This window comes from Lactuca virosa, chromosome 2 (genome assembly GCF_052849685.1).
Source record: "Lactuca virosa cultivar CGN04683 chromosome 2, Lactuca_virosa_CGN04683_v6, whole genome shotgun sequence".
Taxonomy (NCBI): domain Eukaryota; kingdom Viridiplantae; phylum Streptophyta; class Magnoliopsida; order Asterales; family Asteraceae; genus Lactuca; species Lactuca virosa.
The window spans coordinates 177,653,751-177,725,839 of record NC_136427.1 but is presented as its reverse complement, the minus strand read 5'-3'; the positions used below and the strand labels follow the sequence as shown (position 1 = coordinate 177,725,839).

General features: G+C 36.9%; 3 protein-coding genes and 1 non-coding gene across 4 annotated transcripts in view; 3 read left to right on the top strand and 1 right to left on the bottom strand.

The window, feature by feature from the left end:
• Positions 1-38,733: 38,733 nt before the first annotated feature.
• SETH1 (phosphatidylinositolglycan synthase family protein) lies at positions 38,734-40,585 on the bottom strand. The gene is made up of 2 exons (XM_079078816.1): positions 40,263-40,585; positions 38,734-39,677 (listed from the first exon to the last, which is right to left on the bottom strand). Exon 2 carries the CDS (start codon positions 39,666-39,668, stop codon positions 38,754-38,756), a length of 915 nt encoding a protein of 304 aa, XP_078934942.1. The 5' UTR covers positions 39,669-39,677; positions 40,263-40,585; the 3' UTR covers positions 38,734-38,753.
• Positions 40,586-61,359: 20,774 nt separating this feature from the next.
• On the top strand, positions 61,360-64,081 carry LOC145159781 (Peptidase M50 family protein). The gene is made up of 8 exons (XM_079078815.1): positions 61,360-61,525; positions 61,617-61,682; positions 61,924-61,990; positions 62,067-62,263; positions 62,383-62,530; positions 62,619-62,699; positions 63,054-63,725; positions 63,822-64,081. Exons 1-8 carry the CDS (start codon positions 61,395-61,397, stop codon positions 63,984-63,986), a joined length of 1,527 nt encoding a protein of 508 aa, XP_078934941.1. The 5' UTR covers positions 61,360-61,394; the 3' UTR covers positions 63,987-64,081.
• A 1,328-nt stretch (positions 64,082-65,409) lies between these two features.
• LOC145161843 (small nucleolar RNA U3) lies at positions 65,410-65,625 on the top strand. Its single transcript, XR_013738715.1, has one exon. It is a non-coding gene; the product is annotated as a small nucleolar RNA U3 (small nucleolar RNA).
• Positions 65,626-71,867: 6,242 nt separating this feature from the next.
• The window catches only part of LOC145157987 (uncharacterized), a 986-nt gene continuing 764 nt past the window's right edge, over positions 71,868-72,089 (top strand). The window contains exon 1 of the mRNA XM_079076951.1: positions 71,868-72,089. This exon is cut by the window's right edge and continues 23 nt beyond it. Coding sequence (XP_078933077.1) covers positions 71,868-72,089 — 222 coding nt within the window.

Below are 72,089 nucleotides of genomic sequence, written 5' to 3'. Positions count from 1 at the left end.
GTTCTTGTTTGATTGTGGGCTTAGGGTATTTTGTTATTAGTCCGACTCTCGTTGAATTCTTAGTTATATATCTTATATATTTGTGTCAGATATAAAAGTTTTCATATCAGTTCAATGCCTTTGAATATCAAGGACATACAACCAACATTACTATTTAACTATAATAGGTATAGTTAAGGATTACTACTCAGTGCTGCTATTGCCATGACAACTACCAGAGTCAGTTCAGTTGTGAGTCAATATATGCTATGTACTATACAAGAGAACACTATACACTATACAAGGAGAACATTACATACTATACAAAGAGAACACTATATGCTATACAAAGAGAACAATACATACTATACAAGAGAACTTACTAAAATAGAATGTGGCATACTATTTCTCGATACGACACATCTTTGTGCTATCACCGCGTAACCAGAGTCTCCTGGAGGGAGAGCGGGCATTATGTGTATAGATCTATATGGGACAGACACTCCCACATCCCGACTGCTAGCTACAGTCCGAGCCGTCTAGGCCTAGGGGTGACAAAATGTCACATCACTACATATGACTCGGAGGGTCAAAGGGATTCGATCGTCAATCAGCATGGTTACGTACGAGTTCACATTCAAACCTTTAATTAATACTTTAAGAATTAAAGGCAACAGACTCCTTGAGGAGTATTGTACATTTAATACTACCTGGAGCCTGCATTTCATTACATATGGCCGACAGTGATACTGTTGGGGTAAAACATTTTTTTTCTCATTACTATACATGAATAAAGTCTAAAACTATATTTTCAAACTAACAACTACTGGGAAAACTTGTACATTATCAAAGGAACAAACAAACCATCGGGTCTTGGTGAAGACTACTTTTTCTAGAAAACATAGGGTTTTCTAGGGCTCATACCATTTTCAAACACCGAAACTTTCTTTTACAATGTATAATTGTGAATATTTTTATACAGGAAATGACACTAAATACTTATGAACTCACCAGCTTTATGCTGATAAACGTTTTCAAAATAACTTGTATTCTCAGGTCATCAGTAGACAAGTACGGATGCAGCTTTTGAGAAGACGGAGCACCCATAAGACTCCACTTTATTTTGATTGTATTTTTGGTGTCTAACATTTGTACTGAACACGTTTGTATTACAATTATTATTATCTTAATGCAATGGATGTTGTTGCTTGTCTTTACTATTATGCTTTGTTATGATACTGTACATGACGTCCTCCACCCCAGAACGTATTCCGCCGTTCTCGGTTTTGGGGTGTGACAGATTGGTATCAGAGCCAGGTTTATAGTGAATCAAGTATATCAACCCATAAAAGATATACAAACTATAAACACATCGGGACTAAAACACTCTGAACAAGAATATATACTTTTAAATAATAAAATATTTAACTAAGTATATATATACATTCATTCATACAAAGGGTCAGTATCATACTAGAACAGAACAAAAGTATTAAGATTGTTGAACAGCACAGTTAGGCTTAGAGACATATGGCCAAAACTAGGCGGATGTAGCCTGATCAACTACATTTTCCTAGGAGTGGCTAGCATGTGCCTAAGAATAGTTGTGGTGTCGCAACAAGTCTAAAACTTACCAATACTGCTACAAGAACATCAGAACAAGAATACTATAGGAGTATTCTGCATTCTAGTTACAACATATGTGAGAACTAAAAGGGTCGTTACTAGTAGGGCAATAGTTGCTAAGTGGATACACCACGGTTACATGTGACTAAGGCGTTATAGACTTAGAATTTGTGACCTTTGCTTCATTTCCTGTTCTTGTTTGATTGTGGGCTTGGAGTTAGGGTCACTTATTCGAAGGTCTATTCTGCTTCGATTTCATGTAACTGGTATGCACTATGCAAATATTGGGTCGACTAATAACGATCATCTTATAAGTATCATAGATTAGCGTGCCTATCAATTTTCTTTCCCCATTCTCGCGTAAATGGCATAACCGCATCCCGAGCGGAAGTCATGGAACTCCGAGCACGTCAGAGGACGCACGAGCGACATCTTTAGGGAGTTGTGCGCCAACTGGCTGATCTTAGGGTTTGCCCCAAAGGATCCCCGTCGCCAGTAAAAGATGCCGACTCATCCCTCTCTTTCGATTAAGGAATAGCCTTCTTTCTATAGTCAGTAGAGTACATGCCTGTAAACATTCCTAACTTTGGAAGTACTCGAGCTAGACTACTAAACTACCAACATTTTCCCTGATGGTTTGATGTAAGACCTACTGCTAGGTCATTTTCTTTCTCGAACTCATTATACATCAGTAATACCAGTACTATTGGCAGTATCTAATCGATGGGGAAGTTGTACTTTTGGGTGTCCCTAACCTAGCAGTACATTTCCCTTTGTTTGTTAGACTATAGAGAGTTAGTCCAAGAAACACTCTTATCATGTTTACAAATCGATTCTTACTATTGTCATCGTTTTCGTAACCTTTCAGTACAGGATGCCGCCTCGCAAGCGTCCAACCAGGAGAACTCCCGCAACTCAAGCTCCACCACCACCACCTACACCGCCGGTTCCTCTGCAGTTCGACCTGGTATTGTTTCAAACAGCCGTGACTGCAGTCGTGACCGCCGCTCTGGCGCAAGTCAATTCTGGTGGTGCCAGTGGAGGTGGACTGGGCACTAACTCTAGCCAGGGTGAAACCCACCCCCGTGCTCGGGAATGCACCTACAAAGATTTCATCAGTTGCAAGCCTACCTACTTCAACGGGACCGGGGGAATCCTCGCCCTAACCCAATGGTTCGAAAGAACCGAAGCAGTATTCGAAATGTGCTCCTGCCCCGAAGGGAGCAAGATAAAGTTTGCTACTTGTACCCTCACCCAAAGGGCCCTAACATGGTGGAATGGCCATGTCAAAGCCCTCTCCCTGGTAGCAGCTAACGCCATGGGTTGGGATACACTGAAGGACCTAATGATGACAGAGTACTGCCCAAAGGGAGAAATTCAGAAATTGGAGGAGGAACTCTGGAGTCTCAAAATGCAGGGTTCCGATATAGTAGCTTACACAACCCGGTACTGCGAGCTGGTAGCCCTATGCCCTAACATGATCCCCTCGGAAGCCAAGAAGATTGAGCGATACATCGGGGGCCTAGTGCCTCCGTATCGTGGGAACGTTCTATCATCAAGACCAACGACCTTCGAAAGTGCCAAGGAGTTAGCCCAAATGCTTATCGATCATGAAGTTCCCCGTGCTCCATCAACAACCACAACCATCACTACTGCTCCAACTCACGCCTCCGACAACAAGAGAAAACGGGGAGATCGAAAGAAGGGGAAATCAGTCAAATCCTCTTCTAGTAACCAGCAAACGGTGGCTGTCCATGCTGCCACTACTCCTACTCCCCCTGTGCCCGCCAAAGCATATGCGGGGAATCTACCCAAGTGCGATAAGTGCGCCTTCCATCATAACGGACCATGCCGTGAAATGCACTGCACCAATTGCGACCGGAAGGGCCACACCATCCGGTTCTGCAGAGCACCTCCCAAACCTATTTCCCAAATTCCTAGTTCGGGAGCGAGCCAGGCCTGCTATGGCTGTGGCGAAGTCGGACATTTCAAAAGAAATTGTCCAAAGGCTGGCAACGCGGGAGGAGCAGGTAGACTACTTGCTATTGGCCATAATGAGGCTGTAGCAGACCCCACCATAGTCACGGGTACGTTCCTTCTCGATAACTATTATGCTTGTATTCTATTCGATAGTGGGGCAGAAAGAAGTTTCGTAAATCAAAACTTTAAACACTTACTCAAACAATCACCGCAATCACTGAAAGAAACCTTCGTCGTAGAAATGGCTAACGGCAAGACGGAAAGTTCTAACGAAATCTACATAGGTTGTACCCTCACGCTAGATAATCATTTGTTTCCTATCAATCTCATCCCAGTAGCGATCAAGAGCTTTGATGTCATCATAGGCATGGACTGGTTGAGTCTCCACCGTACCGACATCCTGTGTTTCGACAAAGCCATCCGTTTGAAACTGCCCAACAATGAAACATTGATGATCTACGGAGACAAACCCAGTACGAGCCTTCGCATCATCTCGAGCATTCGAGCCCAGAAATACTTGCGCAAGGAATATCGCGCATTCCTTGCACACGTTGTCGACACGAGCCGGAAAACGAAAGAACTCAAAGATTTCCCCGTCGTGTGCGACTTCCCTGACATTTTTCCAGAGGAACTGCCAGGCCTACCTCCCAAACGTCAAGTCGAGTTCAGAATCGATTTAATTCCAGGAGCTACCCCCGTAGCTAAATCGCCCTATCGTCTAGCGCCTGCCGAGATGCAAGAACTATCCGGCCAACTTAACGAACTGCTCAGCAAGGGCTTTATAAGACCAAGCTTCTCACCCTGGGGAGCACCAGTCTTGTTCGTAAAGAAGAAAGACGGATCGTTCCGCATGTGCATCGACTACAGAGAACTCAACAAGCTGACAATCAAGAACCGTTATCCCCTTCCTCGTATAGACGATTTATTTGATCAACTGCAAGGGGCGAGTTACTTTTCCAAAATTGATCTAAGGTCCGGGTATCACCAGTTGCGAGTGCTCGAGGAGGATGTTCCGAAGACAGCCTTTCGGACTCGTTACGGGCACTACGAGTTCGTAGTGATGCCGTTCGGACTGACCAATGCGCCCGCAGTCTTCATGGACTTGATGAATAGAGTATGCCGTCCTTACTTGGATCAGTTCGTCATCGTCTTCATTGATGATATACTTATCTACTCTAGAAGTGAGGAAGAGCATAGCGATCATCTGCGATAGGTCCTGGAAACTCTACGATCGGAGAAGCTTTACGCAAAGTTCTCAAAGTGTGAATTTTGGATCCGAAGAGTCGAATTCTTAGGACACGTGGTTAGCAAAGAAGGAATCCACGTGGACCCATCCAAGATTAAAGCTATTGAGAACTGGTCAGCACCGAAGACGCCTACAGAAATTCGCCAATTTCTAGGCCTCGCTGGCTACTACCGAAGATTCATTCAGAATTTCTCTCGGATTGCGAAGCCTCTTACGGCATTGACCCAGAAAGGCGTGGTCTTTGACTGGGAAGAAAAACAAGAGAAGGCATTCCGAACCCTGAAGCGAGCCTTGTGCACCGCGCCGATACTGTCCCTCCCCGAAGGGACAGAAGACTTCGTAGTATATTGCGATGCATCCAATCAGGGGCTCGGATGTGTTCTGATGCAACGAGGTAAGGTCATCGCCTACGCCTCAAGGCAGCTGAAGACACACGAAGTCAACTACACCACGCACGACCTCGAGCTAGGAGCGGTCGTGTTCGCCCTAAAGATATGGAGACACTATCTGTATGGTACAAAGAGCACCATCTATACCGACCACAAAAGCCTCCAGCACATCTTCAACCAGAAGGAGCTCAACATGAGACAACGACGGTGGGTCGAGCTACTCAATGACTACGAATGTGAAATTCGTTACCACCCGGGTAAAGCCAATGTAGTAGCAGACGCCCTAAGTCGTAAGGAATATTCTGGGCGAAGAGTCAAGTCCCTAACCATGACTATCCATTCGCATCTACCCGCACAAATTAAGGGAGCACAGCTTGAAGCTTTGAAACCGGAAAATGTGGCGGGAGAGTCCCTGCGAGGAATGGATAAGAATCTGGTAGTCAAGGATGACGGAGCTTACTACCTCATGGACCGGATCTGGACACCGCGACACGGTGGCTTCAGAGACTTGGTCATGAAAGAAGCGCACAACACTCGATATTCCATTCACCCAGGTTCAGATAAGATGTACCTGGATCTCAAGAAATCGTACTGGTGGCCTAACATGAAAGCGGAAATCGCTACCTTCGTGAATAAGTGCCTGAATGGAAGTGGGAGAGAATTACTATGGATTTCATTACCAAATTGCCCAAATCTCCGAGTGGGTACGACACCATTTGGGTAATCGTCGACCGGCTAACCAAATCCGCCCACTTCCTTCCTATCAAGGAAAATTTCAAAATGGAGAGACTTACGCGAATTTACATCCAAGAGGTAGTCCAACTGCACGGTGTACCTGTGTCCATTATTTCCGATCGGGATAGCAGATTCACCTCGAGGTTCTGGCAGTCACTACAGAAGGCTCTTGGAACTAAGCTGGATATGAGCACAGCATACCATCCTTAAACCGATGGGCAAAGTGAGAGAACTATTCAAACCTTGGAGGATATGCTGCGAGCCTGTGTAATCGACTTTGGTAAGGCGTGGGATACCCACTTACCCCTAGTCGAGTTTTCCTACAACAACAGCTATCACACAAGCATCAAAGCTTCCCCATTCGAAGCCCTATACGGCCGGAAGTGCAGATCCCCTCTGTGCTGGGCCGAGGTAGGCGACACTCAATTAGCTAAGGGACGAGTTCCTGACAGCACTCTCACCGGTCCAGAAATCATCCGCGAAACCACCGAAAAGATCGTACAAATCCGAGCACGACTTAAAGCCTCAAGAGACCGACAGAAAAGCTACGCAGACAAACGGAGGAAACCCTTGGAATTCCAGGTGGGAGGCCGAGTCCTTTTGAAAGTCTCACCCTGGAAAGGCTTGATACGCTTCGGAAAGCGCGGAAAGCTAAATCCAAGATACATAGGGCCTTTTGAGATTCTCGCTAAAATCGGCCCCGTAGCTTACAAACTCAATCTACCCCGCGAACTTAGTAATGTGCATCCTACCTTCCACGTCTCGAACTTGAAAAAGTGCCTATCCGAAGAGACTCTCATAATTCCACTCGATGAAATCGAGATCAATGAGAGCCTCAACTTCGTGGAAGAACCTGTGGAGATCATGGACCGAGAGGTCAAACGAACGAAGCAAAGCCGCATCCCGATTGTGAAGGTTCGTTGGAACGCCAAACGAGGACCAGAGTTCACTTGGGAGCGCGAGGATCAAATGAAACTTAACTATCCTCATCTCTTTGCTTAAATGTGTTGTAATAACGTAATTACTTGAATTCTGAATTTCGGGACGAAATTCCCTCTAACGGGGGGATGATGTGACAACCCGAAATTTACTCCGTCACTGTAACCCGTTTCCGTTAATAAAAGTTAGTTCTATTAAAATTTTCCGTTAACTTTTATTTATTAAAATAATTCATTTTGAGTTATTAAAATAATATATATATTTGATGACGGAATAAAAGCATCTAAGTCGGGTTACGGTTAGTTTACCGGGTAAAAACATTTAGCTCCGTTTAAAAGACAGTGTATGGTGGGTCCCCACTAGGCAGCCATATATAAAGGAGGAGTGTCCACCTTTAGAGCCTTTTCCCACCTTGGAGCTTTCTCTCTCTACTCTCTCTCTCTCTAAAATCGGGTTTGGCTCAAGAACACCACTTTCAAGCCTCAAAAATCAAAGGTAAACCCCCTAACTTGATTTTCTAGCTTGGTATTCATGCTATTTCGAGTTGGATCATCCAAATACCCCAACATGCATGTGTTTACGGTTTGGGGAGCCTCCCAAAACCGTAAACTCCTAAGTGAGGGTTTTGAAGCCCCAAAACGCTTCCAAACCTTCTCTAATGCTTAGATATAGCCTAGATACTTGCATGCATGGACTAAGGAACCCAAGATCATGACTTTTTGGCCATAAACTTGAGTTTACGGTTCTTGAACATTCAAGAACCGTAAACCCAAAACCGTAAACACCTCAAATGGTGTTTTGATGCCCCTAAACCCTTCCTTAGCTTGTTTGATGAACTAGAAACTAGTGTAGATGAGCTTAGGACCCTAAAACATGAAATGGTTGAAGTGGTCAAGGGTTTACGGCCGTAAACCCTAGAGTTTACGACCGTAAACCCTAGAGTTTACGACCGTAAACTCCCAAGGAGTGGTCCAAGGATCGTAAACTCCAAGGGAGTACCCAATTGAACCCTAATCACTTCCCAAGCCCTTGAATTGATCCTAGGAACCTTCCTTGTGATGCATGAGACCTTTAGACACACAAACTCACCATTTCCATGAGTTTACGGCCGTAAACTCATGGGGGAAATGGTCTCCCAACCGTAAACACACTTAAGTGTGGCCAAGTGAAGTGTAAACTCCATAGTGAGGCCATACACTCCTTAGATGCAACCTTTAGCACTTCTAACACTTGAAACAAAGTGTTTTCATACATTAAAGTGCCTTTACTCACTTAATTAGTGATTACACAACTAATTAGATACTTTATACATCACTACATGTTACATAGGATCTGTGTGTGTGTTCAAGTCCTCACTTGACACCTAGCATCCTACCCGGCGTTTCCATCCACTTCACTCACTACAGGTGAGTTCATACCCCTAAATGAACCTTTTTAAATGTTTTTAACTGTTTTATGGGGGGGAATACAAGTTGAACCAAATAAGTTATAGTAACAATCGCATGTGAATTATAACTTGCAACCAAAAGGATTTTCTACACTATTAACTGTTTTTACCACCAAAAAGGCGTTTTCTATATTTTCAACTATATTGCCAATTAAACTGTTTTCAAATGCTTACCAAATTCATTTTCGTGTTAAATCACTATAAAACTATTTTCCAAAATTCGTTTAAACTAATTTTTATTCTCAAACCATATCTACACCAATATATTTATATAAGTAAGACTTGAAGGACTTAGGACTAATAGCTCACCTTATTTCCTGTTCTTGTTTGATTGTGGGCTTAGGGTATTTTGTTATTAGTCCGACTCTCGTTGAATTCTTAGTTATATATCTTATATATTTGTGTCAGATATAAAAGTTTTCATATCAGTTCAATGCCTTTGAATATCAAGGACATACAACCAACATTACTATTTAACTATAATAGGTATAGTTAAGGATTACTACTCAGTGCTGCTATTGCCATGACAACTACCAGAGTCAGTTCAGTTGTGAGTCAATATATGCTATGTACTATACAAGAGAACACTATACACTATACAAGGAGAACATTACATACTATACAAAGAGAACACTATATGCTATACAAAGAGAACAATACATACTATACAAGAGAACTTACTAAAATAGAATGTGGCATACTATTTCTCGATACGACACATCTTTGTGCTATCACCGCGTAACCAGAGTCTCCTGGAAGGAGAGCGGGCATTATGTGTATAGATCTATACGGGACAGACACTCCCACATCCCGACTGCTAGCTACAGTCCGAGCCGTCTAGGCCCAGGGGTGACAAAATGTCACATCACTACATATGACTCGGAGGGTCAAAGGGATTCGATCGTCAATCAGCATGGTTACGTACGAGTTCACATTCAAACCTTTAATTAATGCTTTAAGAATTAAAGGCAACAGACTCCTTGAGGAGTATTGTACATTTAATACTACCTGGAGCCTGCATTTCATTACATATGGCCGACAGTGATACTGTTGGGGTAAAACATTTTTTTTCTCATTACTATACATGAATAAAGTCTAAAACTATATTTTCAAACTAACAACTACTAGGAAAACTTGTACATTATCAAAGGAACAAACAAACCATCGGGTCTTGGTGAAGACTACTTTTTCTGGAAAACATAGGGTTTTCTAGGGCTCATACCATTTTCAAACACCGAAACTTTCTTTTACAATGTATAACTGTGAATATTTTTATATAGGAAATGACACTAAATACTTATGAACTCACCAGCTTTATGCTGATAAACGTTTTCAAAATAACTTGTATTCTCAGGTCATCAGTAGACAAGTACGGATGCAGCTTTTGAGAAGACGGAGCACCCATAAGACTCCACTTTATTTTGATTGTATATTTGGTGTCTAACATTTGTACTGAACACGTTTGTATTACAATTATTATTATCTTAATGCAATGGATGTTGTTGCTTGTCTTTACTATTATGCTTTGTTATGATACTCTACATGACGTCCTCCACCCCAGAACGTATTCCGCCGTTCTCGGTTTTGGGGTGTGACATCCACATTGAGCCAACTTGCCACACTCCTCCAAACTTGAGAAGCCACCGAAAAATTAAGAAAAAACATGATTAACATCTTCTTGAAAATCTTGACAAATCGGAAAAAGAATGGATTGTAGATCAACACCTCTCTCAACCAATTTAGATTGAACCAGTCAAGCAAAACACGCCAAAAGAAGACATTAATCTTGATTGGTACATTTCGATTCCATCTAGTTGTAGCCGCATAAAGTCTCTCCTCATCAATCCTCCATCTAGTAGATTTAACCGAGAAAAGACCTGAAGGATCCAACAGCCAAACCCATTTATCATGAACGGAACCCAAACGCACATTCTCTAAAATAGAAAATAAATCATCTAATTGTTTTCTTTCAAACCCTCCACTAATTGGGCGACGCCAAGAAAAGCTCCATGCATTAGAAGACCATAGTTGACTAATAAGAACATCTTGGGATGTGGACTAGGGAAATAATCTATTAAATTGATCCTTGAAAGAAATACCATAATACCACACATCCATCCAAAATCGAGTATTATTACCATTACCAACTACCCTCGACATACAATCATTCGGGATAATGTCTCTCATGAAGCTGATTAATAGACCCCCCCGCCCTCACGTCCCACTTAACTGAGTGAAATTTTTGTTGATCTTCCTCCATCCCTCAAAAGAAGTGGGACCTAAACATCTCAAGAAAATGACAAACTGTAGCTGGTAAATGAAATAAAAAGAAATAACAAAATCCCAAACTACCCAGAACAGATTTGACAAGAGTTAACTTTCCGCCAATAGAAAGAAGTTTCACTTTCCAATTGGAATTTTTTTTGAACCGATCTATAATCACTTGCCAACCTTTTATCTGCACCATAGACTCACCAACAGGAATCCCAAGATACATAAAAAGGAAGGATCCTGACGCACAACCGGTAATGGTATCCAAACATGTAACATCTGCACCATCAACCCCAATACCAAACAAATTGGATTTAAGGAGATTAATTCTCAAACCAAAAAACCAAAAAAAAACCACCTAAGAATACATATCATATTACGGACATTAACTTCATCTCAGTCTCCTAAGAAAAGAGCAACATCTGCATAAAATAAATGGGATATAAAACCTCCTCCGAACCTAAAGGGGCACCCTGAAAAACTCCATTAGCTACAACATCCTCCATAGCAACATGAAGACCCTCCATAGTGATTATAAAAGGAAAAGGAGATAACGGATCTCATTGTCTCACACCCCTAAACAAAGAACATTCATCAGTAGGACAACCATTAATCAGAACAAATGATCTGGCATTAGAGAACATAGCTCGAATCCAAGACCTCCACCTTTCTCCAAAACCTATAAAAGACATAATAGCATCCAAGTAGTCCCAGCTGATAGAATCATAAGCTTTTTCTAAATCAACTTTTAAAATCATAAGCTTCTTCTTTTTCTTTTTAAACCAACGGGCCAATTCATTAACCACCATAGGACCATCTAAAATCTGTATCCCTTTGAGAAAAGTAGACTGCTCTAAACCAATAACATCATGAAGCATCGGATCCAATCTATTAACCATCAGTTTAGCTATAACCCTAAACTGAAAACCAATGGGGCTAATATAATGATAATCATTAATAAGAATCAGATTACCTACTTTCGGAATAAGCATTATAAACAAGGAGTTACACCCCTTGGGGAAAAAGGGTTTCGAAAAGAACTCTTGGACAAAAGCTATAACATCCAGGGACGGTTTTGCTTGGTGTCCTGGTGTGGCACCGGCAACACCTACTTTTCCTGTCCGCAGTGGAAAAAATTTCGATTTTTTTTGGTTTTTTACCTATTTTTCATGCACCGGCAGCACCTCTTCAACCTCGGCAACACCTCCTATGGATTCCTGCGTCCGTCCCTGATAACATCATTCCCTAAAATATCCCAGAAATAACGAAGGAAAAAACATCAGGACCAGGAGCATGATCCAAACCACAATCCCAAACTGCTCCTTTTATCTCTTCAGGAGAAAACATAGCCTCAATAGAAGTAGCTAAACCTGGATCAATACTTCTGAAATTATCACTGTGACTAGATAAAGGAATTCCATCAAACGGCTAGAATTTACTAGAATAAAAGTTGAAGAAAGCTTTTTCACACTAGTTGGGTCAGAAATCCACTCCTCATTAAGATAAATACATCTTATCATCATTTGGCGACGACGCTTCTTCAACATACCATGAAAAAAGGCAGAGTTCTCATCACCCTCCACCTACCAAGTCACTTTAGCTTTTTGCGCAACATCTAGAGATTTATCTTTTTGAAATTTAGCAACATCCCTAAGAATAGAAAGTCTCTCAGAAATAAGAATGCCACTAGCTTGGCAAGCATGAATCTGAAGATCAATCTCTTTTAAACGAGATAATAATCTAGAATTCTCCAAATCAGTCTTGATCTTGGATGCAAAAACCCAAGATTTTTTTGGATTTGATAAACTTTGGTTTGTTTTTAAATAAAACAAACTTACTCCAACCCGATTCAACCACAAAATCCGAACTAGCCTGAATGACAACCTCATCAAATCCTTCCATTTGTAACCAAGAGTAGAAGAATTTAAAAGAAGGGCCATAATCAACCGAATTTACGTGAAGAAGAATAGGACAATGGTCAGACCATTTCCTATCAAGAACTGAAACTTGCAAATGCTCAAAATGATCAAACAACCATTCTGAGACTAGAAAACGGTCCAATTTACTTAACTTGGCTCTAATAGCATCAATTCTAGTAAATCTCTTCCCAGTCATAGGCACATCAATCACGGCCACATTATCAATGAAATCATTAAAAGCACTTGCAGAAGTATGACAAAAAACCGACCCAAACCTCTTTGTCGCTTCTCTAACAACATTGAAATCACTAAAAAAAATATTCACCCCCATTCCTATGAACAAAAGAGAGTAAATAATCCCATAACTCTTGTTTCCCCACTAAGTCTTGAGGAGCATACATGTTTACCATAAAATAATTCAAATTAAAAGGGACCCACAAACCACCCATAATAACAAGATTATTTGTACAACTCACACTACTCTTCACAAAGACATTAGGATCCCATATAGAAAGGATCCCACTCGATCGACCAAGAGCACAACTACTAGCAAAATCAAAACTGTAATTACCCCACGTACTACAATTTTTGAACAAATCAACATGTGTCATTCTTGTTTCCTGAAGACCCAAGAATGAAACCCCATACTACAAAAAAACAGACTTAACCCAACTTCTTTTTAGAAAAGTTCGGGTACTACTAATGTTCAAAGAAAGACAATTCATTGATCCACTTGAACTAAACCAATGGTCGATAAAATCTTTTTAATTTTTTCTTTATTGCGCGCCCTCCATATCGTACCTAAGCAACCCACCCATCTTAGAATATTGCTTAAACACATCTTTTATATCTTCAACTACCACCGGCACCCTTTTCTTTAACAACTTGGTAGAGCTACTGGAGTTAGAAAACCTCACATTAGAACCCCCAAAATCACCCCCTACGTCTCTGAAACCGTCCCTATGAAAACCAGAAGGTTGTGAATAAGAAACAAAATGAGCAGGAGGATCACCCTCCACCGCTGATGTGACAACAGTAAGAGCCGGAGGTACCGGTGTTGCATCAGGTACCAAAGGTTGCACTAGCATAGTACCCTCTGGAGCTACTATAGAGGCTGAAGCTGCTTCAACATTTGTTTGGAACTCAGCAATGGAAGAAACAACATTTGCTGTCGGCGAAGGAGGAACAATAGTCTTTTTCTTGACACCACTAGTAGCAAAAAATGTCCTTTTTTGTCCACAAACCCGACAACTCTTTCACCTTGGCACTTATATTTTTTTCCAATAGAAATATCCCCAATTTCCCCATCTTCCTTGTCATTATTATGATCCAAGAAAATCTTCATTGTCTTCTTTTTCAAAGTACACTTCATTATCTGATTCACGTGACAAGTTTGGAATATCATGATAAGACATACCATTCTCCAAAATTTCAGGTTCCCAGTTAGAAAATTTACGAACCACCACCTCATATTCAATACCTTGAGCAACAACCTTGATTTTATCTTGAGTTTGGACGGGTTTATCAGTCTTGACTCTTGATACATACACGTTTAACTGCCATCGGAGCTTCATTATCCTCTTCCAAAAAACACACTTCGCCCCACATCTTTTCAATTGTAGACACTACAATATCATTCCATGAACAACACAACAACCCCGACATTTCAATTCAAATAACTCTCTCCCTTACAAAAAAAAACCCATTAACAACCGTTCTAAATATAAAGAAGTAAGATCGAATACCCTTAGCTTTCTTCAAGCTAGAATAAACCAATTCTAACTCAAACAATATGTAAACCTAATCACCCCCAACATATTGGATCTTCAATTCAGAGAATTCTTCTTCACATAATAAGACTTAGGGTTGTTCATTGTTTGGATAAAACCGAATTGTCCAATTGGACAATTTGGATTGGACTATTTGGTTCGGATATTCGGATTTTTGGATTGGTTTTCAACAAAACCAAATTATTATTTTGGAATTCGGATTGGATTTGGTTTATGAAATAAGAACCGAATAGTCCAAAAAAACCGAATAAACATTTATAATTTATTTATTTATAATATATATATTTGTAGTTATCTATTAATTTTGTAATTTATTTTTTCAAATAGGTTCAAAATGTTTCACTCGATAAAAAAACATCAATATGTATTATCTCTCAAAAATTTTCTATCTATAAAATATTAAACTATAATATATCTTGTTAGTAGTTTTTTATAAATATCAAATCACAATTAAATAATTTGTTTTCTTTTCTTATGTAAAATTGGGTAATATTATAATTATATGTCGTTTTAAAATATTTCGGTTTTTGAAAACCGAATTATAAAAACCGATCCAACCGAATTGTAATTGGATCGGATCAGATTGGATTTGAATTTAGTTTGGACTATTCGGATCCATGTTTTGAAAACCGAAATCAATTTGGATTCACTTGATTTGATCGGATCAAACCGATCCATCCAAACGAACACCCCTAATAAGACTACGAGTTTCGGGATTAGTCTTACGCCCCAAACTTTTCCAAACAAAGAAGATTGCCTAGAAAGAGTATTAGTGATCTCCCCTACCTGTAGAGAGCACACAGAAATAGCAACATCTTTACCAGAAAAAAAAGGCATGGCAATCCCACCTCTAACAACATTTGCATAAGAACCTTTCTGATCATGAGACACATGCATGGTTTTAGTATTATGACCATAATGATCACGAGGTCTAGTAGTTTTTTGATTCACATCAGTCCTACTAAACCTAGCCAATGAAACGAACAGATGAAATTGGCCAATCCATAACTCCCTAAGTTTCAGTTCAAGAGCTTTTTCATCAAGAACCTTAATAAATCGAACAGACGTGAATCGCTTACCAATTTTAGAGAGTTTTAGAGTGATATAAACATCCGATACTACCCCCACTTTCTTACACACCTTCCATAAATCCTTTCCTTCAACATCAACTAGGAAATTCGTGACATAATAAGCAACTGAAATCTTGTCCACAGATCTACTGTTGTTTCGCACATACTTTGAATTCTGAGGAATCTCGTTTCCTACCATTGGAATCCAACAACAACCAAATCTTTGTAGTCACAAACACTTGGAATTAAACCTACCTACTGTCGGCATTTGATCCCGCCAAAGGAGACGCAAAAAGTGATGATTAGGAACTTCGAAATCGTCGCGGAGCCGAATCTTTTATCAAATGAACTATTTTTTATTGAGTTTATTTATTTATATTCATTTTATAATTTTTAGTTGACAAAATTGCAAAAATGATCCATGTGGTATACAATTTTTTGGGGTTTTAGTCCAAACCTCGACTTTTTTGGATTAGTGGTCCTTTTGGCCATGTTTGTACGTAAATTTGGTCCCTCGTAAAATTGAAATGACTGAAATGCCCTTCTAATATATTGTTTTATGTTTTTTATCTAATTTAAATGAAAAAGAAATTAATTAATTAATTTGGGCCCACATCTCTCTCTCTCTCTCTATCTATCTATCTATCTATCTCTCGACCCTCTCAAATAAACTACTGAAGACACAATGTTTTTGATGATCTCCACCCTCGAATAACCCATCATCGTCGACGATTCTTCCTTCCCCCCTCACCACACAACTGTCATCTACTTCCTCCTCCCGCACCGTCGCCGCCTGCTCCTTCCCTTCTTTGCCCTAACCCGTTTTCCCTCTCATTGCCGCCAATAGGCCTGCTCCTTCCCTTCTTTTCCCTAAATCCTCACATGAACTCACCGATTTCTCTCCATCAGGCACCAATTACAAACTTTGGAAAGCACAACTATTTTTGCTTGGAATTCATCAATATAGCTCCCGCTTCCATTCTTTTTACTGTAATTTTTATTTCGTCGTGTACTTGACTCTTGTAAACAAACCCCAAATCCACTACAACCCGGTTCGTGTTCATTGGAGAAGTTTTTTGTTACATTTTTTTAGAACTTGAACAGAGAAGGGGAATCGATGCTCGACCCAGGACATTCGGTGGGAGCACGTGATGACGCCATTACGGGTGCAGGTGTTGGAGCATTGTGCTTCTTTGACCGGAGACTGACCAATGTGGGTGGGGAACTCATCGGCTCTACAACAGGTTTTATTATAGGTTTGATTTTGATTTTAGGCCAGACCTGTGATGTTTCCCCTTTTTGTATCTGGAAAAATCAATTCCAAAAGTGGTTTGTACAAGGGTAGGGAACTGTTGGGAGATGAAGGTGAAAGAATGGTGTGATGTGTCTGATCGTAGGTGCAACAGATCGGTCCGGTGTTTGATATTTGGTTTCATCAGCATGTATGTGTGTGTGTTGAATCAAGTTCACCAGTCTGTGAAACCTCATAACAAGTTGAATCGATGTGTGTAGTTTGTTGAACGATGTGTTGTGCGATGAATATGTTTTTCGGATCTGAGAACTTACGATTTTTTTTAGGGTTCATCAATGTATGTGTGATCAATGTATGTATGTTGAATAATAGTTCATCTTTGTGTCTTTTGAATCATGGCTTTTTCCTTGATCAGATTTCGACACTACCTCATCAGATTTGGTTTCATCAGTGTGGGATGATAACGGGGAGAGAGAGAGAGAGAGAGAGAGAGAGAGAGGTGGCCCCACTTTTTTAATTATTAAAATAAATAGAAAACAATTAGATTTTAAAAGAATGAAAGAAAAATGAAAAATAAATACCCCAAGGGCATTACAGTCATTTCAGTTTACCGAGGGACCAAAAACGCAACGAAACTACCTCAAAAGGACCACCAATCCAAAAAAAGTTGTGGTTTGGACTAAAACCCCAAAAAAATGCATACCACAGGGACCATTTTTGCAATTTTGTCTTTTTAGTTTAATTTCACCTAAAATGTAAAAACTTCTATACCCAAAATAGGGAAAATGACCTTTGAGGGTAACTAATTGTTGCGTTTGTTCTCATTTGATCCATTTCCTTTTTTTGTACTCAATATACCATCGAACTTGTTGTTTGTGTTCACCATAACCCTTTTGACCGGCTTTTGACCGGCTATCATAGTCGGTCAAAGGGTTATGGTGAACACAAACAACAAGTTCGATGGTATATTGAGTACAAAAAAAGGGACCAAATGAGAACAAACTCAACAGTTGGTTACCCTCCTGAGTCATTTTCACCAATAAATTAAATGAAGTTAAAGTTGCAAAAGTATCAAAGACTGCAACCTTCTTTGGCCATAACGTACATGAAGAGCATTTTGGAGGGGTAGCTTTGTTAAAACGTGGTCTATGTTATGCTTACTGTGGTTAGCTGTCAACACCTCTCTGCAAAAGGATATGATTGTGTATGAAAGGTATATTTATCAGCATAAATGTTTACCTCAAGGTATATTATGGTGATGTGTCTGCAAAAGCTGCATGATCTTGTACATATTGTTGTTGTATCTTCTCCCATGAATTCGATCTTAAAGTCAAGTAAACTCAAAAATCACAGCACTTGTGATTCCACTCGTTTGTAGACTTGTCCAGAATCCATGATACGATAAATCATTTGATTGGAAATGTAAATTTAGTCATGAAATGCACCTGATTAGTTAAGATTCCCCTAATAAATATTCAAGTGCATTACAAAGTTGTACATGTATGAATAATGTTCTTTCGTGGGTTATGTTTTGAAGAGAAGCAAAAATGAATCTCATAAAGTCATTAATATAAGCAGGAGATGACGTGAGATTTTCTGTAAATGAGTAAAGAGAAAATGACTCAGGAGGGTAACCAACTGTTGAGTTTGTACTCATTTGATCTCTTTCCTTTTTTTGTACTCAATATACCATCAAACTTGTTGTTTGTGTTCACCATAACCCTTTGACCAACTGTTGAGTTTGTACTCATTTGGTCCCTTTCTGAAGTATATACACTATTCCTACTAGTAAGCACACAAACATGTCAAATTGCTAGCTTGACTTATGTTTATGAAACTGCTAAAAACTAGTTGCTAGCTTAAAAACCAACTATTATATGATACGAAAGTTGGTAGCTGATAAAAAATGACATTGGGTAAAATACAACTAATAAGTTAGCTCTAAGAAATTGAAAATGACATAAAAAGGACACGTTGAATAATGATTCAGTGCTATGAAATAATTATATAATACATTTTGTAAAAACAACTGAACAGATCATATTGGAAAACAAATAATTTTTATAGTTATTATTTGATCTGTATCTACAAAATATAGTAAACAACATAAAGTGTCCATGTAAGACCTTAATTTCTCTTTTCTCATTCACGATGCAAATTTAATATTTTAGAGAGAAATTATCATTATTAGAAATCGGTTCAAAGAATCTTGCCAACATTAAAGAATTTAAATTATAGAGTTCATCAAAAAAATAACTTCGTAAAAAATAATTATGTTTTGAATAAGATTATCAGTGATAATCACGCTCTAAATTCATGACAAACTTGGTCCACAATCTTATCTTAATCTTAATCTATAATATTTTAGAGTCTGTATTTTGAATTGGGAATTTGACTTATTAAGGTAATTAAGTATTTCGAATGTTCACATATGGGTAATATTGTTTTTTTTTGTACTCATTTACCCAACTAACTTGTTTCAGCCGTTCACAAATAACCAACATTACCGGCAATCGTAGGTTTTGGATGATGTGGCATCTACGTGGCTTGTACGTTACAATACTCATCACCTATGTGGCACTGAGAAGTGTTTACATTATAAGAAGGGTGAGATACGACTACTTATTAATTAAAACCCTAGATCGATCGATGACATCTTCTTCATCATCCTTTTCTTCCAAACGACAAGACGAATTGCAACCGGATCATCCATGTGATTGCGACTTGCCATCTCGTGTGAAGACATCAAGAACCCTAGACAATCCTGGAAGGAAATTCAGAGTTTGTCAAAACTCACTGGTAATTCAATTTTTTTTTACTTCTTCTTCATCCTTCAATTTAACATGTTTTTATAAATTTCTTGAAGAATGGGAAAAGTCCAAGCTGTAAATTTTGGCAATGGTTGGATGAGATGAAGGGAGGAAAGATGGAAGAAGGCATTACAGGATGAAACCAGAAGAAAGCTACAATCTTACCTTGAAAATTTGTACCTTGGAGAATGAAATCAGCATAATCAGGATGAAGATTGAACAAGAGAAGAACAGAAATAAACTAGAACTTGACAAAGTCAATTGGAAATTGTTTACCCATAGACTTGCATTAATTTTCTTATTTCTCTTGTATGTCAAAATGTTGTTTTAAATTATGTAGTATAATATGATGTAGTATGACTAAATTATGTATGCTTTTGTGATGTTTTCAATTAAAAAGGGTTACATTGTATCTTTGGAATGGAATTGTACATTGGAATTGAATCATTTGAATGGAATTGAATCATTGGAATTGAATCATTGGAATGGTAGTGTACAAACATTGTAATGGAATTGTTCAAACAATGTAATGTAATTGTGATTACACTGTAATGGAATTGTGATTACACTTGGTATTCTAAAAAGATGGTAATAAATTATAAACAATACAAATGGTATTAGAAAGATGTGCAAAAGATGGTAATACATTATAAACATTCCAGGGAACATTGACTTCAAAAGATGTGTCAACAGTTTTACATAACATAGTTAAACATTCATTACACCCAAAAGCTGTGCAAAAAGTTAAACACTACACACTTAAACATGCATTTAAGCTATTCCAACTAGTTTTCAAAAAGATGTGCCAAAAGATTCCAAAGTTAAAAGATGTCAGTCAAAGATGCCAAAACATTAATAACAGTACAATAAGCCAAAAGTTAATCCAACTCATACGGATTGTCATCACTGCTTCCCTGTTTTCCCTCCCAGATCTTTCTTATCTTTAGTTTTGTAATTCTTTCTGAAGGTTTCCTTGCCCTCTGTCCCACTACAACTTGAAAAGCTGGTATTTCCACTTGATTTTGAACTACAATTTGGTTAGCATCTTCAACTTGAACTTGCACTTCAGGTTCAACTTCAGCTTGAACTTTAGGGTGAACATCAACTTGGTTAGCATCTTGAACTTCAGGGTGAACTTCAGGTTGTACTCCATCTTCAACTTCTGGTTCTACTCCAAGTTGCACTTCATCTTGAACTTCAAGTTGCACTCCATCTTGAACTTCTGGTTCTACTCCATCTTCAACTTCAGGTTGCACATCATCTTCAAATTCAAGATCAAAAGAGTCAACATCACTTTCAGGTTCTATTTCAACTTCACTATCACTGTCAATATCAACTTCATGTGCCAATGCAACCTTCACTTCACTTGTTTTGCATTCCTTGAAAAGTTAAGTTATGCCAAATATGTTAAGTTATACAAGTTATATATAAATAAATATATCAAACATACCAGCTTTCTTGGGTTTCTTTTTCGTTGAACTTGCATTTGATGATTCCCTAATTGGTTTTTGAGGACATGTTGTTCTATTATGCACACTTTCCCTACATATGCTGCATTTCATCACACTACCTCTTTTTGTGATTGAATGCTTTTTTCCTTGGTTTTCCCTCTCAATCTGATCCCTTTTCCTTTTTGTTGATGGTCTTCCTGGTAGCCTTCTCCTTTTGGGGGGTAATGGGTTGATGTAGTCTACATAAGGCCACATGTCACTACCATTGAGTGGGTTAATGGTATACCTGTAAGAGTTTAAGAAAATTGATGTGGTAAATCATGGTGACACATACTCCTCTACATCCCTGTTGAGGCTTGCAATGCAAGCATACCCATGCACACAAGGGTAACCAGTTAACTGCCAAGTTTTGCAGGCACCTGTCCTGCTACCAATATCCACAACATATGCATCATACCCAAGTCTAACTTCATACTGTTGATAGCCAGATGGTATAACTTTCCAAAATCTGTCCACATACACATGTTAAAAGACAAACATATATAAGGACAAACATTTTTAAGCACTTACCTTTGAAGATCCTTAAGCTTGGACAACTTCAGCCTAATGGTAGGACATATGGTTAAATCCCAAGATTGCCCCTTAATCTTCTGTGTGTAAGCCTTTCCATCACATAAATTCGAATTTCTTCTAACATGGTGATTAGTGGTCTCTTTCTGGCAGCTTCAATCACTGAGTTGAAACTCTCAGATATACCATTTTCATATGCATCACAAGCCCTATCAGTCTGAAAAAATGCTTTACTCCAAGTTTTAGGGTCCCTTTCCATCAAATGTTCATAAGCTAGTGGTTCTAATTTCTTAATTTCATTCATATGTTGCTCAAATTTTGAAGGGGTAGTAGATGCAGCAGCATACCAGAAAAGCTTTCTAAACAGTTGGCCCTTAAACCTTTTCATGAAGTTAACACATATGTGCCTAGCACATTGCCTATGCTCTGCTGCTGGAACCCTTTCCTTCACAGCCTCAAGTAATCCCTGTTAGCAATAGACACAAAACTTAAACAACAAAAACATAACATAAGCAAAAATAAAGATGGAAAAAATAGAAATTGATTAGTTTGTGTTTGTCTGATATCAAGGTTAGTCCATGCCCAACTCCCATTCCAAGGTCCTCAATTAGAAGGTGAATAAACCACTTCCATGTTTCTTTACTTTCCACTGATACAACAGCCCAAGCAATAGGATATATATGGTTATTTGCATCTCTACCTATAGCAGAGAGCAACTGACCTCTGCATATGCCCTTTAGGAAGCAACCATCTAGTCCAATTACCCTCCTAAAACCTTCAATCCATCAATCCTTCAATCCCTTGAAACATACATAAAACTGTCACACACCGAAACCGATGGCGGAAACGTTCCGGGGCGGAGGACGTCATGTGTAGCATCACAACCAATGAATAACAGCAATCATAGCAACACAACCATTACAGTGAATACTTAAATAAAAATGTTTACATCAGTTGAAACTTGTCTGAAACTTTGTTTGAATTACATCCAATAGCTTTGTATAGTATAAACATAAAACTCTTATTGCTCCAGTTCCTCGAAAATCCAGCAAGTACCTGTCTACTGATTTCCTGAGAATACAAGCAGTTTAAAAGAGTATCAGCATAAAGCTGGTGAGTTCATAAGCGGTGGTTTGTAGTGAAAATCGTTGATGAGTTCGAAAAATATTTGTATAGTTTCAAGAAAATCCGATATTTTCCTTAGTGAAAATGTAGTGTTATCAGTTCTGTAATAAACCATGAATATATGTATGTTTCCAAGAAAATCCGATATTTTCTTTAGTGAAAAGGTAGCGTTATCGATTTCGTATAAAACCATGAATGTTCGTTACTGAAAACTGTAGTGATATGCGAAAATACTACCTCATGTGACTAGCTAAAACTAATCATGAAGTGTAAGTATTTTGTATGTGAAACCATTGCATAATCGGTTATGTTTGAAAAACCCTGGCTTTAGCCAGTATACGTAGTGTGTATCAGTTCTATTTAGCAAAAATAGAACTGTTGAAGAGTGTTAAGTTGTAAACTAAAGGTGATTTATACATATTGTGACTCATATAACCATGCTTGATATGACTAGAGACTTTTCCAACGTTCTTCAGGCGTCGAGTTAAATGACATTTGTACATCTCAGGTGTGCCCGCCTAACTGTAGCTAGCAGTCCAGATGTGGGATTGTCAGTCCCAAATAGATCTATTCACAAATATCACACTCTCCCTCCATGAGACTCTGGTTATACTATGGTAGGATTTATCCATGTACACCTAAGGGTACAGTAGTGAAGTAGCGCCTCACAGTATCGTACAATCTAGTTTACATGTAGTGTAGTAGCGTTCTATCGTAGTGAAAATCCGTATGTATACCGTATATAATGATGATTACAGTTATGAAAAACCATGATAAAGTGGTGGTGTAACTGTAAACTATTTCTGTCTTAGTGCATATGTTTAGTAGTGAAAGTTTCTGTACTCGTTATGTTTAGAAATCCCAAACTATACCGATTATAGTTTGCATGTATAGTGAATAGCGTGTCCGGAAAACTATGCAATTTTTTGTGAAAACGTCCCTTATGCTCAACACAGTACAAAAGGGTTAAAGTATGAGATTTGCATAAGTTTTGAAAACATTTATGTTTAGCCTGTATTCCCCCCCTGAAAACATTGAAAATATGGAAAAATGTAGGGGTATGAACTCACAGTCGTTGCGTGAAATCGTTGACTGGAATGAAGATCCTTGAGTTGTTGCACGTGACACTTAACGAAATCCTATTATCAAATAAATACATATATGTATCTAAATTAGCGATTTCGATAGATAAAGTGTCATAAGAACACTTGTATTCGGTTGAGGAATGTTACCGGGACTTGATCGAATCAAAGAGGATGAGTTTTCAGCCAAAAGCACCACCAAAAGGTGTTTACGGTCGTAAACTGGGGTTTACGGTCGTAAGCTGGAGTTTACGGTTTCTGAAGACTCGGTGAGTTTACAGTTCTTGAAGGCTTGGACCGTAAACTCAAGAACAGAGTTTACGGTTTCTGAAGGCTGACCGTAAACTCAAGAACACTAGTGCTGATTTCGAAGAGATAATCGTTTCCAGGCGTTCCCAAGTGACTCCAAACGTGGTTTCTCGATCATTTCCGAAGTTTGAAGGCGTTTTGAGTGTTTACGGTTAAGGTTCTTAGAGAGAAAATGAGAGAGTTTTTGGCCAGAAATGTTCTAATGAAGGTGGAGGTATCGTATTTATAGGGGTGAGGTGATCGGTGATGGGGGGTCCACTCGTTACTGACCGTAAACGAGTTTACGGTCGTAAACGAGTTTACGGCCGTAAACACGTTTACGGTCGTAACCTCACTTAGACCGGGAATGTTTGATTTTTCGAGATATTCGGGTTTCCGCGCGATTTTGGTTCCGACTCGTAAATAATTTAATTATGTATATAACTAGATTATTTTCTAAACCAAAAATTTTGACGGAAAAGTTAACGAATTCGAAATTTTATTAACGGAAATCGCGTAACGGAAACGGAAAAAGTTTCGGGTTGTCACATCATCCTCCCCGTTAGAGGGAATTTCGTCCCGAAATTCAAACATAGAATACAAATCATGGATTAGGAAAGAGATGCGGATATTTCTGTTTCATCTGATCTTCGCGCTCCCAAGTGAATTCGGGTCCCCGCCTGGCATTCCAGCGAACCATCACTATCGGGATGCGACTTTGTTTCGTTCGTTTGATCTCTCTGTCCATGATTTCGATCGGTTCTTCCACGAAGTTGAGGTTCTCGTTGATTTTAATCTCATCGAGAGGCATCAAAAGTGTCTCATCGGACAGACACTTCTTTAGGTTCGATACGTGGAAAACAGGATGGATGTTGCTGAGCTCTCGCGGTAATTGGAGTTTGTATGCTACGGGACCGATCCTAGCAAGGATTTCAAACGGTCCAATGTACCTTGGGTTTAGCTTTCCACGCTTCCCAAAGCGTATCATGCCTTTCCAGGGTGAGACCTTCAGAAGGACGCGGTCACCAACCTGGAACTCCAAGGGTTTTCGTCTCTTATCGGCGTAGCTCTTTTGTCTATCTCGTGAGGCTTTCAATCGTTCTCGGATTTGCACAATCTTTTCAGTTTTCTCTCGGATGATCTTAGGACCAGTGAGAGTACTGTCGGGAACTTGACCCCTGGCTAGCTGCGTGTCACCCACCTCAGCCCAACACAGAGGGGATCTGCACTTACGGCCATAGAGGGCTTCAAACGGCGCAGCCTTGATGCTGGTATGATAGTTGTTGTTGTAGGAAAATTCAACCAAAGGAAGATGAGTGTCCCATGATGTGCCGAAATTGATGATGCAGGCTCTCAACATGTCTTCCAATGTCTGAATTGTTCTCTCACTCTGTCCATCAGTCTTCGGATGATAAGTCGTGCTCATATCCAATTTAGTTCCAAGAGCTTTCTATAGTGACTGCCAGAACCTCGATGTAAACCTGCTATCTCGATCGGAGATAATGGATGCAGGTACACCATGAAGGCGAACTATATCTTGAAGGTAGATCCGTGTGAGTCTCTCCATCTTGAAGCTTTCTTTGATTGGAAGGAAGTGGGCGGACTTCGTCAATCGATCGACAATTACCCAGATGGCATCGTGCCCACTCAGAGATCTGGGTAACTTGGTGATAAAATCCATGGTTATCCTTTCCCACTTCCACTCAGGTATTTCCGGCTGTTGAAGTAGACCTGAGGGCTTCTGATATTCGACCTTCACCTTGGCGCAAGTCAGGCACTTGCCCACGAAGGTAGCGATCTCTGCTTTCATGTTTGGCCACCAATAAAGCTGTTTGAGATCGAAGTACATCTTATCCGACCCTGGGTGAATGAAGTATTTTGTCCTGTGAGCTTCGTTCATTACAACCTCTCTGTAACCACCGAACTTTGGGGTCCAGATCCGATTCATAAAATAGTACACTCCGTCTCCCTTGACCTCTAAGTTCTTTTCCATTCCTCTCAAGGCTTCACCCGGCATGTTCTCTGGTTTTAAGGCTTCCAGCTGAGCCTCCTTGATTTGTGCGGTTAAATGAGAATGGATGGTCATTGTTAGTGCCTTCACCTTACGTCCTAAATACTCCTTTCGACTGAGGGCATCTGCTACCACATTGGCCTTTCCGGGATGATAGCGAATTTCGCACTCGTAGTCACTGAGTAACTCTACCCATCGCCGTTGTCTCATGTTTAACTCCTTTTTATAGAAAATATGTTGCAAGCTCTTATGGTCGGTGAAGATAGTGTACTTGGTTCCATAAAGATAGTGTCTCCAGATCTTTAACGCAAAGACCACTGCTCCCAACTCTAAATCGTGAGTTGTGTAATTGACTTCGTGTGTTTTCAACTGCCTCGAGGCATAGGCGATGACCTTTCCTCTCTGCATGAGCACACACCCTAGGCCCTGATTGGATGCATCACAGTAGACCACAAAGTCTTCTGTCCCTTCGGGCAAGGACAAGATAGGTGCGCTGCACAGGGCCCGCTTCAATGTTTGAAATGCAGTGTCTTGCTTGGCTTCCCAACTGAAGGTTACACCCTTCTGTGTCAGGATAGTTAAAGGCTTAGCGATTCTGGAGAAGTTCTGGATGAACCTGCGATAATAGCCCGCGAGACCCAAGAATTGTCGGATTTCTGTGGGTGTCTTTGGTGCAGACCAATTCTCAATCGCTTTGATCTTGGAAGGGTCCACGTGTATTCCTTCCTTGGTAATCACGTGTCCTAGGAAATTTACCTTCCTGATCCAGAATTCGCACTTCGAGAATTTCGCGTATAGTTTTTCTGCCCTTAATGTTTCCAATACCTGCCTTAAGTGTTGTTTATGTTCATTCTCACTCCGCGAATAGACAAGTATATCGTCGATGAACACAATCACAAACTTGTCTAAGAAAGGGCGGCACACCCGATTCATCAGGTCCATGAATATTGCCGGTGCGTTGGTTAGACCAAAGGGCATTACTACAAACTCGTAGTGTCCATAGCGAGTTCGGAATGCTGTTTTGGGCACATCATTCTCATGAACTCGCAACTGATGGTACCCTGATCTTAGATCTATCTTTGAGAAATAACTGGCTCCCTGAAGTTGGTCAAAGAGATCGTCGATTCTAGGTAAGGGATATTGGTTCTTGATGGTAAGTTTATTCAACTCCCGGTAGTCAATTCACATCCGAAAGGATCCATCTTTCTTTTTCACGAATAAGATCGGAGCTCCCCAGGGTGAGGAACTCGGCCTTATGAATCCTTTGCTGATCAGCTCATTAAGCTGACTGGATAATTCTTGCATTTCCGCTGGCGCTAAGCGGTAAGGAGATTTAGCTACAGGAGTAGCTCCGGGGATTAAGTCGATACGAAACTCGACTTGGCGCTCGGGAGGGATTCCTGGGAGATCTTCGGGAAAAACATCAGGAAAGTTACAGACTTCAGGGATGCTCTCGAGGTCTCTAACTCCTTACGTCACGTTTATAACGTGAGCTAGAAATGCATGGCACTCCTTTCGCAGATACTTCCGAGCTTTGATGCATGAAATGATACGGAGGTTCGAGCTAGGCTTATCTCCGTAAATCATGAGAGCTTCGCCAGAGGGAAGATTGAGACGGATAGCCTTCTCGAAGCAAAGAATATCAGCATGATTGGGACTCAACCAATCCATGCCGATAATGACATCGAAGCTCTTGATGGACACAGGCATAAGGTCGATGGGAAACAAATAATTGTCTAGAGTAAGAGTACAGCCTATGAATATGTCGTTAGTGCTCTCCTTCTTTCCGTTAGCCATCTCGACGGTAAATGTTTCGGTTAGAGGTTGGGATTTACATTTGATTAGATGTTTGAATGTATGACTAACAAAACTCCTCTCCGCACCAGAATCGAAGAGAATGCATACATAAGAGTTGTCAAGGAGGAACGTACCCGTAACAACGGTAGGATCAGCAACTGCTTCCTCCTGGCCCATCACCAGAACTCTCCCTGTATTGCCACCAGTTGTTACCTTGGGGCAGTTTCTCCTGAAGTGCCCAGCCTCTCCACATCCATAACAAGTTTGACCAGCGCCTGCTCCCGGAGCCTGGTTGGTTGGTTGGGTTGGCACCTTGCAGTATCGAGTTGTGTGTCCTTTCTTTCCACAGTTGTTGCAACTCAACTCACGGCAGGGTCCGTGGTGATGGAAGTTACACTTGTTGCACAGGGGTAGTCTTCCAGCATAACCACCGGTAGGAGATTGGGTGGTTGGAACAGCAGTGGGAGCAGCAGCAGGCGCAGTAACAACATAAATTGCCACTGTTTGTTGTTTCTTGGAGGGCTCCTGCGAAGACTGACCCTTTCGTTTGTTACCAAACTTCTTCTTCTTCCCACCGCTTTCCTTTTGTGGCTCGGAGACAGCTGTCACCTCATCCAGATCGATTCCATGATCGATCAGAGTCTGTGCCAGATCCTTGGCGCTTTCAAAAGTAATCGGTCTAGCAGCCAAGACATTCCCCTTTGTTGGTTGTGTCAGTCCCCAAATGTACCTTTCGATTTTCTTGCTTTCCGGGGTGACCATTACCGGACAGAGGAGAGCCACATCACAAAATCTCGCGGTATAGGCAGCGATGTCTGAACCCTTCATCTTCAAGTTCCAGAGTTCGTGTTCCAACTTTTACACTTCGCCCCTCGGGCAGTACTCCGCGAGCATGAGCTCCTTCAGTCTTTCCCAACCCATGACATTAGCCACTGGCAGGGTTAGGGTTTTGACTCGACCATTCCACCAGGTCAAGGCTCTGTCAGTGAAGGTGCAGGCGGCGAACTTCACCTTGTTTGCTTCAGAACAAACGCAAATTTCGAAAATGGATTCGATCTTCTCGAACCATTGAGTTAGGGCGATGACACCTCCATTTCCGTCGAAGGACTTGGGTTTTCACAGTCATGAAGTCCTTGTAGGAACACTCTTTTTGATGTCCCTGACTTCCACCTTGTCTCTGTGGGTCGGTTCCACCTCCAGCCCCACCAGCATTCACTTGTGCCATTGCTGCAGTCACAGCGGCTGTAACTGATGCCTGAAACATGACGAGGTCGAACTGAGGGGGTGGTGGTGGTGGCGGAGTGTTGTCGTTTCTTCTGATGGGTCTTGGTCGAGGAGGCATCTTCTTCTAGAAACAATCAGGAAGAAGAGGATGGTAAGTCCTCAAGATATATGAAACAAAATATATCTCATCCTGATAAACAAGTGTTCTACCAAGCGATAAGCAAGAAAGGTTACTAACGTAACTAAGTTATCGCTACGAAATAGATAGGTAGTAACACTAAGAATGAATCTCCTCACTGAATTTGGCTCTAGCAAAATACTCCTATAGTATTTTCTAGTGAATGTTTTTGGTAAGTTTTAGGTCTGCTGTAACACCACCGTCACTCCCAAGCACATGTTGGTCATGTTTTGACTGAATATAGTTGATCAGACTATATTCACCCGAAACATGATTACATAACTGCCCAGGCTTGACCGCAGTGTCCCAACATCCAAATACATTTTGTGTTGTTCCACTAATGACACGAATTTTGTTAGGTATGCATGCTCGTATACTTTTTATAAAAATACTTTATATTTTGAAAGTATACTTTTAGCGTAGAGCACTTAGGCCCCTTAGTGTTTATAGTTGTATACCACGTAAGGTTCGGCATACTAGTTCGCTATAAACAATGGCTCTGATACCAATCTGTCACACCCCGAAACCGATGGCGGAAACGTTTTGGGGCGGAGGACGTCATGTGTAGCATCACAACCAATGAATAACAACAATCATAGCAACACAACCATTACAGTGAATACTTAAATAAAAATGTTTACATCAGTTGAAACTTGTCTGAAACTTTGTTTGAATTACATCCAATAGCTTTGTATAGTATAAACATAAAACTCTTATTGCTCCAGTTCCTCGAAAATCTAGCAAGTACATGTCTACTGATTTCCTGAGAATACAAGCAGTTTAAAAGAGTATCAGCATAAAGCTGGTGAGTTCATAAGCGGTGGTTTGTAGTGAAAATTGTTGATGAGTTCGGAAAATATTTGTATAGTTTCAAGAAAATACGATATTTTCCTTAGTGAAAATGTAGTGTTATCAGTTTTGTAATAAACCATGAATATATGTATGTTTCCAAGAAAATCCGATATTTTCTTTAGTGAAAAGGTAGCGTTATCGATTTCGTATAAAACCATGAATGTTCGTTACTGAAAACTGTAGTGATATGCGAAAATACTACCTCATGTGACTAGCTAAAACTAATCATGAAGTGTAAGTATTTTGTATGTGAAACCATTGCATAATCGGTTCTGTTTGAAAAACCCTGGCTTTAGCCAGTATACGTAGTGTGTATCAGTTCTATTTAGCAAAAATAGAACTGTTGAAGAGTGTTAAGTTGTAAACTAAAGGTGATTTATACATATTGTGACTCGTATAACCATGCTTGATATGACTAGAGACCTTTCCAACGTTCTTCAGGCGTCGAGTTAAATGACATTTGTACATCTCAGGTGTGCCCGCCTAACTGTAGCTAGCAGTCCAGATGTGGGATTGTCAGTCCCGAATAGATCTATTCACAAATATCACGCTCTCCCTCCATGAGACTCTGGTTATACTATGGTAGGATTTATCCATGTACACCTAAGGGTACAGTAGTGAAGTAGCGCCTCACAGTATCGTACAATCTAGTTTACATGTAGTGTAGTAGCGTTCTATCGTAGTGAAAATCCGTATGTATACCGTATATAATGATGATTACAGTTATGAAAAACCATGATAAAGTGGTGGTGTAACTGTAAACTATTTCTGTCTTAGTGCATATGTTTAGTAGTGAAAGTTTATGTACTCGTTATGTTTAGAAATCCCAAACTATACCGATTATAGTTTGCATGTATAGTGAATAGCGTGTCCGGAAAACTATGCAATTTTTTGTGAAAACGTCCCTTATGCTCAACACAGTACAAAAGGGTTAAAGTATGAGATTTGCATAAGTTTTGAAAACATTTATGTTTAGCCTGTATTCCCCCCCTGAAAACATTGAAAATATGGAAAAATGTAGGGGTATGAACTCACAGTCGTTGCGTGAAATCGTTGACTGGAATGAAGATCCTTGAGTTGTTGCACGTGACACTTAACGAAATCCTATTATCAAATAAATACATATATGTATCTAAATTAGCGATTTCGATAGATAAAGTGTCATAAGAACACTTGTATTCGGTTGAGGAATGTTACCGGGACTTGATCGAATCAAAGAGGGTGAGTTTTCAGCCAAAAGCACCACCAAAAGGTGTTTACGGTCGTAAACTGGGGTTTACGGTCGTAAGCTGGAGTTTACGGTTTCTGAAGACTCTGTGAGTTTACGGTTCTTGAAGGCTTGGACCGTAAACTCAAGAACAGAGTTTACGGTTCTTGAAGGCTTGGACCGTAAACTCAAGAACAGAGTTTACGGTTTCTGAAGGCTGACCGTAAACTCAAGAACACTAGTGCTGATTTCGAAGAGATAATCGTTTCCAGGCGTTCCCAAGTGACTCCAAACGTGGTTTCTCGATGATTTCCGAAGTTTGAAGGCGTTTTGAGTGTTTACGGTTAAGGTTCTTAGAGAGAGAAGGAGAAAGTTTTTGGCCAGAAATGTTCTAATGAAGGTGGAGGTATCGTATTTATAGGGGTGAGGTGGTCGGTGATGGGGGGTCCACTCGTTACTGACCGTAAACGAGTTTACGGCCGTAAACACGTTTACGGTCGTAACCTCACTTAGACCGGGAATGTTTGATTTTTCGAGATATTCGGGTTTCCGCGCGATTTTGGTTCCGACTCGTAAATAATTTAATTATGTATATAACTAGATTATTTTATAAACCAAAAAGTTTGACGGAAAAGTTAACGAATTCGAAATTTTATTAACGGAAATCGCGTAACGGAAACGGAAAAAGTTTCGGGTTGTCACAAAAACTTTGAGAAATAAGTGGTTCCATCAGGCATGACATCTACATCCATCTTCACTGTTGATCCAGGGTTAGTCCTTCTTATCTCTTCTCCATAGCTCCATGTTTTTGCATAATGTTCTTTCAAAGAACCCTCTATCTCCTGAAATGCATGCTTCCTTGCATTTCTGCATTGTCCAACACTTGCAATCAAATTAAATTTCTTGCTGACTTTAGCTTTCAACTTCCTTATACTCATCTTTGGTTTCTGAAGTATATGATTCATGAAATGATTTGCTATCCATTTATAGGTAACAATGGACCCAAATTTGAACACTCTTGCACAATTATGCATATCATTCAGAGATTTAATCTGGAATGATTTTTCACTGCTCATCCAGGTTACCCACAACCTAAAGGGACAACCTTTACCCTGTTTATTTGTCTTACCTTTACAACATTTTACCAATAACCTTTCATGATCACTTTTCTCATACCATAAATCATATCCATTTTTGACTGCATAGTTGGTGATACACAACTTCAATTCCAATGGGTTAGAAAACTTCATACCCAAAACTAGCACCATTTGCTCCCATTCTTGATTCTCATTATGGACAGGGAACACAACATCCTTAAGCTTCCCATTGTTTGCTTCCTCTTCATCATCATCACTAATATGCCCTGAAAGTTTGTCCAAGAATGGGTCTCCAACAGTTTTATCAAAAGTATGTTCCTCTTCATCATCCCATTCATGTTCATATTCCATTGTCTCTGAAACTTCAGAATCCTTGTCATCCTCTTCATCTAACTCATCCGACTCATACCCTTTACCATCTGCTAAGAAATCGTTATCAGCCCAATCAAGAATTGGTTCATTTCGGTGGTCAATGTACACATCTAACTCACTCTCAAGACTATCACTCTCCAGACTATAAACAGTTTCCACAAACTCCCAATAATCAGCATCACTGTCGATTCTTCTAATACCCTCACACAAGCTTTCCTTTCGCATACAATAGTAGACATTATCACAAGCTCCATTGGTTAATTTCGTAAGCCACAAAAGAAACTCTTTATACGTAAATCCACATCACGTACATTTGTTTTTACGGGGTCTAAGTACACCAATGGGTTTGGCAAAAAGAATCCATTGTAATGAAAATCTACAGATACATGCATACCTGTAGATGAGGATGCCATGCTAGCAGTCGACTTCAATTCCAAGCCCTAATCGTCGATTTGATGTATCGATTGCTTTCTCACAGAAGAAGGTAATCGAGGTGTGTTTTGGACAAGCTGACGATGACGATCCCTAATTAAATGAGAAAGGGGTGTAATGGCCACGTAAGATTCCACGTAATGTTTTTAACCGAGCTAAATCAATGTTACCGGCTAAAACAAGTAATAGCCAGTAATGTTGGTTATTTTTGAACGGAGGAAAAAAGTTAATTGGGTAAATGAGTACAAAAAAAACAATATTACCCATATGTGAACACGCGAAATACTTAATTACCTTAATAAGTCAAATTCCCATTTTGAATTTATAATATTTTAAGCATTATAATAGATAATTTGAAGTACAATCGAATTAAAATATGATACAAAATATTTGGGCTTTTAGAAGTTGCTCATGACATAAAACCCAAAGAGAGAAGGCCGTGTTGGACTATTCACAAATCGCAATGCCTCCTACGCCATAAAAACCGAGTTAGGGTTTCTTCCTCGTTCACTTCTAACTGTAGAGCTCGGCGATTGGTACTGACATAAACCGTTCTTGTACACAGTTGTCACCAAGAAATCGGAGGTTAGTGAACCTTTTCAGTCTTGATTTCTGTAATAACGAAAACGCGTTCCATATTCTGAGTTTAGTCTTAGTTCTGTTCAGTTATTGTAGTTATAAGAGAATAATATGGTTTTCAAACTGTTCAAATAGGGGTTTGCAAGAATGGCGGACGTAGCTCCTGTTGCTTCTGAAGAAGGAAAGAGTCGCAATGATGTGTTGAACATCCCTGAACTTCGAGTAGCTGACAACAACTAAAAGCACACATGTTCGTTTCCTGATCACCAAAGAAATGCATGCCAGGGATAGATTCTTCTGTATTGGCAGATCTGATTTTCTTCGGAGAAAGCTCAACAAAATTAGATTCCAAGGCGATAATATCAATGTTATTGGAATTGGTGCCCTTGAAATAAACCATTTTGGAAGGATATGAGGACGGGTTATGAAGAGACACATTCATTCGAACAGAGTAAAAGAACAATGGATGCAGCGATGATGATTGGAAGTCCGAGAACTAAGAATGGAAGTCCGAGAACGAAGAATGGAAGTATGAGCGACGAGGATTGGAAGCCCGAGTGTGTCCGAGCGGACGTAAGGAGGGTTGGAGGACGGAAGGAGGGTGGATGAGTTTCGAATTATCACGTATTTTTTAACCATATATCTTTGTGTAAAGATAAAATAACTAAATCAAATTGCAAAAACTTAGATAATAATCAAATGGGAAAATGTCATTTTAACCCAAAAACATGTCATTTTTGTTTTAAAAGGTCACTCAATTATTATTTTTGTACATTAAGGGAATGAAGTTCGGATATACCATTTTAAAAGGTCCTTTTTTAACTTGATACCAGTGAAGCCGGTAAAATGTGGTGATATATACAAAATTATTCTTTCAAGCATTTTGTTGAGCACCTTCTATGCATTGTTTATCTCCTGTATGTACCTTGCCCAATCTATTGAAACAATAACGAGATATCAACTTCAATGATTCGTTGAAGAAGTTATAATGAAAAACACACAATGAATCTGTTTTGTGTAAAATGGCGAGGTAAAATGATGAACATTTTCTAATTTTTCAAAGGATTCGGCTTTGAGAGGCAACCAACCATGAATGGCTTCACCGGTGACTGCACTAAGCCACGCCGATGGTGAAATTCGTTCTCCCTAATTCACCCAACTCGCTCACACTCCCCCTTGACCACTGACCACTCCTGGTATTCCCTTTGTTCTTCCTCCTCTTCTCGATCTCTAATTGCACCACCACATCATCGCCATGCCCATCTAAACTCCGACCAGAACCACCCACCGCATTGTCCCGAAACCCCACAGAATGATCGTTGTAGTCGTAGGTGGTCAAAACTCAAATCTAAAATCGTTGATTTGAAGGTTGCATTTGAATTGTTGGTTCAAAGGTTGCTTAGGGCATGTTTGCTTCTGAAGCACCGGAGGTTAGTTCAAAGGTAAAGAAGAAAACGATGAAAAATATGAACATGTTATGATGAAGAAGAGGCGACACGAAGAAGAAGAAGAAACTGGATCTTCTGAAAGTGTTTCGAGTTCATCCACCACAACCAACATTGGTGTTGTGTTGGGAATATTCTGTGTATAATCATTAAATGCAAATGTGATGTGGATTTTATTTTTATTTTTTAAGTGAAATTAAGCTAGAAACCGGTAATTACAAGTTAAGGTACCTTTTTAGATGGTAAATTCAGGCTTTATTCCCTTTAAAAAAACGAATGACCTTTTAAAACAAATATGGCAAGTTCGTTGGGTTAAAATGATATTTTCCCTAATCAAATCTTTCGTAGAAATTTGTTTGTGAATATAGTTACTTGTCCTTTGACCCTATAAGTATAAATCGATAGTGAATTTTAGTGAATTTTAGCTTTAGAGGGTGTTTGGATAAAGAAAAAAGAGGGTGTTTATAGCTTATTGTTTATCATTACCGCTATAAGTTAAGTTTAAGTGTTTGGATAGGAAACACTAAAAATCAGCTTATTATGTGGGGATAAGCTAAATAAGCTAATTTTAATAAGCATCCCCCCTTGCTTATAGCTTATTGTTTATTTCTAATCCAAACACTTTTATAAAAACTGTTTTCTCTCACCGCTATAAACTATAAGCTAATAAGATATAAGCTAATAAACTATAAGCGAATTTATCAAACACCCTCTTAGTATTCCAATCTAAATTCAAAATTCAAAATCCAAAATCCAATTTAGAATTAACGTTTTCCCTAAAATCCTTGGCTAAATTTGTCCAAAGAATCCTAGGTGTTACTACCTTTGCTCCAACTATGTGAACTCCCATTCAAACACAAAAGCATGACCACCAAACAATGTTGTGATGTACAACAGTACAAACCTCTTTTCAAAACGCTTTGCAATCAATGCATGCCAATTGCACTTGTTTACGTACCAAGAGGTAGTCTATTTGTGTGCAATGTCCCCCACTTTGGAAGGTAATAAAGTGCACATCCCTCTTTTTAAAAGCAAGAATTTGAGACAACCAATCGTGTGCTGTTGCAAACTCTAACATTGTACGTTTCTCATCATTCCTACGACCAAAGCCGAAACCTCCATGTACACCTTCATATCCATTGCTCTCCCTTCCTTATCGGTCCTACTACCAAAGCCTAAACCCCAATGTACACCTTCAAATTATCATGACATAACTTACATATATTACGTTACATTACAAATTATCACGATCGAAATTTAGGGAAAAAAATGTCAAATAAGTAATTTCCAAGTTAGTTAATTTTAACGTTGAAAATGACCTAAATCAGTATCATAATTAATTTTATTTTTATGCACCGCAGGTAAAGACCATTAAAAATTATAAGATGTCATCTGAAATAGCCGAAATTTATAAAATGACTATCCTAATCTGAATAAAAAATCAGATATCCAAATTTTATATTGAAATTTTCAGATAATTCTAGATCAAATTTTCAAATTTTAGATCAAATATTAAGATTTAGATATTTTTGAACGTCCCTATTAATAATATGTTTTTATTATTATCAAGGTTGTAAAAATCGCTCGACGGTAGGTCGACGGTCAACTGGTGTTAAGGGATTAATCGGTCTTGACGGGGATTAATCGAAGACCATAGATTATTAATAAAATATTAAAATTAATTAAATATTAATAGATCTTAAGAAAAACAAGTACTTCAAAATTAGAAAATAAGAAAAATTGTAATTTGGAAATTTGGAAATACGAAAATATGAACATTTTGGTATAATATTCGAAATTTTGAAAATTTGAAAATTTTGGAGTAAAAAAAAAGTTGGTTTTTTGAAATGTTTTTTTAATTTTTTTTAAAAAATTTTTAAAAATTTTTTTAAATTTTTTTAAATTTTTTTAAATTTTTTTGACATTTTTGACTTTTTTTTTACTTTTTTCGACTTTTTTGACTTTTGTTGACCGATTAATCCCGCCAAGCCCGATTAATCCTAAATTTCCGATTAATGCTTTAATCCTCGACGGTTGGAGAACGCCAAGCGATTAATCCACGATTAATCGCCGATTAATCCCGATTTCTGCAATATTATTATACAATACATGCCTTTTCACCATGTAATATATAGTCTTCCACTATTTCGTGGTTGTCATGTATCCTTCCATCATATTGGATAATTGACCGTATCATTTATGGTAATCATTTATTCTTTGACCATGAAATAAGTGTTATTTATTCTTTTTATACTAATAAAAGAATAGTTTTATTTTTTTCAGTGTTGCAGAAATCGGCTTTGGCGGCCGATTAATCGGCGATTAATCGTTTGGCGGCCTCGAACCGATTACGATTAAGGTGCTTGGCGATTGGTCAAATCGGTCAAACTCGGGCTTGGCGGTCCTCGGCGGTCATAGGCGGGAAATACTTAAAAAATTCAAAAAAAAAATAATTTTCTAATATTATACCAAAATTTTAAAATTTTAAAATTTTAAGGTTTCAAATTTTAAAATATTATACTAAAATTTTAAAATTTAAAATTTCCAAATACTTAATTTTTTAGGAAATATTGATTTTTTTAAATAATTTTATTAATAATTTAGGGTCCCCGATTAATCGTCGATTAATCCCCGCCGAGTCTGATTAATCGCTTATCGTCAGTCGACCGCCGAGCTACCGCCGAAGGATTTTTACAACCATGATTTTTCTTTTATTATGTGTCACTCTAATACATATCCTAATTAATATTATGTGTCACTTTATTGTTCCTCAATTTTAAATTTACACCCAATAAACCAGCAATAAATGTGGCTCAAGAAATCAGAATATAATCACATAAAATCAGCATCCCGTTTTCAAAATGCTATAAATAAACAACTATTGAAAACTTAATCAAGTTAGATACTTTAAATGAATAGATGTACAATTATTATGTAAAACCATATTTGTTTGTATGATTAATTATTGTTAGTCTTATAATCTCTATGTTGTTTTACTAATATCAATCAACCGTGTATGTTGTTTTACTAATATCATTTAACCGTGTACTACACGGACACGGGTTATCACCTAAGTTTATAATATTTTTATAGACCTTGAGTTATTTGTTAATGTTTTTACTTTGCTCAGCATAGTAATACTCGTTGTAGAGTGGTAGTTCCGATACAAAGTCAGTAAAGGCATCTTGCTATTTGTTTTGGTTGGTGATCATTTTGTGTTTAAGATCTCTTTTCAACGGTTAACTAACGAAGTTGACACTCCATGACAAATTAACAGCAAGATTTCGAGTTAACATATAAACGCTTTTTACAAACGGATTTTATTCTTTTGTTAAACCTTTCATTGCTTCCTCTTCGATCCAAGAAAGCTTAATTAATAATAATAATAATAATAAGCCAAATTTGTCATATTCTTCAAGATGGTAATTTGTTGTGTTTTGGTGATTTTGATTGGTCTTGAAAACCAACAGTAAAGTGGTGAAAATCAGAATATAAGTCAAAGTGCACTTACACCTTTTGACCACAATTACAGAAGAATTCGATATTGGAAAATTCTGAACAAAGAAAAAGTAAAAAGCCATGGATTCATTTCAGTCTGTTATGTTAAAACATAACTTGGCTTCATCCCATGGACCATTAATCTCAAATTTATACTCTTGAATCCTAATCAACCAATAAGGACACACCAAATTCACAAAACTCAACACTCCCAACAAGAACACAAACATCAGTTTATGCAAACAATAAACACAACTCAAAGTCATCACCATCAACACCAATGAGAAGAACAAGTGCAACCTTACTGAATATTTCTTAAGACAATAAGTCACCAATGGTGCAAAAAGAAAAACCTGCAATGAAAACAAAATGACAGCAAACACAAGAACCCTCGAAGGAAGTCTAGAAGCAATCAAAAGTGAAGCCACAATGGAAGCATTAAGTGAAATATTACTGGTTAAAGTCGGTTTAATTTCTAAAGCTCCAGGAGCTTTAATGGTGGATCCGGAATAGTTATGGAGGAAGAGATGGAGGATTATGAGTGATGTGGTCAACGCCCATATGGAATCTGAACTTATTGACCTGGTCAACGTGTGGTATATTGGGGATAAGACATATAGACTGGTTGTGAAAAAGGAGATTTTGATTAAATAGTTGATAAGAAGAGTGAATGAAAGCATTTTGGCTGTTAAGAGGAGGATAAAGAAGCCAGATGCAAGAAGGGTGACATCAAGAATTAATAAAAAGTTGTGAGTGATGGTGGAATTGAGAGTGTGGGTCCAGACCAAAACAACAAGTGCTACAATGCAAAGGTATTGAGAAATTGAAACGGAATCTAGCATCACCTTAAGCATGTCTCTTTTGACTACATTTGCATTCATCACCATTTCTTGAAGGAAAGTGTTGTCTGTGTGATTGTCATCAAAACCAGGCTGCATACCTCCATAAGCAACTTTTCTCCATCTTCTTTGTGTTGGGGAGGGGATTTGACCGATGCTATTCTCCATTGCCCCAAACTAGAAAAGAAATCAACATTAGATTTCATATTAAACAGCAACAATACCCAAATCAATACATGATATTGCATATTTTAAAATGAAACAAACAGCCTATTGAGCTAAGGTACAAAGCATATACATACATTAACAATCACCAACTCTGATTCACAAAAAGAAATATACAGATCAACAACACACAAAAGGTCCCCAAAACCATTGACCATCACACATTTGTTTTTGATTCGATAGTGGTAGAAATAAAAAAGTTCTCATCGATCCTCGGTAGGTTTGGATGTATATAATTTGAAATAAGATTAGTCAATTTTGTTTTCAAACGACATTACAGAGGGGTTGAGGCTTGGGTTATTCAAATCCCAATTTATCAATGATACATTACAGATTGTTAGGTCAAAATAGATGCTAAACGTGAAATTGAAATCAAAATTTATAATTGCAGTTCATCAATTGAGATGCGAAACTTGGAAACTGAGATAAGTAAAAATCCGATAATTCAAATTACACGAACCAAAATAGAGTAACAACACGCACCAAAAGAACATGTTCAAAAATTTCGATATGTAAAATTACAGGTAATATGCTAACCTCGCAATTTCGATTTTGATGAGTACTACGAAATCGAATGGAAAATAGTACTGGGAAATCGGATATTCAATGCTGAGTTGCAAACATATTTTGTTGTAATTTCGATGTTGTTGTGGCTGGTTATCAATTTGTGAGGACGATGAAGATGACCTAATCAAATCTCTTAATCGAAACCCTTATACATCTGGTGAAGGAGTAGCACCATCCATCAGGAGGACCACCACAACATCCCATTTTTTTTACACTTCTTGAACAAATATGAGAGATAGCCTGGGATACCACCCACGGTACTAGGTAGTTCCGCCCCTGGACTGCCGGTTGGACTAGGTCTCTTATAATATTTTCATCTTCTTTTTACTTAATAGACTACAAATAAAATCATTATTTTATTTAGTATGATGTAAAAAAGATATAGATATATTAAATATTCTAAAATTTATAAAATATATCAGTAAAATGTAAAATATATATAACATTAGACGAGCTGGTATACTGACAATTTTCGATCTAACCCATAACCGACACGAAATAAACAGGTTTGGGTTGAGATTTCGTACCCATCAACCTGTTTATTTCATGGGTTAGGTTGGGTTTGGATTATATGTTTGGATTTGTGGGTCAACCCACCAATATATATTATATATATTTAAAAATATATCTATTTATTTATAAATTATGATGTGCGAGTGCGTCGTGCCCTACTCAATCAAAAATTCAATCTTTGACTCTCTATTATTTAAAAAGACAACATACTACTCCTCGCACTTATCTTACTACCTTACCGCCACTCATCAATCAGGACCACCTCCTGTCGGCGTCGCACACAACCAAACCACTGGTACACTTGCGCTCCACCGACCACCGTCGGTGAAACCTACTTGTGAACCTGCGAACCTATATAATTAAACGGGTTATGTGAGTTGGGTTGGGGTGATGTATTCTAACTCGCCAATCTGTACTCGGCCCAATTACCATCCTTAAACTGTACACCCACTACTAGATTTGCACAATCGTCGGTTTTAGCTAAATCTAGCTTGTGAAAAAAAATGACATTCTAGTCCTACAAATTTATCATTCATGTTTTAAAAGGTCCCTTATCTATTTTTTAGTACTCTAGATTTACAAAGTCAGTTTTTACCTGTTAAAATAGTCCTTTAACTCATTATGATAGGTAATTAGGTCATTTAGGATTTTTCATGTGGAACCATAATAGGGACTACCAGTAAATGTTGATACTCTTACGCCTAATTCCCGAGTTTAAGCAAAGAAGAGAAAAGAAAAGAAAGTAAGGAGAGAAAAGAAGAGAAAATATTTTTTTTTTGTTTCCGAGTTGGAAAGAAGTGGAAGAAAAATTAATCATTTTGTTCTTTCTTTCCAAATCGGAAGGAAAATTAGGAGGGAAGGTGATCCTTCCATTTCATTTCTTTAATAAAACTCGGGAACAACAATTTTTTTACTTTCTTCTCATTTCCACCAATTTCCGTTCTTTTATCTCGTTAAGTTGAGCTCAGGAACGGGGTGTTATCGATCATAAAAAAGAAAGGAACCCTAATTGGGAGCTACCAGTAAATGTTGATACCCTTATCGATCATTAAAAAAAACAATTGTACATATTTTATTCGAACACGAAATCGACAATGCATGCATTCATCAAGCAACTACTCATATATGCAGGGTCCATGAGACAAATTACAGACTCATTGGGATGGAAAACCAAGTGGATCTGAAGCAAATGAAGACCAGATGATGGTTGAATTTCTCGTTGTAAGTGAGGAACTCGATTTTGTGAAGAAAGAAGGTTAAAATTGGTCTGTGGACTGTGATTCTTGGTGTGTTCTCAGGCTTTTGGATGTAGGATGGTGTTTTGGTGGTGAAATCAAAATTTTACAAATGAAAGATGTTCTTGATTAATTTCAGTTTTAGTGCGCAATGGATATTATGTATGTGTTCTAGGGTTTAATCTGTCTGTTTGTTTTTTTTATGGGGGGGGGGGGGGGTTAATGATAACCCAATGATGATGAGGCCCACAATGTATGTAATGTTAAGCCCCGTTTGATATACATCTTTCCAGGTCCAAACAGATCTTTCTGGCTGAATGGATCGGAAAGACTGTTTGATATACACAAAAAATAGGTCTTTCCCGGTAAGATATGTCTTTCCCAGAAAGCTTCAAAACCATATATTTCTGGTTGAATAGGCTGGAAAGACAATTTTACCTTAAACCTCGTCTCTTTCTTTCTTGGATTATTAATTTCTTTTAAATAATATTTTTTTTAATTTCTTTTTTATTGGATTGATATATATTAATAAATATTATTTTTAATATATAATATTTATGTATTAATTAATATTATTTTATTGGATTATTAATTTCTTTTAAATAGTTCTTTTTCTATTTTCTTTTTATGGATTAATTCTTTTTATTGGATTATTATTATATATTAATAAATATTATTTATAAATATATAATACATATATATTAATAAATATTACTTTACTGGATTATTAATTTCTTTTAGTTAATTTTTTTAATTCATTTTTATTGGATTAATTCTTTTTTTTTTTTTGGACAACACACCATCATCCTAATATATTTTAAAAAAAATTCATCCATCCCACAACTACCATACATAAACCGGATCAAGAATCATATGTTGAGTTATAAAAAAATTGCTAGAAAGAATAACAATGTAACATCATCTTGAAAAAAAAAACTAAAAACAACTTAATCGGCATTAATTTTATTTAGATTTTTTAAATGATTATTGTGTAATTTTGATTTTGTATGACAATTTGTATGTTTTTATAATTATTCAACACCTTCATCCATCACAGTATAGAACAAAATGGTTATTTTGTTATTTTTTATCATTCAACACAGTCAATCAGATATACAATCAAACAACATGGTTTCTTTCCCATTCAGAAAACTTTCTCATACATCACTTTCCCAAACAGCACTTTCCCGAACAAAAACTATCAAACGGGAATGTTTATGTATTAAAGAAATTAACTATATTTTCTATTAGTTATTTTGGTTTATTTTGGTTAAACTTTATTTTGGTTGAACTTCATGGTGTATTTGTGTTTGTATGACTAATATTAAACGTTAAAACATTTTTGAATCGGTTAGTATTGCTTTTGTGTGATTGGTAATGTGCTTTGTATACTAGGGTAGTGTAGTTAATATGTGAAGTGTCAAGGGTGTTAACTTATCAAAACTGTATATTATGGTCAAGTGTCGTTTGCATAAGATATGTCAAGTAGTTTGCATAAGATATGCCAAGTATCATAGTTTTGAAAGTGTGTCTAGTGTTATAGTTGTGAAAATTTCCACCTACCACATTCATATACTATATTAATTTCCAAGGTCTTTATCTACGGTATACTTAATGTTCTTTACATATTGCCATAGTTTTTTAATGTTCCTCATTTTTAAGTCCCTTTCCTCCCGTTTACCATTTTCACATTGCTTTTCTCCCTCTTTTGTCTACCTACTTCTATTTCCGTTTACGGTTTCTTCTCTCGTCGTTTTCTGATCGTTATCCTTTGTGAGGTCAGCTAGTCGTTTATCTGTCTTATTGTTCGGTTGATGAGAGGGCGTTTATTTGTCTTATTTTTCGGTTGATGAGAGGGATTGATTTGGGTTCTGGTTTCGCATCAGGATTCCTGCTCTCCTTCAATGTCTGTTCTTCTTCTCCTTAGGTTTTTGCGATTTCTTATAAGAGGTGGGTATCGTGTTCTTTATTTTATTTTTTATGTTCCTTTGTGTTTCTGAATTTTTAGTATGACTGTGGCAATTGTCCTTGTATTCGCGAGTTCTATGGTGTTGTTTTTTGGTATAATAAGAGGGTTCTGTATATGTCATGAGCTGATAATCCGCGGTACACCAAGTGTTGTAAGTCTGGCTCTATTGTTCTTCTTTTTCCACTTGTTCCACCTGTTGTGTTATCGCAAATTTTCGAGGATGGTCACTTTCTACATAGTATAAGGGCATATAACTCCATGCTTTCTATGACATCTTTTGGTGCAAAAGTTTGATGACGAAATTACCAGAGGTAGTGGTCCATATATGTAACGTCCGGTTCCCTGGTACGCATTTAAGTAATTCTTTAATTATTTTGAAAGAAGGACTCGACGAGTTGGTAGCCCTAACTCGTCGAGTAGAAGGCAGAATATGCGCGGGTTTTAAATGAACTACTCGACGAGTCGGAGTCTTGACTCGTCGAGTAGGACAACCTGTACGAAAACCCTAATCTTTAGGGCTTGCACCCTATTTAAGCATCATATCTGGCCTCCACCCCAGCCTCTATCATCTCCAAACCCTAACCTCGAAACCCTAATTCACCTTGAGTGATTTTAAGCTATTTATTGCCATTTTGAGTGGTTTGTGTGTTCTTGAAGCTTAGAAGAAGAAGAAGGAGTTTGAAGGTTAAAGGAGAAGGTTATAGATCCAGGGATTTCGTTCCATTCTCATCACTTTCTGGTAATCAAGCTCTAAACTTGCCTTATAGTTCATTAGATCTCTTTGTGGTCTCTTTTATGGGGTTTTGTCCAAGTAGCATGATTTATGAGGCATGGATGTCCCAAGCTGATTATTCTTTCAGATCTGGAGTTCCGGACTACGGTCCGATGCCGGGGCGTTCCCGAGAAGAGTATGTGTATGCTTGATGTCTTTGTGATTCATGCATGTTATGTGTTATGAGTTCCGGGGCAAGCCCGATGTATGTTAGTGTATGTGTTATGTGTTATGTGTTCCGGGGTAAGCCTGATGTATGTTAGTTTATATGTTATATGTTATGTGTTCCGGGCTTCGGTCCGATGTCGGGGTAAGCCCGATGTATGTTATATGCTTATGTTATGTGTTTATGATATATGATATGTTGTGTATGTTCCGGGGTAAGCCCTATGCCGTGGTAAGCGCGATGTCGGGGTGAGCCCGATGCCAGACATGGTCTGATGTCGGGGTGAGCCCGATGTCGGGCAGGAGTCCGATGCCGGGTAAGCCGATGTCGGGTTCGTCCCGATGCAGCTGGGCGGTGTCCCAAAGTTTATGTTACATGTTATATGTTTATGTGTATGGTATGTGGTAGTTTGGGGGAGCTCACTCAGCTTCGTGCTTAAAGTTTTCAGTTTGGTTTCAGGTACTTCAGCTAGGAAAGGGAAGGGCTCGGGATGATCGCATGGCACACACCACAGTTTTCTAGCCTGGGAGATTTACTCTGATATTTGATATGAGATTTTGATACGTTGACAGACATTACGATATTTTGAGATACATGGTTTATGATTTTATATGATGATGATGATATTTATGGTTTTATTAATAATTTAAAAATGAAAATTTTAGACCGTATTTTTGGGATGTTTCAATATGTGTTCAAGGTTTTGGGTCAAATTTTCCATTGGATTGTTTTTTTTTTGTTCAGAAGATTCTGCGCAACCATGTGTTTTTTTAAAGTTGTATATGTGAGATGATGAGAATGAAGTTTCTAATAGATTACGTTCTTTTCGTACTGACGGTCATGTAGTGTTATCGGCGGATGTCATTAATTCTTTGAGTTACATGTTGAATACTCATAATGAATACGTCCGTACATTTAAAACAGCAAGGGATATAGCTGAATCTATGAGTCTGGATTCATATGGTGTATGCCTTTTCAATAATGTTCCTGATAGAAGATATGAACCTTGTGCTCCTGTGCTCCTGGTACTTTGGGTTGTATTGTGTGCGGAGATGATGCCACTGATGTTTTTTATGATATTGTTATTTATTCCTAGCCTAGAATGGCTCAACGAGTTAGTAAGTTACATCCATGGTACATGTCTTTACAATATCCTTTGTTGTTCCCTTACAGTGAGGATGGGTGGTCACCTACGATATGTAGCGGTGGCTCTGTGTCTGAGGATAGAAGTTTAACTAATAACATGTATTAAAGTTACCAGATTCACGAGCGGAGGGGTGTTTATTCTCTGATTTTACGTGCACAACGTTTGTTTCAACAATATTTGGCTGATGCTTATACCTGTATTGAGCAGTCTAGACTTGATTACATAGAGCATCATCAACAACAGTTACAGTCTGAGTATATTAGTGGCGTCTACGACGCCTTATCTCGAGGAGACACAGACAACCGCGTGATTGGTAAGCGTGTATTTTTGCCTGCTTCATTTGTTGGTGGCCCTAGATATATATATATATATATATATATATATATATATATATATATATATATATATATATATATATATATATATATACAAACACTATCAAGACGCTTTAGCTATATGTAGAGTTCATGGTAAGCCTCAATATTTCATCACTTTTACTTGTGATGTGAGATGGCCTGAATATAGGAGGTATATGGATGCTGATGGGCAGGGTTATATCCAAAATAGACCAGACATTATAGCTCGAGTCTTTCAAATAAAGGTCCATGCTTTCATTATATTTCTTAAAGAGGATAATACTTTCAACGATGTCGAAGCGTGTAAGTTTTATTCATGTTATTTATCATTGGGTATATTTGGGAGTTTTTATGGCGTATCAACTTGTCGGTAGCCACTTTTCCGTTAATTATGTTTCTTTCACTTGATCGTATATTCATTATGAAATAACATAAAATTATAAGCATCATAGAGTAAACAACAGTTGTAGTAATAGTAAATTATATGGTCATGTTGATGTTAATTATTGGATAACATCATATGTAATCACCAAAAAATGAATTTTCATTAATTGTTAAATGACTTTTATATCCCTCAAATTAGATCATGCATTCAATGTCTTTATGGCGCCTTTTATGAACTAATTTCTATATATGACTTTTTAACTTTGTTAGTAATTGTACTCAATAATAACCTAAAATATGTCACTTTTTCTTATAATGGTATAAAAAAGTGAATTTGCTTTTATATTATTTCTCTTTTGATAAAACGAAACAACATGTAATTTGTTTGTTTGTGACTGTAACAATAAATTTCTATTTATTTAAGTTTTATTTTTATTTTTATGATTTATTTTTTAAATGACTTTTATGTCCCTCAAATTAGATCCTGCAGTGAATGTGTTCATGACGCCCCTACGAACTAGTTTTTGTAAATTTACGTTCATTTATTTTGTAATTATACATCACATAAAACATGTTACATTGGATCATTCCATTCCTTTAAATGAATCAAAACATGACGATGAGATGTAATCACTCATTCCATTGTATTATTGTTTCATTTACTTTGTTCATTCTATTCATTTATTTACATTTTACCAAATAGATCCTTAATTTGTATGTGCAGAAAGAGTTAACAACATAATTGTTGACATATATTTGGTTTTGTATTGTTCCTGTACTCCGTGTAAAGCTGAGGAGCAATGGGCCGGACCAGCCTACAAAAACGAAACGGTCCCTCTGTAACCAGTCATCCATAATATCAAACAAATCATTTTCGTCTTTGGTAACTTTACCAAGGGCTATAGTTATCATAATCCTTCTATTCAACTACTTCGACCATTTCCGAACACCTCATGGTATTTTCGAGGCGTCCAAAGAGTCGATCATGTCTGCATGATTTTTTTCTCGTGCACTACCCCTTCCAATGGGTTTCGAAGATAAAAATCCTTTATTGGCCCATAAATTGACCACCCATGTAAATCGATAAATTCAATTTGATTATTGCTTCTTATTATTAAGTTGTCCATACACTGATAAGGGATGTATGGATTCTCGAGAAGAGATGAGCCATGGTGGTCCCCCTCGGACCGCACGGATCCCACGAGTGAATCGAAAGTTGGATCTACATTGGATCTAACCTGAATCGCCCCATCTATCCTCTTCTTTCATGTAGATCTTTACGCGATTGAATTTCAGAAGAGAGGTCTACCCCACTGTCATATGCTTTGTGGGTTACTCCACCTTTTAGTATACGAGAAGCTGGTGATATTGACAAGTACATAATAGCCGAATTACTAGATCCTACAAGTGAGGTGGACTTGTAAAGGACGGTCACCACATGCATGCTGCATGGTCCATGTGGTTTACTCAATATCCGTATAGAAGGCGGTCTGATATCATCCATGTTCTACATAATTGTATTAGAGTTGACAACGGGTATGTGGTGTCGTATAATAAGCATTTATGCAGCCAGTTTGATGCCTACATTAATGTTGAATATTGCGGCTGGAACATGATGATTAAGTACTTATTTAAGTACATATATAAAGGTGTAGATCATGTTCGTTTCACTCTTCAGAGGTCTGAAGGTCATTATGGTGGCTCCACATATGTTTCACATGTTGTTGTGAACGAGATAAAGTCATATTTAGATGGCCGATACATATGCCCACATGAAGCAGCGTGGAGGATCCTTAACTTTTCTATTCATGAATGTTATCCGACAGTTCAAGTTCTTCCTGTTCACTTAGAAGACATGCATCCTACTTTTTCAAGGAAAGTGAAAGATTAGATACATTGATTGATACTTCGGCCTTTGGAGTTACGATGTTGTCTGAATGGTTGCGTAATAACCAAACATATTCAAGAGGTGGCAGGCTTACATATAATGAATACTCGAGTAAATACAAGTGGAACACAACTGCGAAAGAATGGATTCATAGAGCTATAACTATTACATCAACTTCTACAACTATTGGTAGACTTGCATATGTACATCCCACAACAGGAGCATTGTTTTATTTGCGAATTTTTCTTTCTCACCAAAAAGGATGTAAGTCTTTTGTAGATGTCAGAATTGTTCATGTACAGACGTACTCTACTTTTCGAGATGCGTGTGAGGAGTTAGGTTTGATAGGTGATGAAAAGGAATGGTTAACAACCTTCCATGAAGCGACGTCTTGGGCATCATCGTCGGAACTACGATCCTTGTTCTGTCACCTGTTAATATTATGTAAAGTCGACACTCATCTCTTACTATGGGAATCAACAAAGTATAAAAAATAGGTGACGGCATTCATTATGCATACACGTAGGCTTCCTCCACTCCTTCAATAATACCCGACACCAATATCATTGAAAAACAAGTCCTGTTAGAAATTCAAAAAACAGTACTTGTGTTAGCACCGTCCAAATCACTTTTGGACTTTGGGCTATCACTGCCATCTACGTCTTTTCTTGTTGTTCTTAGGAATCGGTTGCTATTAGAGGAAATAAGCTACGAAAAACACTTGTTGGCCTCCCAGTATGCATACATGGTCTCATAATTGAATCCACACCAACTGAAGGTGCATGAGTACATTATGAAAGACACCGAATGCAAAAGACAAATACTCATTTTTGTATACGGTCACGTTAGTACTGGGAAAACATTCTTATGGACAACCGTACTTTCGCATCTAAGATCCATTGAAAAAGTTGGCCTTGTTGTTGCAACCTCAGGCATTGCATCCTTCCTAATAGTACATGTATGTTGGATTAGGATGTCTAAGGTCTTAACTAAATTGGTATATTGATTGAATAATAGTAAAGTCTTTTTCGGGCTGCCTTCATAACCAGGAAATGGCCTTAAGTGATATTAAGAGAGAAATATAATATATTAATATATTAATTAGAAATGGAAATAATTAATTAAGAATTAAACAGAGTTAATTTAATTAGTTGTTTTGGATTAATTAGAATTGATTAATGGGTCTAAGGGTTAGAATGCAGTTGTTCAATAGTTGAACAAGGAAGGCATTCTAGAACCTCCCTATAAGGAACAGTTTTGAGGAGCCCTTATAGGGATTATAGAAGCCTACTTAGTTGATAAAGAAAGTGAATTTGAATTGCAATATAATATTAATATTTTGAATTTAAATTAGGTTTTCCTACAACTATCAATAGGGACCTCCATAAGGCTCAATAACCTTGCACAAACACAGGGAATTTTCGAATCCCTCTCCCTCTCTGTATTTTCGATCCTAGGGTTTGGGTGTGATTCATTAGGGGCTTCCACACTATTGGGGCTAGCATTCCAAGAAGGGTTCTTGAAAGTACATTGTTATTTACGATAATACCAATAAGGTATGTGATTTAAACATTGTGTTTTTCGATTTTACTAGGGATATTTAGAAGTTTCAAAGTATGTTGTTATTTTGAGAAAAGCCATAGATTTCTAGGTTGCATGTTCACATAATTGTTTATGTGAAATTTCGCAAGCACATTGAAGTAATCTAGAAAACCTATCAATATCAACTCCCCACTACATAATTTTTTTAAGAAACACCCATCCATGCTTAAAATCTTTCTACATCCACCCATCCAACCCTTTTTAGTCCTTCAAAACACACATAAAACTTGCTAAATTAAATTTTCCCATCTACTATAGAGTTTACATCCAGTTTTCATAATTGAACATGTATTAGATCTTCTAATCTCCTCACCATATGACCACAACTTTGCATAATGTTCTACTATGGTACCTTCAATAAGAGACAATGCATGTTTTTTGACTATCCTACATTGTTTCATACTCACCTTTATTATAAATTTGTTTTTTCACTTCTTCCTCAAGCCTCCTAACAATCATTTTCTCTTTTTCTATAACTTCTCTAATGAAATGACTACCAATCCATCCATAGTTAACAATGGAACCCATCTTGAAACTTCTAGCACAATTATGATCATTAATAAGAGACATAATTTGGAACGAGTTCTCTTCACTCATCCATGATGCTGAAATCCTTAAGGTGTAATCAACACCATAACATCTAACCAAAAGTCTTTTACTGTTACTTTTGTGTAACACAATTGATAACCATTGGTAACATCATAAGTATAGAGCATGTGTTTCAGTAATCTAGGGTTAGAAAACCTCATACCTAGTACAAGCAGTTGCTTCTTCCAACGAACATATTCATTGAAGGTTGTTTTTAATTCAACATTTAGTACATCATCATATGCATCAATCCCATTCTCTAATGCGTCAAAAACTGTGTCATCTTCATCTACCGTTTCCTATGAGAGGTATCCCTTGAGACACAACTTAGTAAACAAATCCTTGTTGGTATTATTTATTGAACTGCTAAAATCAGTTAGGTTAATAACATCAACCATTTCCCCCTTACATATCCGTTATACCTAAATGGTTGTCCTCGTAACTAACTGTCACACCCTCAAACCGAGATGGCGGAAACGTTTGGGGGCGGAGGACATCATGTACAGTATCATAACAAATGAATAATAGTAATCAAAGCAACAACAACCATTATATTGATACTATAGTGTTTACATTGTATTCGAAACATAGCTTGAATGACTCTACATGTATATAGTAAAAACTAAGACTAGAAGCTATTATGCTCCGTCTTCTTGAAAACCTGTGCGTGTACCTGCCTACTGGTTTCCTGAGAATACAAGTAATTTTGAAAGTGTATCAACATTTAAGTTGGTGAAAATGTTTTAGAAAATAAGTTCCTTGTTCATTGAAAATGTTTGTATGTTCCTCCAGAAAATCCTATATTTTCTTTATAAGTAATGAATAGTAATGTGATCTTACCAGTTCCTTCTACGATCACATAGTGAAAACAAGTTATATATAATCCAGATCGAATGGACAGTTGAATGTGTGGATCTGCCCTACGCCCACAACCAAACAAGGAACAGGAAATAATGTGGAATTCACACATTCCACTGCCGATTGGATCCTCATTATATATGACCCTAACGTATTCACTAGGTAATCACAGAGTTAACAATAATGGTCCTTTGAGAAATGTAACTTGTACTTGTACTAGATAAGTAGTGTATTGTAGTTGTATTTGCATGCAACCCTTATGTATGTATGCTCTTGGAGTAAATGTTCCTCCAGAAATGTAAGTTTCTATGTTATAAAATAGTGTACTCCTAGGAAGACCCGTAGCTTCCTTCTATAATCCCCCAGTGTGTACAAGTTATATAAAATCAAGATCGAATGAACTGTCGAATGTAATGAGCCTGACCTAAGCCCACAACCAAACAAGGAACATGATCTAAGACGGACCCATCCATTTCCAAGTTGATCGTGTCTAAATTTTATATAACTCTGACGTATACACGTAGAAATTGTAGACGGAACCTAACAATCCTAGATGAAATGTAGACTTAACTACCCTAAGACCGATATGTGTGAATGTTTGTTCTTGAAAATAGTATATTGTATTAGTACATAAATAAACCTTCTTTCCTTGTAAATGTAGTGTATGTTCAAGAAAAATCCAATATTTTCCTTATAAAATGAGTTGTAGTCTTAAGACTCAAGACCGAAATGTACAAGTATTTTCCGTACTTATGATTGTATATGCAGTTTTAACTAAATAAAACACTTTTTGAATGTAAGAATCCCCGTAAACTATATGTGTCATTGTTTCCCTATGTGAGTTATTATAACCATGCAGTTGACATAGTAAGCCTGTTAGGACGTACTTTGGGTGTCAGAATATTTTGACATTTGTCACCCCAGACCTGCCGGTCTAGCTGTTGCAAGCAGCTTAGGTGCGGGATTGTCAGTCCCAATATAGATTTATACACAAGTATCACACTCTCCCTACAAGAGACTATGGTTATAATACAAGACTTTAACCAGTACTCTAAAGAGCACAATGAAGTAATGTCTCACAAATTTGATTCAACGAGTTTACGTGTAGTGTGAATGAAAACCCTTTTTGTGGTATAAATGAAACCTTCCTTAGTGTGTTCGTAGTGTTAATGTATCATAAACTATACCTATTATAGTTTATCATATATGTTTGTAATGATGAAAGACCCTTATGTGAATGATTATTTCTGTTTCATGGAAGTAAACTAACATGGAATACAATCACTATGTAGCTATTTATTGCTATACACTTTGCTCAACATGTTACAAAATGTTAATAAACTTGTAAACTATTTTACTAGTTTTAACTTTTCTGTCACTGTTTTTAGAAAATTCATAGAAAAATCACAGTAAGTCGAAAACTGAATCTGTAAACTCTGAGAGTTTAGAAAATGTGTCTAGTTTGTTCATAATTTTTTTTATGATTTTTAGTGGTCTCTAACCAGTGTGAAAATGTCCATCTTCACAGACTGGTCCGAAATCATTTCTGAAATGATAGACAATTTTGTAAAAATCGCCATAAATTGTAGAAAAATCGTATGAACGTGTGCAAGTAGTCATTAGAAAGGTATAAACCTGAAATATTTGCATATTGAACAGTTTTGAAAAATATTAAGTTTAAGATGGTCAAAACAGGTCGTGAATAGACCTTAACTTTTCTGTTGTAAGCTGTTGTTTGAGTTAGAATATGTTTTGGTGTTGTAACTTGTATTTTCCCCCTTAAAACTTGAAGAAAACATGAAAAGATAGGGGTATGAACTCACCTTTTTTGATTTCTTGTGGAGGAAAGTTGAATATGGGGAGTTTCAAGTCAAGAACACTTGAAAGATGCTTGAACATTTGAAGATCCTAAGAACAAATATGTGAATATTTGTGTAAATGATCACGATTTGTATGAAGATTGTGTAGAAGTTTAGATAATATACTTACCAATCCAAAGGAGGAAAGTTCAAGAACTTCTTGGAGAAGTCGTGACTGAGAAAGAGAGAGGGAGAGAGAGAGAGAGAAGTTTGCTTTTGGTAATAACAAATGAAATCTTGGAGAAGTGAAACAAATCTCTTGGATTTGTTCATAAAGGTTTATTGGATGGAAAGAGTGTTGAAGAAGCTAAATGAATTGACTAGATAGATGTAAATAGTGACATAAAGTTGTCATAGAGTTGATATGAGAGTGGTTGGTGTCATAACTTTATGAGAAAAGTCAAAGAGATACTTTATGTACTCTTGATATTATCCTAAGCAAAATATGATTTATATTAAATAAATCTTCAAGATGGGACTAAAAGATAAGTTTGGAGGGTTTAAAATGTCAAAATTATGAATTTGATGAAAATCCCACGTCAAAAACGGGCTTAAAATGCGAAAGTGGTCAAAAACCGGGAAAAAGAAGCGAAGATGCGAGAGGGTTCGCAGGGGGGGGGGGGTCGCACCCGAGGAGGCTCGCAGGAGGGGAAGGTTCGGTACGAAGGAGTCCGGCTTGCGAGAGGAGACTTCACTGCAGTCTGGTATGCGAACATTCTCGGTATGATTGCGAACCTCGGATCCGAAAGCGAAACCTGGAAGAGGCTGTGAAGGTCGGACTCGCTGCGAGAGGCCTTGGTTCCTGAGAAGGTTCGTAGCCTAAGAAGGTTTGTAGCCTAAGAGGGTTCGCAGTCAAGGTGTTTTTTTTCATACTAACCTTCCGTTTCGAGTGGTTTTCAACTAATTGAAGGGTCGGGATGGCCCAGGTGTATTTAAAAAGTTGAAAGAGATTTTGAGAGAGATTCGGGAGAGTTTTGGGAGAGATTTGGGAGATAGAGAGATATAGCGAGAGAGATTGAGAGAGACTTTGTCGGTGGCCTTTATTAGTGTTTGGCCCCGTAGTGCAAGGTTTGTAAACCCCACTATGCCTCGTTATGAGTGTTATTCACCCCCGAAGGGTACGTAATAGTGTTTGATCGAGTCTTACATCACTCACCCTATTTAGGGTTTAGGTTTTCTGAACATTTGAAACTTCCGAGTGATACTTTGCATTAAGATAGAGGGTTGTGCATTAGTAAACATAGAATAAGTCCTATCATACAAGTACTAGTTGAGTTGACCGGTTTGACTCGTTGACTTAGTTTGACTTTGACTTGACCAGAAATTGACCGTTGTCACACTAACAACTTGTTTTTGTCTTCATCAAACCATAACTGCAGACTAGTTCCAAAATGGCCCATGTACATCGGCAGTTGAACTCCACAACCATAGGCAATGTCAATGAATTTAACATATTGAAGATCATTAGAAATTAACCTTAATCCTTCAAGAAATCCAAATTCTTGAAAACAATAGTAAAGCTTCTCACACTTATCTTGTGTAAATCGTTTAAGAAATGGAACACATGCATCTAGTTACATCCCAATAAAATCAACATCCTCGAACACATGATGTATACCATCAGGGTAACAAATGGTTTTTTGATGAACATTCATTGGAATTGAGGATTGATCTTTAGGTATTGCATCACCGTAAGAGCTCAACAAGATTAATGAAGGAGAAGATAAGGGTTTTGCTTCAGGCGAACAAAATGAACAAAAGGATACATGTGACTCGATCTTATTTATGTCATGATTCAATATTACACTCTCATTTAATGACATGACACCATCTTATGTTGTCGTAGAAAATAACTTGGGTGACTAGTCATAAGATGATCGGTTCACCCATTCATTCTATCGATAATGGTTATTTTTTATGGGTTTTCTATATTACTTCTATGTACTTATGGAATTTCACATAAACAATTATGGGAACATGAAACCTAGAAATCTATGGTTTTTTTTCATAATATCAACATACTTTGAAACTCCTAAACAACCTAGCTAAAATCGAAAATTAGAAAGGTTTAATAAACATACCTTATTGCTATTATCGTAAATAACAACGTACTTTCAAGAACTCTTCTTGGAATGCTAGCCCCAATAGTATGGAAGGCTCTAATGAATCACACTAAAACCCTAGGAAAAACCTAGGATCGAAATAGAGAGAGTGGAGAGGAGAATTTCGAAATTCCTTATGATTGTGAAGGGTTCTTAAGTCTTATGGAGGTCCCTATTTATAGTTATAGGAAACCCTAATTTGAATTCAAAATAATAATATTATATTACAATTCAAATTCACTTTCCTTATCAACCAATGAGGGTTCCATAAGCCCTACAAGGACTCCTCAAAAACCATCCCTTCCTAAGGAGGTTCTAGAAGACTTCCTTGTTCAACTATTGAACAATTGCATTTTAACCCTTAGACCCATTAATTAATTCTAATTAGTCTAGAACAATTAATTAAATTAACTCTGATTAATTCTTAATTAATTATTTCCATTTCTAATTAATATATTAATCCTATAATATATTAATAAATTATATATCTATCTCAATATCAATCCTTGTCATTTTCTGGTTATAAGGGCAACCCAAAAAGGACTTACTATTATTCAATCAATATATCAATTTAGTTAAGACCTTTGACACCATAATCCAACAATTTTAACACGTAAAAATTGACTTTTTAACCCTACAGTACTAAAAAACAACTAAAAAACAGATAAGGGACCTTTAAAACGAATTATAAGTTTATATGGTTAGAGTGACATTTTCCCTTTAAAAATTTGGTTTGATTTTTAATCGATTTTTTTTAGATTAGCTTCAGTTTTTACCTAATTAGTTTTGGGCAGGTTTTTTGTTTTTTTTTTTGCATCGGAATGTATAACTAGTTGAATTGGTTTCAGTTTTAGTTTCGGTTAAATCGGTTTTTTAAAAAATCGATTTTTGGTTTAACCTATAAAAACCTGTTTGTTTTTTTTTTTCCAGATTTAATCATACCAAGATATTACTTGTGATACATAAGCTTAGAAATAAAGTAAACGAAGCTTAGTTTAAGCTAAGAATTATATAAAAACATAAGCTCTGAAATTGAAAATGATAGCAATTATAGTCTTCAAAGTCATCATTCATGCACATATTTGCAATACATAAACATCATAAACCTAGAAAATAGTTGAAATACATAAACCATCATAGTTTGAACTTAGAAATACATAAGAAAAAGAATAGTGTGAGCTACGAGTTAGATAAAAACAGAAGTTTTGAATTGAGAATAATAAGAATCATAGTCTTCAAAGTGGAAGTCTTTCATGAAATAACAACCAGAAGTCATCCAATCCTTCTTTGAATTCAACCTTATCTACTTCGGATATTGGAGGTGTTATGCCTTGTGCAATCTATTATACACGAATGTGGTAAAAGTGGTCCTTCGAGTGAAACACAATCTTGTATCCTCTTAACGCCATCTAGGTAATCCTCTAAGAAACACATACTTGCATCGATTGGGCAATGAGTCGTTACCTTCGTTTTTAACTTCTTATATGATCCTACCACCAAGAAAAAAAATTAAAATTCAAAACTACCTTGGAAGCTTGGACGATTAGTATATCTTGGGCCATGGCGGCTAGAATCAGAAATTGTAGTTCCTTTTCTTTCCACCAAGTCAACATCTCAAGGTTTTGAAATTCCTTAACAATCAACTAGGCTAAAATTACTGATGCAACACAATTTCTCAATTCGCTACTAAGACCAAAGTTCATTGAACTTTGGTTGTGTCCTACATTATATAGTCTGATATTTGCATCTCGGTCAACTCTAGATAAGGATGTCACCCCTCCTCATATGGTTAAATGTTAGATTGCTTGGTTGACCATACTTTGTAACATAATAGCAAAATAATTTTTGAAAAGTTTCATTGAATTTAAAATTTTCCGCTTCAACAAAATGTGGTTCAAATTCGGGTATTCCTAATTTTGAAGCAATTTTTCACATTAAAACTCATACACCACCTACATTTATATTTATAGTAGGATTTAAGGCTAAGACACAAGTGAAAACCAATGACATTTTTCGAAAATATTGTAAAAACTAGAGTTTCATAACGTTAAACATGTCAAAAAAACATTTTATGTTGTGACAAATTGTATCGCGCTAACTTTTCCGACATAACGTAAATTTGATTTAAAACCAATGAACTTGTAGGGTAGTAAACACCCAAACAATAGAGTAATTGCTTCCTTAAAAGCTTGTAGGGTACTAAACACCCAACAATAAAGTTATTATTCCTTAAAAACTTGTAGAATATCAGTTAACTCTTGTAGTAATTTCCAGTCTAATAAAAAGATGCTAACAAATTGATGTTTAGTTACAAGTATTTCGTAAAAAGCGTTTAAAGTGAGCTTTTGTCGCAAAATACTTTCAAACATAACGCAAGTAGAATTCCACCTAGTAACTTTGTCATAGTTAGATCATAATGGAATTTCATTGGTGGCAAAATAAAAAGATAATTAGATTGCCTTTCGTTGCTTGAACCATAAATCGTATCCAATAAACATTTAAATTTGCCTCGTATATCCGCACAACCTTTAAGCCCGGCTTGCGCGGTTAGATTAATAATGTGCGCAACACAATGAGTATGGAAAGAAGTATCACCTAAAAAGGTTTTAGTCATTCGATCACATTTATATTGTTTGAAGCGTTATCGAGTTAAACACAAATTTTTTTTTCAGAAAAACACTGCAGTATAATGAACTCTTTGCTTTGTACCGGATTGATCACTAACATTTTTCTTTTTTTGCGCAGTAGACCCTTAATGTATTTTTTACCTGTTAAATAAGAGAATTAACAAATTTCTTTCCGGCTTCCAGGTTGCATTTAGTCTAGGTGGAATTTTTTAATTTTTTTCAAAATAAAAAATTAAAACTAACAAAAACGGTGATTCCTTTACTAACAATCGCCGACACCTTTCTTCTCAACCTTATCCGACGATTCCTTCATGAACCATCTCCAACGCCTTTCATCGCAACCATCTATTGCAAGTTTGTGTTTGCTTATAGTCTTGTGCTCATCACTTTAGCTTTCCCGCTTCACTTAATTATAGTTTTCCCTTCTATCGATGCAAAGTCATGGGAGGGAAGGGGAACCACTGCTGTCGGATTTGGTCCCTTAAAGAAAAGGGAGGCGGTTGGGGAAGAACTATGCTCATAAGCACAAACGATCTATTTCATATCTTAAAAAAAGACCGGAAATTGAAGTGTGCAAAGTGTGTTCACAAACCAGATTCATCGAGTATTGAAGGTTACAAGTAGTTATAGAAAGTGAAGTGTGAGAATTTCGAGAATCATGGTATTTGGTACTGTCGATCTTCCTCTCGACTCCATGGATTCTGGCGATCCCTCTAGTATTCAATTCATCTGATGTTCTTTAGTTGGATTTTTTGAAGTTCCGAACTTCATCTCTTTCTTCGTCATTTTCTAGATTTGGTGTTTATTTTGGTGTGTTCATCTAATGTACTTTTTCTGAATTTTTTTGAAGCTCTAAAAGTCATCTATTTCTTCCTCTATTTTTGGATTTGGTGTGTTCATGATGGATCTTTACAATAATTTCCCTTTTAGTCTATCCTATTATAGAAGTTTTTGATTTTTATTGTTTCATGTGTTTAAGGTCCATATTTTGGTGTTAGAGGTTGAAACTAGAGAAGGAAAAGAGAATCTATGGAGGGAGACGTCGGGAGAGACTTGGTGTGCATAAACTATGGATGGGAAGGCGAATGAACAATCGTGTTCCTTGAAAGCAAGATCTTTCCAATTTTATTTGGAGGTTGAAGCCAATTGTCGTACAACTGCTATTTATGGATGGTTCTTTAGTAATCATTTTTGTATTCAATTCATCTAATGTTCTTTTTCTGAATTTTATCGAAGCTTTGAACTTCATCACTTTCTTCATTTTTTATTCTGGATTTGGTGTTTATTTTGGTGTGTTCATGATGGATCAGAGGAAGATGGATGGTGGTAGTGTTGGGATGTGGATAGTGGGTGGGGTGTAAGAAGGTGGTGGGAGGTGGACGATGGTGGTGTCAGTGGTGGTGAGAGGTAGGAGGTGGAGGTGGCGGTTGTGGGAGTTGGTCTGTAGGAAGATAGAAAGTGCCTCTGATAAAAATGGAATATAATTTATTAAGATAATAATAGAAAAAGATTAACAAAAAAATATAATTAAAAAATCCATGCGGAGGCAATGTAGCCTCATAGGTAAGTATTGGCGACTTAAATGTAATGTGGCACGCCACGTAACAGACAACCCCTTGATTTGTTTCATAAGGGCTTAGGCCCCATTTGGTAGACATCTTTCCAGGTCCAAATAGATCTTTCTGGCTGAATGGATTAGAAAAACTGTTTGATTTGCATTAAAAAATGTGTCTTTCCCGGTAAGATATGTCTTTCCAGAAAACCCCAAAATCATATATTTATGGCTGAATGCTGGAAAGACAATTATGCCCAAAACCTCGCCTCTTTCTTTCTTTGATTATTAATTTCTTTTAAATAAATTCTTTAATTTCTTTTTTATTGGATTATCGTTTTTACTGGATTATTATATATTAATAAATGTTATTTTTAATATATAATATTTATGTATTAACAAATATATTTTATTGGATTATTAACTTCTTTTAAATAATTCTTTTTTTAATTTTCTTTTTATGGATTAATTCTCTTTTATTGGATTATTATATATAAATAAATATTATTTATAATATATAATATTTATATATTAATAAATATTATTGGATTATTAATTTCTTTTAGTTAACTTTTTAAATTCATTTTTATTGGATTCGTTTTTTTAACAACACCATCATCCTAATTTATTATAAAAAATCTCATCTATCCTACTACTATCGGACATAAACCGAGTGAAGAATCACATGCTGGGTTATAAAAAATAACTAAATTGGATAGAAATAATAACAACATAACATCAGCTTGAAAAAGAATAAATTAACAACCTCATCGACATTCTATTTGGATTTTAATTGATTTATGTTTAATTATTTTGTATGACAATTTGTATTTAAAATTTTAAATGATTATTGTGTAATTTTGATTTTGTATGACAATTTGTATGTTTTTATAATCATTCAGCAACTTCATCCATCACAGTATAGAATAGCAGGTTAATATGGTCATTTTTCATTATTCAACAAAGTCAATCAGATATACAATCAAACAACATGGTTTCTTTCTCAGTCATAAAACTTTCCCATACAGGACTTTCCCATAAGGACTTTCCCGGACAACAACTATCAAACGGGACCTTAATTGATATCGATTTTACAAATTTAGTGACCTATTGCGCAAAAATAAAACATTAGTGAACAATATGGGACAAAACAAAAAGTTGGTTGTGCTACAATATATTTTTTCCAAAAAAAATTATCTTCTATTGTATATTCCACCATCTATGATTTTTTTTTAATTTTTTTATTTTAAATTTCACCTATATTACCAAATAATTTGATTATTTAATATTTATAGTTGCAATAAACAAGGCCAAAACAACTTAGCTCGGTATCAAGGATTGAAATTGGTAATTCGGATTTTTTGAGGACCAAATCTGGCAGGGACTAAATTTGCAATTAACCCTAAAAAGACAACAATCTATATACAACCAATTGCCTTTAAGCGAGTTAGGAAATTTCAGCTCAGCAGTGCTCAAATCCATCAATGACGGAGGGCAACATTCAGCTTCAACGAGGGAGAAGGACCGGAAGGAGAACTGGGGGAGGAGCAACCCCACGTACCCTTCTTCCACTCCGCCGTGTCTCCTCCCACCTCTCAAACTCCATTTCCTGCTGGTATGCATCATTATCACTATCACCATCATCATCCTCATATGTTTATTCGTGTTTCCGCTTATATTTCTACAATTGATTGGTGCTTTTTCAGGTACTGTGACTTCAAGTCGTCTGTCTTCAACGAACCTCTCTTTCAATTCGGACGAAAATACTTCAGGTCTATATTTATCCCCAGTCAGTGTCGTATCAAGTCGTGGTATTAAAAATTCAATTAGGGTTCGGAAACATGGAGTTTAAGGCATCGGATAGGAATTATAGCTCATCTATTCCGTTCTGAATCCAAAACGACTTAAAATCTCATAGTATTTCTTCCTGTATACACATTCTGAGATTCATTATCTTGAGCTGAAAATTGAAGCTTGAACTAAGTTGCTTCTTGCTCCTTCATCTGATTGTAGGTGGTTAAGAATATGGTTCTCAATCGGGATGGGTTTCAGTTTGACTACTTTGATTGGAGTTACGCTCGTAAGAAACACACATTCTTACTAAATGTTCTTTCCATATCAGAATCATAAACCTTTTCTTTCAATTTATTGAACAGATTATCTTATTGGAATCAGCCAGAGCTTTGAATCTATACAATGGCATCCCATGGCTCAACAATATTCTTAATGGATCCATCTTCGGATCCTACTCTTCACTATACAACATAACAGTTGCTGATATTGGATACATGTGCATATCTTCCATAATATCTGTATCCATACATGAACTTGGACACGCACTTTCTGCCACAAGGTTATCACATCAATCTCATTCTTGTTATGTCTCTTTACATATTGAATTAATTTATTATAAATTATTTAGAAAATGGATCTCATAACTGATCCTGTAGGCATCCATTTTGTGGGTAGCAGTGAGGGCATACAAATTGAGTACACTGCCGTGTTTTTGGCAGTTCTGTTTCCAGGTGCACTTGTTGCCTTCAATGATGATTTGCTACAAATGATCCCACGTGTAGCTACACTTAGAATATACTGTGCAGGAATCTGGCATAATGCAGCAGTAAGTTAACACATTGCACACCATACCAAATTACATTATTACCCTTTCTTTTCCCTGATTCAACATGTGTCTGACTCCATTTTTGCAGTTATGTCTTGTTTGTGCGTTGACTCTCTTCCTTCTACCATTCATCTTCTATCCACTTTACTCCCATGGTGAAAGCCTCATGGTACTTCACCATTTTTGCTTTAATCATTACTTTTGCAATTTTGGTTCCAAAAAGGTTTCTCTTGCAATTTTGGTCCTTATTTAAGGTTCTTGTAATGTTTTTGATCCCTGTTCCAAGTAAAATGACTATTTTTGGTCCCTGATATTTGCAAATTTGGTCCCAAAAGTATAGTCATTTTACTTTAAACATGGATCAAAAACATTACAAAAAGTCAAAAAACATCAAATAAGAATAAAAAATGAAAGAGAATAATTTGGGACCAAATTTACAAATTCAGCTATACGCAGGGACCAAAAATGTAACTTACTCTAATCTATAGTATATATATTTTTTCACTTTGGGAACATTTTATAGGTTTTGGATGTTTCTCCTAAGTCACCTTTGTATGGCCACTTATCTCCCGGTGACATAATCACAATGTTAGACGGGGCCCACGTTCATACAACAAAAGAATGGATGAATATTTCTTATGTTTTAGACAAGCAAAAATCTCAAACAAATAAAGGGTATTGTGTCCCGAATTTAATGATTGCGGGAAGCAAGAATCCTGAAATCACGGACAACAAATTCACATGTCCAAACGACCTCACTTTATTCACCACCATATCATGTAATTCAAGAACAAATGAAACCAATCATCAACAGACAAAAGAGCACATCTATTGTTTTCCGGCCAAGGGCGTGTTAGGGGAGAAAAAATGTGGCGATGGGTGGGGCAATTTGGTAAAAGATGATGGTAATTGTTTATGTACAGATGATGAGTCGTGCTCGAGTCCAATTCACACGCTAGGTGTCACATGGGTTGAGATCACATTTTCGAGACATGAATGTGGTAATAAAGAAAATAAATGTGGTGGGAGTTTTGTGTTTGTAGGTGATATAATATCAATGGCACGTTCGATTAGGGTAACGAACTATCAGTCTCGTTGGTTTTATGGTGTTGTGTATTTTCCAGTTGTAGTGGAGAAGTTGTTGGTGAATATCTTTCATGTGTCATTGATGTTGGCTCTTTTAAATAGTTTGCCGGTATGTAGTCTTGATGATTATATATTATCAATTAAGAATATTATTAATATTGTGTATAAATTAATAAGATTTTTGTGTATTGTTGTTGTTGTATAGGTGTATTATCTTGATGGAGAATCGATTTTAGAGGTGGCTCTTTGTTGCTTTAGTTCATTGACACCGAGGATACGAGAATTGGTTGTTCGATCGTGTTTAGTAGGAGGAACGCTTATATGTTGTCTTTTAATTTCGAGGATTTTGTTCCTTGTTATTTCGGAGTAAAGGGTTTTATGGTTATTAATTGCTTGTAGGAAGTTGTTTAAGATGTAAGACTGACACTTTTTATGGTATACACATGAGCACTTTTTTTTTTTTTTGAATAACCGATCTTATAATGGCAAAAACAAAGTGCAATCACTTTATGATATACTAAAATCCCCACCCCGTAGAAAAAAATGTGATCTTTTAAGCACCGCGAACAAATTAGGCATTTGTCTTGTGTTTTTTTTTTCTGACACAATAACTTTTATACAACATGAACACGATACGATATCGTGTTTTGTTTATTAATGTTAGTGATTTTAGTATCACAAGATATTTTGTGTAATTGGAACTAATATGTGAGCTGAAAAACTTATTATTTTGTATTATATATTATACGTTTAGTGAATGCGGAGTGCGTGCATATATAAGATTGATTTATAAGCCGGTACAACAAAATGACATGGGTCAAGGAGGTCGCGCTCCTTTTCAGGGTCCTAAGGGCAACGCCCCCTAGCGGGATCCAAGGGACAGAGCCCTTGTCGGTGATTCTCTTAACTAATTTAGAAGACGAAAACTCTAATCTGTCAAAGTATAAATATGACTCCTCTATTGAGTCGTGGATTATGCCCTTTTCTCTCAGCTCTCTTTCTTCTATAATGAACTCAGAATCGTCTAGTAATTTGATTTGTGTCTTTGTAACTAGATTCACAAATGTCCTTTTGGATTATCCTATAATGAATTTTCTGTAACTCGAACATAGGGTGAGAATATCAATTCGAAAAGCGAACTCATGCGATCCATTGGAAATTCCGTTCTCCACCACAACCCTTTCCGACACACTAACAACAAAACATGATAAAAATGGCAAACAAGAAAAAGATACAATACGATAAACTTCAAGTTTATCTAATTCAAAATTAATCTTACAAAACACGAAAAATAAGAAAATATGACAAACACGTGTTACTATCTTGTTAATTTCATGTAGAATTTTGAACACGAACACGATGTCAAACGAACACGACATGACATGACATCGTATGAAAACGACACGAATATTATTTCATAATTTCAATCCCTTCCTAATTTTTGTTCCGTGTCGTGTATTTTTCTCATGTCATGTTATGAACCACCGCACCTACAATATTATACCAAGTTTTAGTTTATTTGAAAAATAAAAGTAGTTTAAATTTTTTATAATCTTAAAAATAATAAAATTTGCTATATATGATTTTATATGTAAAAGGGAAAAGATAAACTAAAACGGAAAAACGAGACCGTTAAAAAGTAACTAAAGATTAAAGTGTGTGAATGAGTTCTCCTCAATTTTCTTACCAGTCCCTTTATACCAGGAGAGCCAAGAATGTAAAAGCCACATCCCACATCGCCTCCGAGGTGCAAATAAATCGGGGATATATCAGAGTCGGAGAGATTGATAAGCACGACCTTACTTGAACAGGATCTGTTCTATAGGCTCGTACCTCTGTATTCTTGATTCCTAAGAAGACAGAAACCCATGTCGTGGTTGATGAACCACGACCATGTAGCTAGAGCGTGATTAACAGAACTTCATGGTCTCGGCTATGGCTCAGTAGATGATCGTTGCTAATCCATCCGATGGGTCCTGGCATGGCTACACATGGTTGTCTGACAGATAACTTCATTTTTTTTGGTCCCTTTTCTAATGCAAACCAAGTGTTTGATGAAATGCTGAAGGAGATTATGATCAAAGAGTCTTTTTTATGCTGTCATTTTCGTGATGTTCTTGCTCATCCAGGTTATGTGGCCAGTTTGTATATGCTATATGCAAAGCAAGTGTTCGATGAAATGCCTGAACCAGATTATGATGATGGTGCTTTCTGGTATGATTTTGGCTTCATCAAGTTCCATTGGCATTGTAACGAGCTAAGAAAAACAAGAATGCTACTATGACTTGTATTCATGTATAAGCGACTGTACATTGGTCATGATTTAAGTAACATTTTCTCTATCAGTACTTATGTATAATGTATGGCCATTTTTCCCTTGGCACGTTTGTATTAATAACCTAAAGGAATTGGAATACTTAACCAAGTGTGTAGGAAGACTACCATGATAACTTCTTGGAAAACTCTTTGAAAGGGTTCCATTGACTTTGAACCTCTTTTTACATGTATTTTTGGGTATCATTGATCCCATGACCAACATGAAATCTTTAACCCAAGGAAATCGCATGCCTCATAAGTAAACAAACATAGGCAATCAAATAAACAATGTCATAAAGAAATTCCAAAAATGAACAATGTTTAAATGAGATAAGAGCATGGAGTTTGCTACTGTTATTTATTAGATGTTAAAAATTATAATTTTTAAAGAGATAAGAGCATGGTATACCAAAAAATGTGTAGTTTTTGACATATGATAACTATAGTCAGACTTCTTGTTTACTTTGGGAAATTTGAGCCTCAACTTAGTTGCTTATTGAATTTTATGGTGGCGTTATTTAATCTAGAGAAAATTACATTTTTGGTCATGAGTATAACTACCATATAATATCTTTGATTCAAGAACAATAAATGGAACTCATCATCAACAGCCAAGATAGCATATTTACTGGTTTCCCACCAAGGGTGTGTAGGGGAGAAAAAAAAATGTGATGGGTGGGATAAAAGAGAAAGATAAATAGATAATAAGTAACAGAAATTGAAATACTCGAACTATATATGATTATACGTAAAAGAGAAAGATAAATAGATCATATCGATTAGTAAAATATTAACTTGAGATAGATTTATTAATAATTATAATTATAATATTTTTAATTTAGTAAGGCAGAAAAGTCCAAAAATATAGACAGTTAAAAAGTAAGTAAAGATTAAATCGTCTGTGAATTAGTTCCACTTAATTTCTTACCAGTTTATACACAAGGTCACAAGGTAACTCAAGAATCTAGAAGCGACATCCCACATTGCCAATCCATCTTGATGGGTCCTGGCATGGCTACATGGTTGTCTGACAGACAACTAAATCTTTTTTGGTGCCTGTGTAAATGCAATGCATAGCAAGTGTTCGATCAAATGCTGAGCTTTTTGGTATGATTTTTACATTGCTAATAAATAATGATTTGAGCACCTAAAAAATGTAGTACTTAATCAAGTGTGTAGAAAGGCTACCATGATAAGTAAACAAGTGTTCGATTAAATGCCGAGCTTTCTGGTATATGATTTTTACATTGCTAATAAATAATGATTTGAGCACCTAAAAAATGTAGTGCTTAATCAAGTGTGTAGAAAGGCTACCATGATAAGTAAACAAACACAGGAAATCAAATAAACAATGTCATAATCTGTTTGCTTAAGGAATAGAAATATGACAAATTTTTATGAACTTTCTTATATACTTGAAGAACAGAAATGATTTGTAAGGAAAATAATGCTTTAAATAAGCACCCCAACTTTTCAATATATGCCACCTCTTCTGGATTGAAGCTTGGAAGTTTGTGATCTTTGAGAGTGTTGATAATAAATTTATGAATTCTTTAAAGAATGGATCTTATATTTGATAATGTTGTTTATAATCTATACTCTATATTCTTATTTTATGACTTACGGAAAACAGTTTAGAGGTTTTGGATGTTTCTGCTTTGTATGGTTACTTATCTCCTGGCGACTTAATTACCATGTTATATGGGAAGCAAATTTGTACCACTAATGAGTAAAGATTGGATGGATATTTCTTATTTTTTATACAAGCAAAATCTAAAACCAGGGCATTTTGCCCCGAATTTAGCGATTGCAAGGAGAAAGAATGCTGAAAATGTGGACGACAAATTCACATGTCCAAAATGACCTCACTTTATTTACCACCATTTCATGTAATTCAAGAACAAATGAATCCGAACATCAACAGACAAAAGAGCATATCTATTGTTTTCCGGCCGAGGGCGTGTTAGGGGAGAAGAAATGTGGCGATCGGTGGGGCAATTTGGTATAAGATGATGGTAATTGTTTATGTACGGATGATGAGCCCTGCTCGAGTCCAATTCATATGCCAGGTGTCACATGGGTTGATGAGGTTTTTACCTTTCAAGTGGATAATTTTTTTCCTTGGACTTCTCATACATATTATTAAGAGTGACAAATCAAACAGTTTTGTTGTGTTTTTTTTTTTTTTGCTAACACAACAATTTTTAAATAACACAAACACAACAGCAGGATATGATGTTGTGTTTTGTTCTACTAATTCGAAAACAAACCAATTAAAATACGATTAAAATGACAAACACAAAAAAGGTACAATACAATAAACTTTAAGTTCATTTAATTCAAACTTAATCTAACAAAACACGATAAACACAAAAACATGACAAACACATGGTACTATCTTGTCAATTTCGTGTAGAATCTTGAACATGATACGTCGTCGTGTTTTTACATTTGACATAAAAATGACCTGAACATGAACTCAAACTCCAATTCCATCCTATCGTGTATATTTGTCGTTAATGGCCACCATTATATTTATACAAAATTGTAGTTTTAAATGTTTATTTTAAAACATGGCTCTTTGTTGCTTTAGTTCATTGACACCGAGGATACGAGAATTGGTTGTTCGATCGTGTTTAGTAGGAAGAACACTTATTTGCTGTCTTTTAATTTCGAGGATTTTGTTCCTTGTTATTTCGTAGTAAAGGGTTTTATGGTTATTAATTGCTTGTAGGAAGTTGTTTGATATGTAAGACTGACACTTTTTATGGTATACACATGAGCATTTTTTTTAATAACTGATCTTATAATGGCAAAAACAAAGTGCAATCACTTTATGATATACTCCGATCCCCACCCCGTAGAAAAAAAATGTGCTCTTTTAAGCACCGCGAACAAATAAATTCCCAAGCTCCTTAATATGGACTTTACATTGATGATGTTTTTACTTTTCAAAAGATGATGTTTTTACTTTTCAAATGGATAATTTTTTTTCTTGGGCTTTCGTACACATTATTACATGTGGCAAATTAGTCATTTGTGTCATGTTTTTTGCTGACACGATAACTTTTATACAACATGAACACGATATGATATCGTGTTTTCTTTATTAATGTTAGTGATTTTAGTATCGCAAAATGTTTTGCAAGATATTTTGTGTAATTGGAACTAATATGTGAACTGAAAGACTTATTATTTGTATTCCATATATGTTTAGTGATTTTTGTATCGCAAGATATTTTGTGTAATTGGAACTAATATGTGAGCTGAAAGACTTATTATTTGTATTCTATATTATACGTTTAGTGAATGCGGAGTGCATGCATATATAAGATTTAATTATAAGCCGGTACGACAAATGACATAGGTCAAGGGGTTACGCTCCTTTTCAGGGTCCTAAGGGCAACGCCCCCTAGCGGGATCCAAGGGACAGAGCCCTTGTCGGTGATTCTCTTAACTAATTTAGAAGACGAAAACTCTAATCTGTCAAAGTATAAATATGACTCCTCTATTGAGTCGTGGATTATGCCCTTTTCTCTCAGCTCTCTTTCTTCTATAATGAATTCATAATCGTCTAGTAATTTGATTTGTGTCTTTGTAACTAGATTCACAAATGTCCTTTTGGATTATCCTATAATGAATTTTCCGTAACTTGGACATAGGGTGAGAATATCAGCTCGAAAAGCGAACTCACGCGATCCATTGGAAATTCGGTTCTCCACCACAACCCTTTCCGAGACACTAACAACAAAACATGATAAAAATGGCAAACACGAAAAAGATACAATACGATAAACTTTAAGTTTATGTAATTCAAAATTAATCTTACAAAACACGAAAAATAAGAAAATATGACAAACACGTGTTACTATCTTGTCAATTTCATGTAGAATTTTGAACACGAACACAACATGACATTGAATCGTATGTTTTACATTTAACATGAAAACGCACGAATATGATTTCGTAATTTCAATTCTGTCCAAATTTTTGTTTCGTGTCGTGTATTTTTGTCATGTCGTGCTATGAACCGTCGCCCCTACAATATTATACCAAGTTTTAGTTTATTTGAAAATTAAAAGATGTTTAAATTTTTTATAATCTTAAAAATAATAAAATTTGCTATATATGATTTTATATGTAAAAGGGAAAAGATAAATGGACTAATATCACTAAAGTCCCATGTTTTTGGAACTAAATTGAGAAAAGCCCTGAATTTAATTTTTCGTTTATTGTGACCACGATATTTTCGTGGAATTATCATTTGAGAGCTAATACCCGGTGATCAGCAGGTAACCTGTTCCAACCAGTCACCATTAACTTATTCCCTAGCCATCACCTTTCACGAACCATCACTGCTAAAGGGTTTCATGCATTCGAGAAGGGTTTCATAGTCCCTAATTTCGCAATTTGAAGCTCCGAAATCGTTGGTGAAGTAAGGTGGAGTAGAAAGTTACGTGTATAGAAACAAGAAGTTGATGATTCTGAGGGTGGTTATCTTCGTCTATGGAGTATGGAGTTCCAAGTTTGAACTAACAAGTTGTTTTTTTATGAAACATATGGCTTCTACTTCTGGAACTAAGAAGCGTAAAGGGCCTAAGCTCCCTGAGAAGACATATCTTCCAGACTCTGACTCCGATGATGATGCATTTGACTTTAGCTTCTTGGATTTTTATGAAGAAATTTTCAAAGCCCCCTCAAATCTATGTGATGATCATTTTCTTAACTTATTGTGTGACGAAAACATATTAAGGAGGAATATTGATGGAATGGTAGATGATGGTGACATTCCTCGTGTCCAACAAAATGAGCATGCCCACTTAGATGAGGACGATGAAGATATTGGTGTCGAGTATAGGGTGCATGATCCCAATGTTGACTGGAAAGAAATGAGGCCCTGTTTAGGAGATTGTTATGAATCACCTGCTCAACTCAGGTTTGCCTTAACTAACTATGCAGTCCATGGAGGATACCAGCTTTATTTTGAAAAAAAGTGATAGAGTGAGGGTTATAGCTAAGTGTGGTAGTGGAAGCAGTGACAATAAAAAAATATAGTGTCCATTTAGGGTTGCAGTTGGATGGAAGTACAATGAAAGGACATTCCAGATTAAAATTTTTAATGAAATTCATCTATGTGCTAGGAATTATCATTTTGGTTTCCTAGTTACTAGCAATTGGTTAGCCAAATACTACCTGAAAGATGTAATCATGAAGCCCAAGATGACATTGCTAGAGATGCAAGCAGATGTGCTATAAAGGTTTCCAGTGAGTGTATCTGTTGGGCAATGCCAAAGAGCAAGGGCTACTGCAATGGGGATAATAGAAGGGAAGTTAGAAGACCACTATGCCAGGGTTTAGGACTATGCAGCTGCAATTAGGTTGAGTAATCCGATACAACTTGCTTGGTGGGAGTAGAAAGTAATCCGGGGTGTAACTATTTCAAAAGGTTTTATGTTGGCTTCAAGGCTTTCAGAGATGGATGGAACAGAGGATGTAGAAGGGTAATAGGACTAGATGGTAGTTTCTTGAAGGGGCAGGTAAAGGGGGAGATTTTAACTTCTATTGGGAGGGATGCAGACAACCATGTCTACCCAATAGCATGGGCAGTTGTGAATGTTGAGAATAAGGACAACTGGACCTGGTTCATTGAGAATTTGGTTGCTGATTTGGATCTTGGTGCTGGCAATGGACTGGTTGTTATCTCAAACCAACATAAGGTACCAACAACATATATTAGTATACAATATATATTTATATGTAACACTAATTAATTTTTACATGTTCTGTGTTTGTTTGTTAATTATAGGGACTTCTACATGCTGTGGCAGATCTACTCCTCCATGTTGAGCATAGACAATGTGCTAGACACATCTTTGCAAAATTTAGGAAGAAATTCACAGGATTAGAGCTAAAGAATTTGTTCTAGGAAGCTGATATGAGTACAGTGGAAGGGGACTTTCTTGCTACAATGGATAATATAAAGAAGATAACAGAAACAGGCTACACCTATCTTATGGCAAGGAAACCCGAAACCTGGTGCAAAGCTTTCTTTTCTCATGGGTATGCTTGTGAAGCAGTAGAGAATGGGGTTGCAGAATGTTTCAATGACATGATCAAAGTAATAAGGAAGAAACCTCTACTTACAATGCTTGAGGAA

Bases quoted from the DNA above. Each gene is read 5' to 3' on its own strand.
- LOC145159781 (XM_079078815.1), top strand. From the start codon at position 61,395: ATGACGGAGGGCAACATTCAGCTTCAACGAGGGAGAAGGACCGGAAGG. The intron at 62,264-62,382 runs GTTATCACATCA...TGTGGGTAGCAG, and splicing joins CACGCACTTTCTGCCACAAG to TGAGGGCATACAAATTGAGT. The intron at 62,531-62,618 runs GTAAGTTAACAC...CCATTTTTGCAG, and splicing joins GAATCTGGCATAATGCAGCA to TTATGTCTTGTTTGTGCGTT.
- SETH1 (XM_079078816.1), bottom strand. From the start codon at position 39,668: ATGGAGAATAGCATCGGTCAAATCCCCTCCCCAACACAAAGAAGATGG.